The sequence below is a fragment of the Aquarana catesbeiana genome, linkage group LG05 (assembly GCF_042186555.1).
Source record: "Aquarana catesbeiana isolate 2022-GZ linkage group LG05, ASM4218655v1, whole genome shotgun sequence".
Taxonomy (NCBI): domain Eukaryota; kingdom Metazoa; phylum Chordata; class Amphibia; order Anura; family Ranidae; genus Aquarana; species Aquarana catesbeiana.
The window spans coordinates 646,689,641-646,761,729 of record NC_133328.1 but is presented as its reverse complement, the minus strand read 5'-3'; the positions used below and the strand labels follow the sequence as shown (position 1 = coordinate 646,761,729).

At 45.0% G+C, this 72,089-nt stretch overlaps 1 protein-coding gene across 1 annotated transcript; it reads left to right on the top strand.

Moving 5' to 3' along the window:
* The first annotated feature begins 22,204 nt into the window (after nucleotides 1-22,204).
* Nucleotides 22,205-48,018, top strand: LOC141146126 (uncharacterized). The gene is made up of 2 exons (XM_073632880.1): nucleotides 22,205-22,378; nucleotides 46,424-48,018. The coding sequence occupies exons 1-2, from the start codon at nucleotides 22,357-22,359 to the stop codon at nucleotides 48,016-48,018; spliced, it is 1,617 nt and encodes a 538-aa protein (XP_073488981.1). The 5' UTR covers nucleotides 22,205-22,356.
* Nucleotides 48,019-72,089: the final 24,071 nt, after the last annotated feature.

Here is a 72,089-nt window from a genome sequence, read left to right as displayed (position 1 = left end):
GATCAGAACCCTCATGGTAACCCAAAAAATGAGGGAGAGCGGAGCCCCAGGGCTACTCCTGTCAATAGACGCTGAGAAAGCTTTTGACAGGGTAGACTGGGGCTTCATGTTTTGTATGCTGAAGGAGATAGGATTTGGGCCTATCATGACTAGACGGATAAGGGCGCTGTACACATGTCCTTCAGCAAGGGTTAAGGTCAACGGAACTTTATCCGAGCCGTTCGTAATGACTAACGGAACGAGACAGGGATGCCCATTGTCCCCCCTTTTGTTTGTGTTGACGCTCGAGCCCCTGCTGGAAAGGATAAGGCAGAACCCGGACATATCAGGGGTATTTGATGGAGAAGAAGAACACAAATTGGCTGCCTTTGCAGACGATATTCTTCTCTACATCACTAGACCGAGAATAACTCTCCCTAATCTGCTCAAAACCTTGAAAGAATATGGGGAAATTTCAAATTTTAAGATAAACCCAGCCAAATCTGAAATATTAGAAATCAATAAGATGGATAAAAAAGATCGCACGGTCCATAAAGAGTTCCCATTTGCGTGGGGAAAAAAGGAGATTAACTATCTCGGGATAAAGATAACAGCGAACAGAGAGTCATTGTTTCAGGCTAATTTCGTCCCTCTCCTTAATGAGGTCAAGGGAGAATTGGGTAGAATTACAAGAGGACAGTTGTCATGGGGGGGTAGAATTAACATCATCAAGATGGCAATATTACCAAAGATCTTATTTAAAATGCAAATGCTCCCCATTCCATTACCACAAGAATATCTTAAAAAATTGCACTCACTTTTTATAAAATTTATTTGGAGGGGGAAAAAATCACGGATAAGTTATACTACACTTGTTAGGGACAAAGAGAAGGGGGGTTGGGGTGCACCTGACATAAGATGTTATCACGAAGCAATCACTCTATCAAGAATTATAGATTGGGCAAAAGGAAACAAAGAAAAGCGGTGGGTGAAAATGGAAAACACGATTAGTAAAGTAGAATTGAGTAAAGTAATTTGGATACCTCCACGTTTTAGGAAAATTAGCTTTGGGGCACATATAATCACTAGACACACTTTCAAAACATGGGACAAGCTGTATAAAAGGGAGAAATGGGAGTATAACTCCCCTTTGATCCCTTTGAGGGACACAGAATTTTTTGCACCAGGAATGGAGATTCTTAGTGGGAGATGGATCTTGCAGGAAGGAGCTCAGCTAAAGGATGTTATGATTAAAGGCAAACTGTGCTCATTTCAGGAGTTAAAAAATAAAAGCGATCTTATGATCCTCAATAGGTGGAGATATCTTCAGTTAAAAAATTTTGTGGAAACTCTTCCCCAACCTATCAGAACGTTAGACAACCTCCAACCGTTAGAAAAACTTTGCATTGGTCAGATAGGGAAGCAGGTGACCTCTAAAACTTATAGGGTACTGAGGGATTTGAAGGGAACAGACATTCCAGGATATATCAAAAAATGGGAGTCAGAATTACACTCAAAACTCAGAAACGATGAGGTTACAATTCTATTAAAGCGAGTCCACAAAACCTCCGTAAACTATAAAGAGTCAGAGTTAAACTACAAATGTTTGTCAAGATGGTACATCACCCCAGATAGAGCTTCCAAATACCAGAAGGAAACCTCACAATTCTGTTGGAGGGGGTGCAAAGAACTAGGTACAATGGCACACATTTGGTGGCAGTGTAGAAAAATAAGGGAATTCTGGGATAAAATAAGGGAAACTATAGGTGAGATAACCCAAATAGCTATCCCGGATGACCCATGGGCATGTTTATTTCACGGATTTAGAATGCCAACCGGATCATATCTAGGAACACTTGTACCACAAATGTTGAATGCAGCAAAAAACCTCGTTGTAAGACACTGGCAGGAGAAAGGTGGCCCAACTATACAAGAATGGTATGATAAAACAAATGAAATTCAGAATGTAGAATACCTGAGATACACCGACGAAGCGGAAGTGGAGGAGTATGAGGAAAAATGGAAGGGTTGGCAGAAATTCAAAAGCTCAATAAGGGCTGTAGAGGTCTTGGGAGATCAATAGACCCAGCTAATGAAGCTCTCGGAGAGTAGCCAGAGATGGGTATTGAGCAGCAGAAGTGGTGTCCACTAGGAGGGACAGACATAGTTAGTTTGGAGGCACACGGATGAAAGAAGAATAGGACTTCGAGGAGGTGGGGTGGGCTGGGGGGGGGGGGGAAGGGAAGGGGGGGTTTAAGTTTCGACTCTACTGATAAAGTTGCTGAGGGAAGGTGCGATGCCGTATGCATGCAGAATAGATAGGAGACACCTGCAATAGAGGGAGGGGAAGAGAGGGAAGGGAAAAGAAAAAAAAAAAAAAAAATCTGTAACAGATGCCACCATGATGTGAGTAATGAGTCGGGAAAGTATTGAACAGCAGAGCTGAAACTTTCACCCCGAAAATAAGACACTGATGTGGCAAAAAAAAAAAAAAAAAAAAAAAAAAAAAAAAGAAATGGTCCAGGAGAGGGGGGGGGGATCTGATGGGTGTACCTTATACTTTGGTCTTAAAAGTGGTGGAGAACACATTTGGAATCATGGCCAGCCGGTTCCACCTATTTCTTACACCCATACATATGGCGGAGTACAAACTGAATCACATTATCCTGGCGTGCTGTGTTCTACATAACTTTTTACGGCAACATTCTGCCAACTATGCTGGCTCTGTTGGGCCTGAGGTGGGAATTCCTAATGAACCAACCCTGACGGGGCTTGAAAGTGGCCGTCCTGGCTTGCCCTCCCTGAGTGCTCGTGATGTCCGGCTAAGATACCTTGAATTCTTTGCGGGTAGGTGGGCCATCAATATGCCAGACAATGTCTAAAACATTTTTTAGATTAAAAAAAAAATAAAACCAAGGTTTGGTGACATTTCCTGCTTGTGTTTGTTTTAGCTGACCCTGAGAGAAATGTGGTGAGTCCTGAAATTGGCGTGATTGTGTAACTTTACAAAGCACTGTTGGGTGTTATTTCCTAAAGGCAAAGACACTTTGCACTACAAGTGCACTTGAAACTGCACTTGTAGTGCAAAGTGTATTTGCCCTTAGGAAATAACACCCATTGTCACAGAAAACACCCATTACAGCACAAAAGTTTAGTAGAGTTGGGACAATAATCCACACAATCTTGATTAACAATCTTTTTAATACCAGCACAATCACATGTGCATTTAGAAAAGGTTTTTAAAACAAACCAACATGTTTGTTGTATAACAATTTTTGGGGTCATATTAGAAAAATTAGAAATGTTCATTTAAGATAAAACAGGCATGTTTAAAACCAACCAGAAAGACACAAATCTTGAACTTACAAAGTTCATATTTGGTAGAACTTGAAGGCAATATCAGACATGAGTATTTACAAACTGATTTTGATATTGCGTTCAGATGGGGTGAAGTCACCCCAGGAAAAGCCAAATTTTGAAGATGCACACAAATTTAAGAATGTCAACATGTGCTACCTGCCATCACGGGGGGATCAAGGGATGTGTTTTGGGGGTGCAACCCCTTCCTCACAGCTACTTTATTATTGAGGAAGGGGTTGCACCCCCAAAACGCGTCCATTGATCTCCCGTAATGGCAGATAGCACATGTTGACACACTGTGTGCATCTTCAAAATTTGGCTTTTTGAATATTTTTTAAAAAAATTTCAAAAATTGTAGCACACCAAAAAACAAAGGGATTTGGAGGGCTTTTAAACTTGCCCTAAAACATCAATGATGTTCTTATTTTTTTGAAGAACATCATTGATGTTTTTCTTGATTTTTTCAAGTGCAACATTACACCCAATGATCTCCCCAATCAGGATCTGTGCACTTATAGAGGTGAAAGGATCAGGATCCACAACAATCACGATCACCTAAAAAGAGAGAAAGCAAAAAAAAAAACAGGTATTATAAATATGCCGGCATCCATCTCTTACCTGAGCCTGTGGTCACAGACACTCACCTGTTGTGGTGACTATTTCCACCACGTCTTCCTCCTCCTGCTCTTCTTGTCTTTGGGGGATTTCCCCTTCTTCCAGATGTGGGGGTCTGTGGTCTCCTCAGATGAGGGATGTCCTCCGAGTCTTTTTTATCCCCTATGTACAAAAAAAATAGGTATACTTAGCACACAGATATTTGAGGGAATAACTATAAATATGAAACATTGCTTGGAAGTGGGGTACAATTGTCTGTTTTGGCAGAGTTCCAAGATGTAGCATTTTTATTGTCCTTTGTCAAGCTTCAATACTTTACCTATCTTGTACAAGCTTCACAGATGGAGACCCCCCTATAGTATACACTGGAGCACCTGTGTGGGCCCCCTAATAAAAAGGGTGTTCTGGTGTCCCACACTAGTGCTCCTGCGTCCAGATGTGTAATCAGCTGCTGAGTGTCCTCTCCTTACACAGAATCTAGTTTGCATTTCATTCTAGTAACAAACACATCTACACCACCCAATTCTTTGCACACAAGTAGGCCCCAAAAAATGATGGCAATTGCATATGGCCAAACGAACTATGTTTGATACAAACGCATAATGTGCCCATGAACATGAAAGTTGCCATTTTAAACTGGATAACAGTTATTAAGAAAAGCACATGGAGCAGCAAGAACGTAATAAACAGAAAGAATAGGAACACAGCACAACTACTTACTTTTTTGCAGCACTCTCCGGATCTTTCTGTACTGCTCGTGTTCTCTTAATTTGAGGTCCGACCACCGCTAAATGAGCTGATCTTTCGATCGACGTACCCCGAAATTCCGGTGCAGACTCTTGACTACTTTCGCCATTATCTTGGCCTTTCGGACATTGGGGTTGGGGTAAGGACCATACTTTCCATCATAGTCGGCCTTCTTCAGGATGTCGACCATCTCCAACATCTCCCCAAAGGACATATTTGATGCCTTATATCGTCTCCTTCTAGATCGGGACGTTTCAGGCTCCGTCAGGGGCGGGCGGAGTTTCACGCATGCGCAGTGTCTATAACGCATAACACGCGTGCGTAGTACGTACGATCTGTGAGCGGAGGAAGGAGTAACAGAGGTGCCGATCGTGATTGCGAAGGTAAGATTTAACATTGGGCCTTTACTGCTTCTAGATTGAGGCCTGTATTTGCACAAGTTTAGTAGACTTTAGGCTGACATTAGGGTTTGTCTTGTGTTGTGTCTTACAGATAATAAAATGGATGGCTTCAATGACCACAACTTCCTCCCCCTGTTCATAGACAAGTACAGGGAGCTGCCCTGTCTGTGGCAGGTGAGACATCCACATTACAATAATAAACAAAAGAGGCAGGCAGCGCTGGAGAAACTGCTGGAGTTGGTGAAGCCGGTGGTCCCCACAGCAACCATCCCATCCCCTATTTAAAAACCAAAATTGGTGGCCTGAGGAGCACTTATCTTAGGGAGCGCAAGAAGGTCACGGATTCCCAGAGATCCGGAGCTGCAGCAGATGACGTTTATGTCCCCAGGCTGTGGTACTATGAGAGACTGCGATTTCTGTCAGACCAGACTGAAGTCAGGGAATCCCTCTCAACCCTTCCTTCCACTCTTCCTTCCACCCTATCTTCCACCCCAGCTGAGGCTTCCGATGTCCAACCTGGTACTTCCAGCCAGGAAGAAGTGGAGAGCCCAGATGGAGTCAGGTATAGCATTGTTCTACAGATTTCTGGTAAATAAATAAATTATGTTTACTAGATGTTATTATTGATCACTAATTGCTGATTGAAAAAAGTGTTTCACATATCAATAGACAGTAGTGGGCAAAAAGATTTTGGACAAGACTGAAAATTGGGCTCAGAAGGATAGTCTGTTATATTGGTTAACATTCAATTTGCAACAGTCATGAGATGAAAATTGTGTGTGATTAATAAAAAACTAAAACTATGTCCCTTTTTCATACACAGGAAGACCTCAGCCAGGACGAGGCTGTGGAATGTGGCACACAGGAGGAGGCTGTGGAATGTGGCAGCCAGGAGGAGGCGGGGGTTAGTGGCAGCCAGGAGAAGCCTGGGACCAGTCGCAGCCTGACCGAATCGCAGGTTCCTCCCCTCCGCCTTCCATACAAAAGAGCGAGGAAGGTGACTCACATGCAGGATTCTGCGCTCAGGCTCATTCAGGAGGCTTCGGAAAATCCGACCGTGTGTACGGGGCATAACAATCCCCCCTGAATTATGATTAATCATATTAAATTAATATTATTGCATTCAAAATATCATTCATGTCACATATACATATCCTTGTATCAAATGATTGGACGCAATATTCCTCAAAACTGAGGCAGCTAGAAATATCTCTCCTTCTAAACATTTTTCTCTTTACTATTAACTCCTCTTAGATCTATCTATTCAAAATCTTAAAATAATGGTATAGATTTTAAAAATGTATAACATAATGATGACTAATATCAATAATTATTAATAATAATAATAATTATTATTATTACTAAAATAAGTAAAGGATGCAATAATTTCCATATTTGTGCTCAAATAATATTTTAGCTCTTTGGAAATATACTTTACACTCTAATGCCCTGTACACACGGTTGGACATTCCGACAACAAAATCCATGGATTTTTTTCTGACGGATGTTGGCTCAAACTTGTCTTGCATACACACGGTCACACAAAGTTGTGGGAAAATCAGATCATTCTGAACGCGGTGACGTGAAACACGTACGTCGGGACTATAAACGGGGCAGTAGCCAATAGCTTTCGTCTCTTAATTTATTCTGAGCATGCGTGGCACTTTGTGCGTCGCATTTGTGTACACACGATCGGAATTTCTGACAACGGATTTTGTTGTCGGAAAATTTTATAGCAAGCTCTCAAACTTTGTGTATCGGAAATTCCGATGCAAAATGTGTGATGGAGCCCACACACGGTCGGAATTTCCGACAACAAGGTCCTATCACACATTTTTCGTCGGAAAATCCGACCGTGTGTACAGGGCATTCTACTTGTCATAATGTTCCATTGTTCTTTCAAGAGTGATACTGTATGTTTCTTAAGTTATGAACAAAAGATGTTCTATTAACTAGAATGATTGTGCAGTTGTAAACTAAAAATTATTCAATATATGAATAAGGAAAAAATAAAAAAAATAACGATAATCCTAACTTAACATGAACATTAATATCAGAATAATTGGATAATCAAAAAATGTATATGTAGCGGTATGTTCACCACCTGGTTACTAGCAATCCGCCAATCACCCTGCTGCCAGACCCCCATCTATCATTGAAGACAATGAGCAGTCATTTGCGTCGTTTTGTTGCGTTTATTGCGGGATAAACTTGGGTGGGATAAAGGGAGATATGTGATGCCCATAGTACTGAGTATATGGTGAGACATTATTTAGCAGCATTGACCTTAAACATGATGCGCATCTAGCATCCACAGATTCATAGTCTACTTCCTCTGCATACTTCTCTGCAGACTGTTACTCCTTCACTGTAAGCCGCTAGATTACTGTTACTTCATCTCCATTTGAACAAGAAATAATCACTCTGAATAATTCCAGCTTGCAGACCATAATGGTGTTCCTTCAAAACATCAATAAGCTAGAGACATACACAGCCTCTCCCCGATGGCCCACTGAGTCTGGTAGCCACACAGTCTTTTGGAAGGTATTACCAGTGTGCTTCACCAGGCCAGAGATACTCGGTATCTTCCCCCGACGGCCTGACCCATGGTAATAGGTGGACCACTGATACCAGCCAGTCCAAGATTGCAAACACTGTGTTCCCCAGCCACAGCATTTCTCACTACTCTCAAAGATCCTCTTATAATTCTTCAGCACTGAGCTCCTTCAAAGTACAAGTCCTGTGTTCCCCGGTCACAGCAGCTTGACTTTAGCTCTGACACTTTCATCCTGACTCTTTACTGCTACTCCTTCTTCACCAACCTTCATCTGTGCACAAGTCCTGCGTTCCCCGGTCACAGCAGCTTGACACCAGCTCCTTGATGAAGATTACTATGGCTCCTCCAGCCCACCTCCACGCTTGCCACACCCCCAACGCGGGGATGCCCGGAACAACAACTCAGCACTCCATTCTATCTTTTCCTGCTCTCCGAATTCCCCCCTGGTGGCATGTGACCCCAGCCTATATGGGAGGCCTGCCCCCCCGCCAATACCAATAGGTAGTTGGTCAGAGCTCCTCACATGAGCTGCCTGCCACTCTGACTTCAGGTCCAATCCCCATTCCAGAAACATCTTTCTGAAAATAGAGGAGGTATCCCTGAATCAAAGTACAGGTGACCACACCCACCACTGCACTGTACACTCCCAATCCCAAAATCAAACCAGACAGGCCCAGCACACAACATAAGCCTGCCTAACTTTACCTGCACAACATCCCTAAACTTAGGAAAAAACCTACTCTAGCACCTACCTTCAGGTAGAGGGTGCTACATATATGTGGACAAATGTTTCAGTCCTAAATTATCTATCTATAGTAGATAGATAAAGTTTCTTCTGATTCATTTTTTTTTCTCCATGAAATGTCCTTAAAATTTCTTCTTCAAGTTCAGTTAGGTTAGAAAAACCTTGTTGAATAGGATAAAACAGTCATAAATACGAAGTATAAATCTTTTGTCCAATATTCTTCCCGAGAGGATTCCTTCTTTAACTTTGAATTTCCTGATATTCTCTTTGCTCTTCCTAGGAGCTTGTTATCCTCCATATTTATTTGATTTTAGATGCCATTTCTGTAAAAGAGATGCAGTATCAATAATTAGGCATAACATATTTACATTAAATTCTTGTAACTTTTTTTTTTTTTCAACAAATGTTAAAACATTATGGGACAATAACTTTGTGAATTTGTTAAACTATATGTAAAATAATACTATCTTATATTTTCCTTCAAAGAGAACTTCTGTACGACAATGTACTGTCCTTATCTTGTCTAAGATGGCCTAAACTATAAAACATATGTACTGTGAAGTTTAGGTATGACAGGACGCAACACCTCCTTTTGGTCATGATACAAATCCTTGTTTTCACAAACAAAGAAAGGTTTTGTATCACCCCAGAGATGACAATGGACTATACCTTTGTTCTCATCTCTAAAAGATTAGAAATATGCATAATGGTATTCTGTGTTGAAGCTCTTATTCTAGTGTTAGACTGTCCTGTAGTAACAAATACTGGTTCAATGTCTTTCTCAGTTCTTATGCTGGAAACTTGAGGTAAAGACTTCTCATATACAGCTGTATAAACATGTGCTGGTGTACATTCCTGAAGATGTCTTCCTTTTACATCTATCTCTGAATGTGTTTGGATGGTAAAGCTCTGAACCGTAGGGGATATGTTTTCCAACATTCTTTAAAACTATCTTTCTCAAAAATACCTTTTAGTGAGCAGTCAGGTGTCTGTACAATGATTTTGTTTGATTTTACCATGCTCTCTGTAGCTTTAATTCCATAGTAAACATTTAGCATTTGCTTTACACCTGAATCAAAAATGATAAAACTCTGGAGAAATAGGCAATTATTTTCTCCTTACCTTTTTGTAATTGAGACGTTACTGAGATGTCATTCTCAGATAGATCAGTTTTCAAAACAAAAGATGCTTCAGAACAAACCTCTATTTTACTTAATGCTGGAGCATTCTGCAAATCTTTTTACAACACTTCAAAGGCATTTTTACTCATTTGGACCCCATTGGTCAACTATATTACCTTTATTCCTCAAAAGATTACATAGTGGATTAACCAGTGTACAAATTCTTTGCAATGATTTATTTTATGCAAAAAATTATGCGATGCCTTATGAGTTGTTGGAGTTGGGATTGCAGTGATATCGCTAACTGTTTCTTGCAACAATTGTCTCTTTCCTTGACTAATTTGCATGTGAAGGTATTTCACTTGACTTTTCATCAGCTGAACTTTCGCCGTGTTTAAATTTAGATCTTAAGCTTGTAACATAGTTACATAGTAGGTGAGGTTGAAAAAAGACACACGTCCATCAAGTCCAACCTATGTGTGATTATATGTCAGTATTACATTGTATATCCCTGGATATTGCGGTCGTTCAGGTGCTTATCTAATAGTTTCTTGAAACTATCGATGCCCCCCACTGAGACCACCGCCTGTGGAAGGGAATTCCACATCCTTGCCGCTCTTACAGTAAAGAACCCTCTACATAGTTTAAGGTTAAACCTCTTTTCTTCTAATTTTAATGAGTGCTCACGAGTCTTGTTAAACTCCCTTCCGCGAAAAAGTTTTCTCCCTATTGTGGGGTCACCAGTACGGTATTTATAAATTGAAATCATATCCCCTCTCAAGTGTCTCTTCTCCAGAGAGAATAAGTTCAGTGCTCGTAACCTTTCCTCATAACTAATATCCTCCAGACACCTTATTAGCTTTGTTGCCCTTCTTTGTACTCGCTCCATTTCCAGTACATCCTTCCTGAGGACTGATGCCCAGAACTGAACAGCATACTCCAGGTGCGGCCGGACCAGAGTCTTGTAGAGCGGGAGAATTATCGTTTTATCTCTGGAGTTGATCCCCTTTTTAATGCCAATATGCCAATCTGTTTGCTTTGTTAGCAGCAGCTTGGCATTGCATGCCATTGCTGAGCCTATCATCTACTAGGACCCCCAGGTCCTTTTCCATCCTAGATTCCCCCAGAGGTTCTCCCCCCAGTCTATAGATTGCATTCAGATTTTTACCACCCAGATGCATTATTTTACATTTTTCTACATTGAACCTCATTTGCCATGTAGTTGCCCACCCCATTAATTTGTTCAGATCTTTTAGCAAGGTTTCCACACGGAGAAGTTATTGCCCTGCTTAGCTTAGTATCATCCGCAAATACAGAGATTGAACTGTTTACCCCATCCTCCAGGTCGTTTATGAACAAATTAAACAGGATTGGTTACAGCACAGAACCCTGGGGGACCCCACTACCCACCCCTAACCATTCCGAGTACTCCCCATTTATCACCACCCTCTGAACTCGCCCTTGTAGCCAGTTTTCAATCCATGTACTCACCCTATGGTCCAAGCCAATGGACCTTATTTTGTACAGTAAACGTTTATAGGGAACTGTGTCAAATGCTTTTGCAAAAACCAGATACACCACGTCTACGGGCCTTCCTTTATCTAGATGGCAACTCACCTCCTCATAGAAGGTTAGTAGATTGGTTTGGCAAGAACGATTCTTCATAAATCCATGCTGATTGCTGCTAACGATACAGTTCTCATTACTAAAATCTTGTATATAGTCTCTTATCATCCCCTCCAAGAGTTTACATACTATTGATGTTAGGCTAACTGGTCTGTAATTCCCAGGGATGTATTTTGGGCCCTTTTTAACTATTGGTGCTACATTGGCTTTTCTCCAATCAGCTGGTACCATTCCAGTCAGTAGACTGTCAGTAAAAATTAGGAACAATGGAGAATTAGGTTTCACAGGTATGTTTTCTCTGGTAAGACTAATCTCAGATCCACTGTCAATATGACACATAATATTTTTACCATTCAACAAACCCTGTATATTAGGGCTGTTGAAATTAATAGTAGCATCGATGCATCGCGATTCAGCCATAAACGATGCGGCATCGATGCTACGACTGGAATAAATCGATGTTCGGATGGCGTCACACTCGCGCCGTGCTATGCCCCGCCTCTGAGACCGAATGGAGGCGAAAGCCGCCGAAGAGCCTTGGGAGTAAGCCGCGCCTGCTCTTTCCGCCTCCTGCCTCCCGCTGACGTCATCCCCTGCTTCTCTGTGTCGTGTTGTGTATGCACTGCGTTGGCTGCGAGTGCGAGACAGACACATGGAGCCGGAGCGGCGCGCCGAGCTAGTGTCCCTGACTTCCTGAGTCCTGGGCCTTCCTCCTCGGCTCACAGTGTCTTGCTACGGGGGAGACCCGAGCCTCCATCCTCCTACTGGGTAGCAGGACTGCAGGAGAGAGACCCAACCAAGCCAAGTCCCAGAAGAATACTGTCCTCCTCAGAGAGAGTCCTCCCATAGGCTGCTGTGGGCAGCAGAAGATAGACCGTCCGTGTCTGTCCAGCAGTGCCAGCGTAATCATCATCATCATCATCATCAGGTACACTTCTAGTGTCCAGTTAAAGACACACACTGTCCTGACATAACTAACTAACTCAACTGTCTATATAATGTATCTGATGCACCACCATTCATGTGGACTTCACTGCAGTGAAAAAAATGCCAAATGCCAAATTATGACTGTAGTAATTTTAAATAATAATGATGGTGGACCTAAACATTAAAGTGACCATGCCATTTAATCAATTATGGTTTGTAGGTTTTATAGTGATTGATTTGATTCACATCACAACTTCATTGATTCCTTTGTATGATTTATGGTTTTGCTCATCATCATCACTGCCCCACACATGCAATGCATGGCATCATGGCTGCATGGCATTCAGTCATGATGCCATGCATTGCATGTGTGGAGCAGTGTGATGAGCAAAACCATAGCTAAAATCATACAAAAAGGTATCAATGAAGTTGTGTGATGTGAATGTACATATGTGTTTTTACTCTACTTACACCTCTACACGTTCTGTGCTGTCAGTTCCCTGGCCTCCCCATTTGCACATTCCACTGTTAATTCCTAGTGTGCTGGAAGGTGCAAACAGGGAAGCCAGGGTACTGTCAGCACAGAGACAGTACAGGGAACTTCACAGGGCTGTTTGTCAGCTGTGGATTCTATCCCTTCTGACCTCCCAGCAGCATTGTGTGTGAATCTCTGTACCCTGTAGTGCATCGTATTAGTGCACTTTTTAAGGGAGTGAGGTTATTTTCAATTCAAAGCAGAGTTCCAGTAAATTTTTTGTTTATTAAAAGTCAGCAGCTACAAAATAAGTGTATCTTCTGACTTCTAATAAAAAGACACTCACCTGTCCCACAATCCAGCGACGTGGCCACCCGAACCCTCCCTTCTCTCCCCCGCCTGTCCACGGCGCTGGCAATACTACTGTGGGCATCCGGCTGTGACATCTTGCAGCTTCTGCACTGTCCTGCATAGCCTGGCAATCTTCTGGGACCTGTGATATGTCCCAGAAGATTGCAGGGAGGAAGGGCCGCCTAGGCGGCCCAAGCGGAAGTGGGAGCTCCAGTAAATTTTTTGTTTATTAAAAGTCAGCAGCTACAAAATAAGTGTATCTTCTGACTTCTAATAAAAAGACACTCACCTGTCCCACAATCCAGCGACGTGGCCACCCGAACCCTCCCTTCTCTCCCCCGCCTGTCCACGGTGCTGGCAATACTACTGTGGGCATCCGGCTGTGACATCTTGCAGCTTCTGCGCTGTCCTGCATAGCCTGGCAATCTTCTGGGACCTGTGATATGTCCCAGAAGATTGCAGGGAGGAAGGGCCGCCTAGGCGGCCCAAGCGGAAGTGGGAGCTCCTCAGTAATCGTGATGCATCGCGGAATCGAATCGTTGACCAGATAATCGTAATCGAATCGTGAGGCCAGTGAAGATGCGCACCCCTACTGTATATATGGTCTACCATTCTCATCCAAAATAATTGGTGCTACATATTGTAATGGCAGAGAAATCTAATCTCGATCTGATTCTATTTTTGGCAATGGCAGTAAACCCTCTCTTTCAGTGTCAGCTCCTTTCGCCATGTTGTCTGAACTGCTGTTAACAGTCAAATTACTGATCTGTTTGACTTCAGTGGCAAAAGGCAATTCAGTCAAAATTTTATCTTGACATAAAAAAAACAAGTTGTACAAAAGTTGATTTTTCATTCTCCATATCTTTAGTTTTTATTTGTGAGTCTCTCCTAAATTTACAGCAATGTTTTCTCATAGGGCCAGATCTATGACTGTAAAGACACGTGATAGGCTCTCCTTGCCTCACTTGTCTGCACCTATCATCGTCATTCTTGCTAAGAACTGTCGTTTCTGACATGTCTGCAGCCTGACTATTTTTGCCGCATTGAATTATAGCTACCTCGTGTGTGAGATTGCTTTGATTCAATTGTCTCCTAATTTTATCAATGAAGCTTACTATATCATTTCAATTTTGACGTTCCTGTGCTATGGCTACTGAAGTTGGGTGCCCAATCTGTGCCAATCAGTGCCCACAAATGGGCACTGATTGGCACCATTATATTTAAGTGATGCCCAGCAATGCCACCCATTAGTGTCATCAGTGCCACCAATCAGTGTCATCAGTGCCACCCATCAGTGTCCATCGGTGCCACCTGCCAGTGCCCACCTATCAGTGCCCATCTGTGCCACCTATCAGTGCCACTCATAAGTACCCATCAGTGCCACCCATAAGTACCCATCAATGCCACCTACGAGTGCCCATCAGTGCCGCCTATGAGTGCCCATCAGTGCCGCATACCAGTGCCACCTATCAGTGCCCATCAGTGCCGCCTATCAGTGTCCATCATCAGTGCCCGTCAGTGCCACCTCATCAGTGCCACCTCATCGGTGCCCATCAGTGCAGCCATATCAGCGCCCGTCATTGAAGAAGAAAACGTACCTATTTACAAAAATTTTTAACAGAAAAATAATAACCACAGAACTGATCAAATACCACCAAAAGAAAGGTCTATTTGTGGGAACAAAATGATAAAAAATTAGTTTGGGTACAGTGTAGCATGACCGCGCAATTGTCATTTAAATTGCGACAGCGCTGAAAGCTGAAAATTGGCCTGGGCGGGAAGGTGTCTAAGTGCCTGGTATTGAAGTGGTTAAACTCTAGCTTTCTTTCTCTAGCTATTTCCTCGATAAATTCCAATACATTCCATAACTTTTACTCACTGTATTTAGAAGAATTTCTCATCTTTCACCGCCTGTTACTGGACTGTCAGGGCCGTAGATTTTTTTTTTTTCTGGGGGGGTCCAGGTCTTTAAAACTTAATTTTACACTTTTATTTTGGGGGAGGTACGGTAAAAACATGTGACAGCAGAGTGGGGCCATGAGGCTTTGCAATGCCGCGCAGCAAAAATGATCCCCATTCAACTGAAGAGAACGCAATGCAGGCAGTTGTGGGGCGGTAGTGTACTCATTAGTACAGCGATCTCCTCCTAAGCTCCCTAGTTTTTTTTTTCTTCCTTCAGCCCGCTGGATTGAACTAAAAAAAAACTCACAGTGTGAACCAGGCTTTAGATCTCATTCATAGATTCTAAATGGCCATGGAATGGCAAATATACCATGAATACCTACAGCCAGGATCACAGAGGTTCCAATTTTTGCCAGCTGCTCAGCCTGAGAGATGGGCTGAAAAGAGCCACTGCTGTTGACATGTATCTGTACATCCAGGGATCCCCCCATGTTTAAGCTCTGGGGGACAAAGCAAAACACATTGGGGTGTGGCCTGGCAGGAACCCGGGCTGAGGTCTCTCCTATCACTACTACATTACTATAGAACTCTGTGTGGCAACAGGGAATTTCTTTTCTCCCTTCAGTGACCACAGGAGGTGGGATGAGCTCCATCCCTCGCCGGCACTTCTGCAGCACATTCGGTATCATCTACATTACTCCCCACATCGATTGAGCCTGAGCGACACACTAACAAACCCTGGTCACAGTGGTTACCGGCTGTTAGGGACAAATTTCTGACCCAGGATGAAGAGAGATTTTATCCAAGGGCAAAAATGTATCCCTACCTGCAGGTCACCACTGGATGTGCAGATACAGGTGGATACATGTTTACAGCAGCAGACAGCCTTGGCTTTTTTTCAGCCCATCACTCAGGTGTACAGGCTGTGCAGAGATTGGAACATCTGAGATCCGGGGTGCAGGCCCCTGCCATTAACCACCCCCCGTAAACTTCTCTACAAGAAACTCCCCCCCCCTTCTCCAAAAGCAAATCCACCCCCCTTTCCTTAACCCCCCCACCAAAAGAAACTCCCCCAGACTGGAATTCTTACTTCCTCCTTCCTAAAACAGAAAATTGATGCCTCCGCACTTACCAGACCTCAGATTCAGCACGGCACAGAAGTAGGAAAACTTCTGCATCCCCAGTCTCCATTCGGCTGTGTCAAATGATACCTCAAGGAGGAGTCTAGGAGTTCCCTCTGCTGTGCACTGTCAATTGCCGGCATCTGAGGCCTCGTAGTAATTTCATGCTATTTAGGGGGCCCCCTTATTAAACTGAGGGGATGGGGCACAATAGAAGGGGGGGGCTGCTGCACTCCGAAATTCTGATTGCTTCTACTGTGCTGATGCTGAGGCTAAACAGCGGGGACACTGTCTAGGCATTTTGCCAGGATGCTCTGGGGGGGGGTTTGAACACCCCTGACTCCCTCTTTATCTACACCCCTGTGGACTGTTGTCCACATCTGACGCAACACAGACACCTCTTGGTTGCTTCTGAACCGTCTCTTTTCTCAAGATTTGAATATTCGCGAAACTGCTCTAGTCTCTCCCCCTTCTCAGCAAGGATCGAGATTTCCGTAAAAATTGAGAAACGACGGAAGTGTCTGGCTCACCAAATTGAAGAATGAAATAATATCTAGTATTCATGTATCTCAAGGGTGTTTCTGGATGAATAGCATTGATCGTCAGACTGACTTAAAACAAAGCGTGAGTTTGTCACACAGTTGGCATCATAAATACAATGTAAATAGTATAATAGTTCAGTTCAGTGTAGGTAAAAATATATGAAATAGAATAAATAGTTATAAAGCTGTAATAGGCTTATAAAGGCATGTGTGCTTCATGGCTGCTGCCCTCTGTCTCCATGCTGTCTTGTGTAACGAAAAAAAAAAAGCAGGAAATTACGTTCTTATGCCGCGTACACACGGGCGGACTTTTCGACAGACTAGGTCCGGCAGGCTTTTCCATGGACTTTCCACTGAACGGACTTGCCTACACACGATCACACCAAAGTCCGACGGATTCCTACGTGATGACGTACAACCGGCCTAAAACAAGGAAGTTCATAGCCAGTAGCCAATAGCTGCCCTTCCGTCGGACTAGCATACAGACGGGCGGACTTTTTGACGGACTTTCGAATGAACGGACTTGTCTACACACGATCAACCAAAGTCCGATGGATTCCTACGTGATGACGTACAACCGGACTAAAATAAGGAAGTTCATAGCCAGTAGCCAATAGCTGCCCTTGCGTCGGACTAGCATACAGACGAGCGGACTTTTCGACAGGACTCAAGTCCATCGGAACAAGATTTGAAACGCGTTTTATTTCTAGGACCATCGGACTTTTGGGGGGAAAAAAAGTCCCCTGGAGCCCACACACGGTCGAATTGTCTGACGGGGTCCAGTCCGCCGGACCTAGTCCGTCGAAAAGTCCGCTCGTGTGTACGCGGCATTAGACTTCTGGGAGAATTCAGCTGTTCCAACTTGTCAAAGTCTTTGTGTAAATATGCCCGTGTCATCTCTCCTAGTGGGTGTGTGTCTGTGTGTCCGCCCTTCAATATGGAAGCGTTGGCTTTATATGTTACATGTGAACGTCATAACCTCACAAATACTTGGAACCTTGTATGGCACACATTCATTTCTGTTAACTTCAGCAATATGCTATACAAAAGGAGATACTAACTCAGAGAGTCATATGGAGTTTGATTGACAAGCCCACATGTAACACCCTATACTTATACATATATATATACATATAACCAAACATCTACTAATATGAACACATATTACCAACTTTAAAGTGGAGTTCCATCCACTTTTATAACTCTTCAGCATCCCTCACTAAACTGTGCACTGTAAACGAATTGGATATTTTTTTATTTTTTTTTCTCAGCACCTACTGTATATCTGCTGTATTCATTTTTCACTTCCTCCTCCCTGGCCGTGGCCCATCGCATCATTTCCTGTTTGCAATGCCTTCTGGGAAGGGGCGGCAACTTCCTCTGACACTGTCGTTGCTATGGAAACCTGACCTGAAACCTATTGCACTGCTTGTGCTGCACTGAGCACGTGCGAGATCTGCAAGGATGAGATCCAGGAAGAAATACAGTCTGGCTTCGGATGGCCACACCTAAGATGGCCACGGCCTGCTGTAAGTTTATAAAATAACAAACTACTGCTATAAACTAACAAAACAGACCTTAGTTTACAGACTAACTTTACTAGAATGCATTAAGCTTGTGTATTATAGGGGTATTTTTATTTAAAAAGTATAATTTCGGCCGGAAATACCACTTTACATAAAGTAACTATATACTAATTCTTTTTAATATGACCAATGCCCCGTACACACGGTCGGACATTGATCGGACATTCCGACAACAAAATCCATGGATTTTTTCCGACGGATGTTGGCTCAAGCTTGTCTTGCATACACACGGTCGCACAAAGTTGTCGGAAAATCCGATCGTTCTGAACGCGGTGACGTAAAACACGTACATTGGGACTATAAACGGGGCAGTAGCCAATGGCTTTCATCTCTTTATTTATTCTGAACATGTGTGGCACTTTGCGCGTCGGATTTGTGTACACGCGATCGGAATTTCCCGACAACGGGTTTTGTTGTCGGAAAATTTCATAACAAGCTCTCAAATTTTGTGTGTCGGAAATTCCGATGGAAAAATGTGTGATGGAGCCTACACACGATCAGAATTTCCGACGACAAGGTCCTATCACACATTTTCCATCAGAAAATCCGACCGCGTGTACAGGGCATTAGACTACACTAAACTAACTTAACAGGTTATAAACAAATATGTATTATTCCTCTGGCTATGTAGATACGTGCCTATTTTTGTCTTCTCGTGACATTCTATACCAAGATACCTTATATGTAGTTGTCATACACCAGAAACTTCTAGCAATACTCAGCTTTAGAGGAAGAATCATATCAAATCAATTGATCGAGGTCATTCACACATACTATATTTATTATGACTAATCATAAAAACCAAATATGTTTTGCAAGCTTGCCATGAATATAATATAACACCTATAAGTGCAGAATTATGAATTTGGAATAATATTCTAACAACCACCCCCAGCTTGCAGCACCGCTTTTTGATCCTTGAGCCGACTGAGTAAAATCAGGGTAGAGTATGACACCAATTTGGTGTTTTTTCTGTTTGCCTTACCCTGCCCCCTCTGTTTTATACTGTTATTATTTTTTTAGATTACATTGTTGTTTATTTGTTTTCTGTAGATACGCATGCATCTTCTCCTGAAGAAGTGGAGCAAAGTCCACGAAACGCGTAGATGTTGATGCAAATGTATCATATAACTATGCACTGTTATATTTTACTGTATATATATTTTTGTTTACCATTACCATTTGTTTATTGATATCTATAACATACATATGTTTAGTATGTTATGATCCAATAATAGCCTGGGAAAACTAATTTATCTGGGATGAATTTTTCAACTATGTAATTATTTTATCATTTGTTGATGAGTTTTTTGAATAAATTTGCTCTCAACTTTACCATCTCTTTTATTATATGTCATCATTCCACTTGTGTATATACAGTATCTCACAAAAGTGAGTACACCCCTCACATTTTTGTAAATCTTTTCTTCTATCTTTTCATGTGACAACACTGAAGAAATGACACTTTGCTACAATGTAAAGTAGTGAGTGTACAGCTTGTATAACAGTGTAAATTTTCTGTCCCCTCAAAATAACTCAACACACAGCCATTAATGTCTAAACCACTGGCAACAAAAGTCAGTACACCCCTAAGTGAAAATGTCCAAATTGGGCCTTTAGTGTTACAAGGTCTCAGGTGTGAATGGGGAGCAGGTGTGTTAAATTTTGCCTTATTGCTCTCACTCTCTCATACTGGTCACTGGAAGTTCAACATGGCACCTCATGGCAAAGAACTCTCTGAGGATCTGAAAAAAAGAATTGTTGCTCTACATAAAGATGGCCTAGGCTATAAGAAGATTGGCAAGACCCTGAAACTGAGCTGCAGCACGGTGGCCAAGACCATACAGCGGTATAACAGGACAGGTTCCCCTCAGAACAGGCCTCGCCATGGTCCACCAAAGAAGTTGAGGTCATGTGCTCAGCGTCATATCCAGAGGTTGTCTTTGGGAAATAGACATATGAGTGCTGCCAGCATTGCTGCAGAGGTTGTAGGGGTGGGGGGTCAGCCTGTCAGTGATCAGACCATACGCCGTACACTGCATCAAATTAGTCTGCATGGCTGTCGTCCCAGAAGGAAACCTCTTCTAAAGATGATACACAAGAAAGCCCGCAAACAGTTTGCTGAAGACAAGCAGACTAAGGACATGGATTACTGGAACCATGTCCTGTGGTCTGATGAGACCAAGATAAACTTATTTGGTTCAGATGGTGTCAAGCGTGTGTGGCAGCAACCAGATGAGGAGTACAAAGACAAGTGTGTCTTGTCTACAGTCAAGCATAGTGGTGGGAGTGTCATGGTCTGGGGCTGCATGAGTGCTGCCGGCACTTCATTGAGGGAACCATGAATGCCAACATGTATTGTGACATACTGAAGCAGAGCATGATCCCCTCCCTTTGGAGACTGGGCCGCAGGGCAGTATTCCAACATGATAACAACCCCAAACACACCTCCAAGATGACCACTGCCTTGCTAAAGAAGCTGAGGGTAAAGGTGATGGACTGGCTAAGCATGTCTTCAGACCTAAACCCTATTGAGCATCTGTGGGGCATCCTCAAACGGAAGGTGGAGGAGCGCAAAGTCTCTAACATCTACCAGCTCCGTGATGTCGTCATGGAGGAGGGGAAGAGGACTCCAGTGACAACCTGTGAAGCTCTGGTGAACTCCATGCCCAAGAGGGTTAAGGCAGTGCTGGAAAATAATGATGGCCACACAAAATATTGACACTTTGGGCCCAATTTGGACATTTTCACTTAGGGGTGTACTCACTTTTGTTGCCAGTGGTTTAGACATTAATGGCTGTGTGTTGAGTTATTTTGAGGGGACAGCAAATTTACACTGTTATACAAGCTGTACACTCACTACTTTACATTGTAGCAAAGTGTCATTTCTTCAGTGTTGTCACATGAAAAGATAGAATGAAATATTTACAAAAATGTAAGGGGTGTACTCACTTTTGTGAGATACTATATATTAATTATTTTAGGTAATCAGATGTACTTTTCCAATACCCACTGAAAGTCACGCATCTCATTTTAAGTCCCAATTCCCCTTCTTTTCTAATTAAACAGGGATGGAGATACCAAGCCTCAGTGTAGGTGGTGCCTCATTTAAAGTCCCAACCTTTCCTAATTGCATCAATAATTATCCTTGCTGTCAAAATTTTAAATAATATGCCTCGGTCAAAAAGGGGCAGAAAAATTGGGCTTTGGGTTTTGGTGGTGCCTTCACACCATACTCTTGCTAAAAGCAAGAATTGGCTTTGCTGTAAAAAAGTTAATTATACACACCTGTCAAAAAAGATTGGTCCTTGGGTGTTCATTGTGCCCATGAAACCTATACCAGAACATTTCTTTCAGATAAAATCAACACCCACAAAGCTAGGGAGTGTAGAATTCTTTCAGAGATTCCAGATCCAGAAAACACTTAATCGGTGACATCGGCATCTGGGGCTTGATAGCTGCTGCTAATCCAGGAATGATTAATTTTGATAAATGTCAGCCAGTCAACAGAGTCTGTGGACAGACGCGCTCTTCTGTCACAAAACCTCCAGCAGCACTGAATGCCATTCGGAAAGCACGCTGGATGCAGAGCAGCCCAGCAGCTCAATTACATTTTTTGTTGGCTTCAAAAAAGGGTGGGCTCGAGGCGCAGAGCCCACCCAGTTGTGTGACAATAGCGAATGAATATTCGCTATTGTCTTCCTGATTCTCCTCCCGGCTGATCATGAAGCAGGTATGGGGACCAAATTGGCCAGGGAGTCTTAGGACCCACTTCCTGTTTGGCTGGGAGGAGAAGCCCCAGAGCTTGGAAGAGTCAGGAAGCAGCCCAGCCAGCGGTCCTCTCCAGCCGGGACTCGGCTCCCTCTTCCAGGGAGGGCTCACTCGCAACCACATCCAGCACTCCCCGGCTCAGACAGTGGAGGAGGGAGGAGGAAGGGAGATCAGAGTGTCATCCTGGGACTCGTCATCTGCCCCCTAAAATAAGGAGGCCTCTGATCGCTGCCCGTTTGTCCATCTGTCTACCGCTGGGGGGGGGGGGTGGCGTTGGTTTGCCGCCCCCCCCCCGCCCCCAAAGTGTTGAGCACCAGCCGCCACTGCTGATAGTGATTGTAGTGTTTGTATTGTACTCTTTGCATTTACTATTCATGGAGAGAAAAGTACAAGTTTAGTGTTATTTGCAAGAAGAACAGATGCTGAATTTTCTGCTCACAGATGTCTGAACAAACAGAAAGTGAAAGAGGGTGAAGAGTATATAAGAGAGGAGTCAGGACTCTGGAGAAAACAGACACAACGCAGAGACCATGGCTGGTGCTCCAGGGACAGGTATGACTACATGTTATTATAACCAGGGGGGATTGTAGGGGGAAATTATGGGAGAGTCTTTATTAGTTATATTGTTGGTGGGAAGAGGGGTTTCACCTTTATTTAGGTCCAATAAGAAATTTGTAACATTTTATATCCTGAGTAACGAAATAATGTTTTGATGTTCGTGTTCAACAATTCATCTTTCTTAACCTCCATTCACATGGGGAATTTACTGATACATGCTGCTGGGTTTGGCAGTTTGAGCGGATGGCTGCAGCCGTTTATCCCGTACAATGTAATGACAGGCTGTCAAAAGCCGCCGCCTGCAGAGATCCCAGGTGAATGTACACAAAGTGGCAAAACAGCCGTGTGATTGAAGCCTAATTCCTTGTTTATTAATTACACCTGAATTCAATAACAATGACACAGATCACTGCAAATCAGTACAAAATGACACATGTTCTAAAAGATATAATTTTATACAGATTTCTCATATACGTTCTACAGTCAGTTTATCATTCTTCTCTTTTTGTAATTTTTTTTGTTTTGACAGAGGAGCAGTGGGGGTGGACAGAGGGGTCCTGGGATGCACAGGGGGCTGGTGGGGTGTACAGAGGTGATAGTGGGGTGAACTGAGGAGGCAGTGGGGTGTACAGGGAAGTAGTGTGGTGTGCAGGGGAGCATTGGGGTGTACAGGAGGCAGTGGGGTGTACAGAGAAGTAATGTGGTGTGCAGGGGGGCAGTGGGGTGTACAGGGGCCAGTAGGGTGTACAGGCAAGTAGTGTGGTGTGTAGGGGGCAGTGGGGTGTACAGAGAAGTAGTGTGGTGTGCAGGGGGGCAGTGGGGTGTACAGGCAAGTAGTGTGGTGTGTAGGGGGCAGTGGGGTGTACAGAGAAGTAGTGTGGTATGCAGGGGGGCAGTGGGGTGTACAAGGGCCAGTAGGGTGTACAGGCAAGTAGTGTGGTGTGTAGGGGGCAGTGGGGTGTACAGAGAAGTAGTGTGGTGTGCAGGGGGGGCAGTGGGGTGTACAGGCAAATAGTGTGGTGTGTAGGGGGCAGTGGGGTGTACAGGGAAGTAGTGTAGTGTGCAGGGGGGCAGTGGGATGTACAGGGTGGGTAGTGGGGTGTACAGAGGTGGTAGGGGGTGTACAGGGAGGTAGTGTGGTGTGCAGGGGGCAGTGGGGTGGATGGGGGTGGTACTGGGGTTAACAGGGGGCAGTGGGGTGGTAGTGGGGTAGACAGGGGGTTGTGGTGGGGTTAACAGGGGACAGTGGGGTGGATAGATGAGTAGTGGGGTTAGGTAGTGGGGGATGCTAAGAGTGGTGATTTAGGGGGATTTGTGTAGGGAGAGGGAATGATGAAGGTTTGTGCTCAAAGAGGGGATTTGGGGGGATTTTGCTGGGAAGTGGGGATTTGAAGGGGGAGGATGTGTACTAGGAGGGGAAATTTTAGGGGTAAAGGATTTATGCTAGGAGAGGATTTCAGTAGGGGGTGGATTTGTACTGGGAGGAGAGGAAATTTACGCTTAGGGGGTAAGCATGCAGATTAGTGCTCAGTGTTTTTGTGGGGGGATTTTTGCTGATACATAATGCTCAGACATAATCTGGGGGGGGGGGAGTGAAGTTTGGCATGTTTGTCTTGGGCTCTAGATGACCTTGTCCCTGCACTGTGGAGGAGGGATAGGCTTCCCTGAACAGATGATTTTTTGTGGGATCACCTAAAGGTGGGAAGAGTAGGAGATAGCAGGATAGATTGGGGTAGGGAGTTCCAGAGGATAGGAGAGGCTCTGGAAAAGTCCTAGAGACAAGCAAGGGAGGAGGTGAGGAGGGATATACAGAGCAGGAGGTCTTGGGTGGAACAGTGAGAACGGTTTGGGTGATATTTTGAAATGAGTTTGTGATGTGGCTAGGGGCAGAGTTTTGGAGGGCTTTGTAAGTTGTTGTTAGTATTTAGAATTTTATTGGTTGGGCAAACAGAAGCCACTGGAGGGATTGGCAGAGAGTGGTGGAGGACACTGAGTGGTTGGTAAGGTTGATGGACTGAAGGGAGGATAGTCTGTTGCAAGGTCGGCAAACAAGGAGGGAGTTGCAATGATCAAGTTGAGAGTTAACAAAGGAGTGAATTTGCCTTTCGGGGTCATTGGTTGGGAAAGGGCAAGGGGGTAAGGGTCCTGTATTGGGGGGAGGCTGGGCTGGTAAACTCTACTGAGGGGATGGTCTGTTCTGGGTGTCTGTACTGAGAAGGTTCTGTATTGAAGGAATAGGCTGAGAGGGGGAGTCTGTACTGAGAGGATGGGCTGGGAAGCGGAGGTCTGTACTGAGAGGGTGGGCTGGGAAGCGGGGGTCTGTGCTGAGAGGGTGGGCTGGGAAGAAGGCGTCTGTACTGAGAGGGTGGGCTGGGAAGCAGGGGTCTGTACTGAGAGGGTGGGATGGAAAGCGGGGGTCTGTACTGAGAGGGTGGGCTGGGAAGTGGGTGTCTGTACTGAGAGGGTGGGCTGGGAAGCGGGGGTCTGTACTGAGAGGGTGGGCTGGGAAGCGGGGGTCTGTACTGAGAGGGTGGGCTGGGAAGCGGGGGTCTGCACTGGGGGGGTTGGCTGGGAAGCGGGGGTCTGTACTGAGAGGGTTGGCTGGGAAGCGGGGGTCTGTACTGAGAGGGTGGGCTGGGAAGAAGGCGTCTGTACTGAGAGGGTGGGCTGGGAAGCGGGGGTCTGTACTGAGAGGGTGGGCTGGGAAGCGGGGGTCTGTACTGAGAGGGTGGGATGGAAAGCGGGGGTCTGTACTGAGAGGGTGGGCTGGGAAGTGGGTGTCTGTACTGAGAGGGTGGGCTGGGATGCGGGGGTCTGTACTGAGAGGGTGGGCTGGGAAGCGGGGGTCTGTACTGAGAGGGTGGGCTGGGAAGCGGGGGTCTGCACTGAGGGGGTTGGCTGGGAAGCGGGGGTCTGTACTGAGGGGGTTGGCTGGGAAGCGGGGGTCTGTACTGAGAGGGTGGGCTGGGAAGCGGGGGTCTGTACTGAGAGGGTGGGCTAGGAAGCGGGGGTCTGTACTGAGAGGGTGGGCTGGGAAGCGGGGGTCTGTACTGAGAAGGTGGGTTTGAAGGGTGTCTGTGCTGAGAGGGGTCCGTACTGGGTGGGGAATTGGGGCAGTCGGGGGAGATCTGTGCATTAGGCGATATGGGCTTGGGGTTTTATTTTCCCCACAAATAGAGCTTTCTTTTGGTGGTATTTGATCACCTCTGCGGTTTTTATTTTGTGCTATAAACAAAAAAAAGCGACAATTTTGAAGAAAAAAAATCAATAATTTTTACTTTCTGAACATCAAATAAAAAAATGTAAAAAATCTAATTTCCTCATCAGTTTAGGCCAGTATGTATTCTGCTACATGTTTTTGGTAAAAAAGATCACAATAAGTTTATATTGATTGGTTTGCGCAAAAAGTTATCACGTCTACAAACTATGGGATATAGTTATGGAATTCTGTATTTATTTTTTTTACTAGTAATGGCGGCGATCTGCGACTTATAGTGGGACTTCGATATTGCGGAGGACAGATAGGACACTCACTGAAACTTCTGACCCTTTTTGGGGACCAGTGACACTAATACAGTGATCGGTGCTAAAAATATGCACTGTCACTGTACTAATGAAATAAGTTAAATGTGTTCCTAGCCAGTGCTTTACTAAACTGGAGGAGAGGTGCTTTTACTAAGGGAAGGCAGAGATCCGTGTTCCTGCTTATCAGGATTAATGTCTTCCCTGCTGACAGAACGGAAATCTGCCTGGTTTACATATGCAGGCAGAACGACAGTCTGCCTAACGAATAATCGGCTGGTGGCGGCGGACATCGAGTCCATGGTACCTGCTGATTGGCTTCAACCAGGGCTGCTGTTAGAAGTCATAGGGCCCCGTACAACTTCCAGAACAGAGCCCCCCCCCCCCCCCCATCTGGGAAATATAAAATTTCTAAAATGCCATGGTTGCAATGATATGCTTTGCGAATGGCAATTTTACATTGCGAAGACCGCACTGCAGCTGTGAACCAAGTGTTTGAACACAATGGGGAGTTTGATAGGCGGTGCTGCCCGTCCAACTTTGCAGCCGGCATTAAAGTGGAGTTTCACCCACTTTTACAACTCTTCAGCAACCCTCACTAAACTGTGCACTGTAAACGAATTGGATATTTTTTACTTTTTTTTCTCAGCACCTACTGTATATCTGCTGTATTCATTTTTCACTTCCTCCTCCCTGGCCGTGGCCCATTGCATCATTTCCTGTTTGCAATGACTTCTGGGAAGGGGCGGCAACTTCCTCTGACACTGCCGTTGCTATGGAAACCTGACCTGAAACCTATTACACTGCTTGTGCTGCACTGAGCATGTGCGAGATCTGCAAGGATGAGATCCAGGAAGAAATACAGTCTGGCTTCAGATGCCCACACTTAAGATGGCCACGGCCTGCTGTAAGTTTATAAAATAACAAACTACTGCTATAAACTAACAAAACAGACCTTAGTTTACAGACTAACTTTACTAGAATACATTAAGCTTGTGTATTATAGGGGTATTTTTATTTAAAAAGTATAATTTCGGCCAGAACACCACTTTATGTAAAGCATTGCAGCCATGGCATGTATACAGCCCTGTCAGGATATATTAGGATTTGGGTGGGCAGCCAGGGAAGGCAGTCAATCCACGGCTCAGCTGCCCATGTGCAAGAACTGAACAAAAAAGATCCGGATGGCCGCACTCCAATGAACAACGATTCTTTATTGGAACGATAAATCCACACAGCAAGGATAAAACCACTAACGCGTTTCACACCGTTATAGCAGGTGCTTAATCATAGCTAAGCTTTAGAGGAATAGCAAAGACATATATATATGCAAGCAAAACCGTAATCTAGTATAATTAGATATCCTGTACGCCCCCTACAGGTGACACGGCGCTCTAAGTTGATGTTAAAGTAAATCAGCTGAACTTTCCCTTCCCATGATCACAAGAAAAATGACCCCATAGAAAAGGGATATGTGAAACAAACCTAGAAGAATACATGAAAGACCAAAAATCTTTTACAGTAATGCATGTATAACATAATGAAAAACTTGGACTAGCGGAAAACGTCTCACCCAGGAGATTTTCTTAAAAACCAAAGTTGTTCTAAAAAACACACTTTCCATAGACAGATGTATACATATATGTGCTTTGATAAAACGCCTACGGAGTTCTCTCACAGAAAGACCTGTGCGTGCCTGCCATTCAAATTCCTATGTAAAGATGTATAGAAAAAAAAGAAAATTTATATTAATAAATGTTGCCCTTGCACATGCACAGGTAGGAAAACCCTAATTTCCATCAACAAAACCCCTGTAGGGAATCAGGATACACAATATACAGCGCAACATAACCCCCATAGCAAAGAAACCAAATGTATGCAAATATGTAAAGATGATGCACAAGAAAGTCCACAAACAGTTTGCTGAAGACAAGTAGACTAAGGACATGGATTACTGGAACCGTGTCCTGTGGTCTGATGAGACCAAGATAAACTTATTTGGTTCAGATGGTGACAAGTGTGTGTGGCGGCAACCAGGTGAGGAGGACAAAGACAAGTGTGTCTTGTCTACAGTCAAGCATGGTGGTGGGAGTGTCATGGTCTGGGGCTGCATGAGTGCTGCCGGCATTGGGGAGTTACAGATCATTGAGGGAACCATGAATGCCAACATGTACTGTGACATACTGAAGCAGAGCATGATCCCCTCCCTTCAGAGACTGGGCCGCAGGGCAGTATTCCAACATGATAACCACCCCAAACACACCTCCAAGACCACCACTGCCTTGCTAAAGAAGCTGAGGGTAAAGGTGATGGACTGGCCAAGCATGTCTCCAGACCTAAACCCTATTGATCATCTGTGGGACATCCTCAAACGAAAAGGTGGAGGAGCGCAAGGTCTCTAACATCCACCAGCCCTGTGATGTCATCATGGAGGAGGGGAAGAGGACTCCAGTGATAACCTGTGAAGCTCTGGTGACCTCCATGCCCAAGAGGGTTAAGGCAGTGTTGGAAAATAATGGTGGCCACACAAAATTTTGACACTTTGGACCCAATTTGGACATTTTCACTTAGGGGTGTACTCACTTTTGTTGCCAGCGGTTTAGACATTAATGGCTGTGTGTTGAGTTATTTTGAGGGGACAGCAAATTTACACTGTTATACAAGCTGTACACTCACTACTTTACATTGTAGACATGTGTCATTTCTTCAGTGTTGTCACATGAAAAGATAGAAGAAAAGATTTAGAAAAATGTGAGGTGTGTACTCACTTTTGTGAGATACTGTATATAGATAGACAATATTATAAGAGAGCGTTTATCTGCCTGTACCATCCTAGATTTAAGATAAGATAAGATTTATTTTCATTGTAAAACAAATCACAATGAAATTACATTTCTACTCTACACATTATTCATACATCACAATTTCCAACCATACATTTACCACATAGGATTTAATTATACCTGTAACGAGCCCCTGCTGGCTCGGTTCCACTCTCCCGACAATCCTCTGCGGCTATAGAATCAGATTGCAGATCGCAACATCTGATGGTTCGGTCATCCGATGCTCCTGGACTAGAACTACAGCTATGTGTCGTTCTAATCCAGTTGTGTAGCTCAAAACAAACACCAGGCAGGCTGTATGTAGGTTCAACCAGGAATCTCCCTTTATTGACAGGACTACAGTCTCTTTTATACAGTAAAAGAGGAGGTGCAGACCTCCTGCTCATATTACTCTAACAATACACCAGTAACCTAATTAACCTAATTAACATGGGCTAATTAACAAATCCCTTTAGACAGCATAGATGACTCAGACATGACCTTTAGGCCAGACTGGCCGTCTTGTAGCTCAGAACCCCCAATCAACATTATCACAATAGCAGAGTTAATTAACACAAACAACAATGGGGATCTAATGACTCTTAGATCCCATACTAGAAACTTATTTACAATATACATTCTAGCAGGCAACAGACAGACAGGTGGCTGGAATTTACATCAGCATCTCCTAACAGTATCTGTCCCAGCATTATGAATCAGCCACTATTTCTAATATGGCAAATCCAGGGTCCCCAGAGTCTGTGTGTCTTGGGGGATCAGGACCCGAATCCACAGTAATACCACCTCAAGGGTCCCCAGGCATACAGCTCACAAAGAGCACCGTTCCCCCAAATGCCAGGGCCCACGATCGATCAGCAAGAGGCTAGCATTCAGTCCCCTCCAAAAGTCTCTCTCCCGGCTAGGTCTGTCACAATACCAAAAAGTGTGTAATATATATAAATATATAAAAGTGTCCCCATATTATAAAAAGTATTAAAAGTGCCCTCATATTAAAAAAAAAACTAAACAAGACCATAAAATAAAACGATGTAACCTCTTTCATTTCATTCCTGCATTGATGGCCTTAACAGCCCTGGGAAAGAAGCTCTCTTTAAATCTTTTTCTCCGTGTTTTTATCACCCTAAAACATCCCCCAGATGGCAATAGTTCAAAGAAATGACAACCCGGATGAGTCGGGTCTCTAACTATTTTTCCTGCTCTACAGAGGCAACGAGTCTCATATTTTTTCTCTAGAGAAACAAGTTCACACCCTACAATTTTCTGCGCTATTACAACCGCTCTCCTTATGCCGCGTACACACGATCGGACTTCTTGTCGCAAAAAGATATGACGGCTTTTCCGACGGGCTCCCGCTCAAGTTTGCCTTGCATACACACGGTCACGCAAAAGTTCTCTGAAATTACGACCGTCAAGAACGCGGTGAAGTACAACACTACGACGAGCCGAGAAAATGAAGTTCAATGCTTCCGAGCATGCGTCCGAATTGTTTCCGAGCATGCGTAGGAATTTTGCGCGTCGGAATTGCCACAGACGATCGCATTTTCGGATAGGAACTTTCTCCGACCGAAAAATTGAGAACATGCTCTCAATCTTTTGCTGGCTGGAATTCGGCCAGCAAAAGTCCGATGGGGCATACACACGGTCGCATTTTCCAACGAAAAACTCTCATCGGTCTTTTGCGGCTCGAAATTCCGATCGCGTGTACGCGGCATTAGAGCATTTTTATCTGCCTGCGTACAACTAGGATACCAAACTAGAATACAATACGTTAATGTACTCTCAATGGCAGAGCGATAGAAGGTCTCTAGCGCCTTCCTTCCCAAGCCATTCTTCCTAAGGAGTCGCAAAAAATATAAACGCTGTTGCGAATTTCTTAATAATGGCTTTAATGTCGATGGTCCACGATAAGTTTTCAGAAATGCATTTTCCCAAAAACTTAAAGGTAGAGACCCGCCCCATGCGCACGCCTTTAATAAAAAGCGGTGCTGGTTCTAGGCCCGTTCCTTCTGAAATCTACAACCAGTTCCTTTGTTTTCCCCGTGTTTAGGATCAGGTTATTCGCGGTCCACCATTCCACTATCCTATCAACCTCTCTCCTGTATGGCTCCTCATCGTCTCCGGTGATACAACCGATTACGGTAGTGTCATCGGCAAACTTAACTATACTATTGGTCTCATAATAGGGGGTACAGTCATATGTGTACAGTGAATAGAGAAAGGGACTTAAAACACAACCCTGTGGGGCTCCAGTACTTATTTCTCGCTTGGAAGAAACAAATGTATCCAATTTGACCTCCTGTGAGCGATGGACCAAAAAATCCCTTATCCAAAATAAAATAAAGGGAGGCAAATTCAATTTTTGCATTTTTTTCAACCAACCGATCTGGAATGATGGCATTAAGGGCAGAGCTATAATCTATAAACAACATCCTTATGTAGTTTCCAGAATGCTCCAGATGTCTAAGTGCCCCATGCAACGCTAAAGCTATCGCATCTCTTGTGCTTCTATTTGCCCTGTACGCAAACTGATGAGGATCTAAACTACCCGGTAATCTAGTTTTGATATATTTCAAGACCAACCTCTCAAAGCACTTCATTAGTACTGAGGTCAGCGCTATTGGTCTATAATCGTCTAAACTTCCCACAGTTGACTTTTTTGGAATTGGAATAATAGCTGATTTTAAACATGCCGGAACAACAGCAGATGATAGTGATCAACTAAAGATCTTGGCAAAGACTCCAGCTAATTGACCCGCACAGGCCTTAACTACTCTCCCTTGGATTCCGTCTGGACCTGATGATTTTCTTGTATTTATAGCCTCACCTCATATTCCTGTATAGTGAGTGTACAGTTTCCTGGACCTAAAGGACACCCCATATCCTGGTTTGGTAATACAACCTCAAACCGTGTGAAGAACCTATTTAATTCTTCAACTAGTGAAGCACTAGAATTCCCTTCCATTTTTGTAGGTCCTCTATGTTGTGTCAAATACTGTATACCCCTCCAACCCTCCCTCGCATCATTTTCATTAAAATAGCCTTCAATTTTCTTTTTATAGGCTAATTTGGTTTCCTTTATGCATCTTTTCAAATTAGCTCTCACAATACTATACATTGCTTTATCTCCGACATTGAATGCTCTATTCCGTTCTCTAAGAAGACTCTTTATTTCCTTAGTCATCCAGGGTTTCTGATTTGAGAAGACCTGAATGCGCTTATCCTCAGTAACATTGTCCACACATTTATGTGGCTAAATTGATTTAGTAGATGTTTATTAGGGATGAGCTTCGTGTTCGAGTCGAACCCATGTTCGACTCGAACATCGGCTGTTCGGTCGTTCGCCGAATTGCGAACGATATGGGCCGTTCGCGCCAAATTCGTGTGGCGCGTCACGGCCCATAATTCACTGCGGCATCGCAGTGCATTGCTGGCTGATTATTGGCCAAGCATGCACTATGACCCGCATGCTTGGCCAATCACAGCGCCGTCAGTAGAGAGAGCTGTAATTGGCCAAAGCCAGGGTGGCTTTGGCCAATTATGGCTCAGGGGATTTAGTACACACCCCACACTATATAAGGCCGCCTTCACGGCGGCCCTGTGTAGTGTGTGTTCCGGTGTGCTGAGAGATAGAGAGAGAGAGAGACAGTGTCATTTGATTTGAGTTAGATAGATTAGGCAGAACAGTCAGTCAGTTAGCTGCACTTACAGTGTATTGTGTATATATATGCATCCCAGGTGTTGCATATATATATATACACTGTATTCAGTTTAGCTAGATCCGTTCCTGTTATCTTCTATCTAGACTATTTACATTTAATGCAGTGCGTCCTGCTCACAGTGTTCAGCTAGATCCGTTCCTGCTATTTACATTTAGTGCAGTGCGTCCTGCTCACAGTGTTCAGCTAGATCCGTTCCTGCTATTTACATTTAGTGCAGTGCGTCCTGCTCACAGTGTTCAGCTAGATCCGTTCCTGCTATTTACATTCAGTGCAGTGCGTCCTGCTCACAGTGTTCAGCTAGATCCGTTCCTGGTATTTACATTTAGTGCAGTGCGTCCTGCTCACAGTGTTCAGCTAGATCCGTTCCTGCTATTTACATTCAGTGCAGTGCGTCCTGCTCACAGTGTTCAGCTAGATCCGTTCCTGGTATTTACATTTAGTGCAGTGCGTCCTGCTCACAGTGTTCAGCTAGATCCGTTCCTGCTATTTACATTCAGTGCAGTGCGTCCTGCTCACAGTGTTCAGCTAGATCCGTTCCTGCTATTTACATTCAGTGCAGTGCGTCCTGCTCACAGTGTTCAGCTAGATCCGTTCCTGCTATATACATTTAGTGCAGTACGTCCTGCTCACAGTGTTCAGCTAGATCCGTTCCTGTTATCTTCCTACTGACAGGCAGGCTTGTCTGGTTACAGTATATAAAGCTACCTTAAGAAAATTACAGGTGTTCTTTTTGATCCTATTAGTACCACGGTCAGGCAGCTAGACTATTTACATTCCTGCTCACAGTGTTCAGCTAGATCCGTTCCTGCTATTTACATTCAGTGCAGTGCGTCCTGCTCACAGTGTTCAGCTAGATCCGTTCCTGGTATTTACATTTAGTGCAGTGCGCCCTGCTCACAGTGTTCAGCTAGATCCGTTCCTGCTATTTACATTCAGTGCAGTGCGTCCTGCTCACAGTGTTCAGCTAGATCCGTTCCTGCTATATACATTTAGTGCAGTACGTCCTGCTCACAGTGTTCAGCTAGATCCGTTCCTGTTATCTTCCTACTGACAGGCAGGCTTGTCTGGTTACAGTATATAAAGCTACCTGAAGAAAATTACAGGTGTTCTATTTGATCCTATTAGTACCACGGTCAGGCAGCTAGACTATTTACATTTAGTACAGTGTGTCCTGCTCACAGTGTTCAGCTAGATCCGTTCCTGTTATCTTCCTACTGACAGGCAGGCTTGTCTGGTTACAGTATATAAAGCTACCTGAAGAAAATTACAGGTGTTCTATCCCAGCTTAGTGCAGCTACAGGCCATTAGTATGTCTGGAAGGCCAAGAAGGAGAGGCAGACAGTCACAAGCCAATAAGAGAGGGCAAGCAGGCTCTGTGTCTAGTGCTGGTCGTGGAGACGGTGCATCCTCATCAGCACGTGGCCATGGGACACGCTTGGCCTTTTTTTCGGCAGCTGGCCGTGTTGAGCCGCAACATGCGGAAGACTTGGTCGAGTGGATGACCAAGCCGTCCTCATCCTCCTCATCCTCTCTCACCCATGCCCAGGGTGCTTTGTCTGGCAAAGCAGCGGCCTCTTCCCTCAGCTCAATGTCATCAGTGACTCCTTCCCTAGCTCCACCATGTCCTCATGAGGATTCCCTCGAACTGTTTGACCACAGTGTTGGGTACATGCTCCAGGAGGATGCCCAGCGTTTGGAAGGCTCTGATGATGATACTGAGCTCGATGAAGGCAGTAACATGAGCACGGACAGAGGGGGTGCCCAAGAAGGACAGCAATCTGGCAGTCATGCTCCCCCTGCTGCAGCATACTGCCAGGTTTGCTCCAGTGATGAGGAGGGAGGGGATGATGAGGTCACTGACTCAACGTGGGTGCCTGATAGGAGAGAGGAGGAGGAGGAGGAGGAGGAGGAGGTGGCACATCACCAACTAGGCAGGATGCCCTCCAGGGGCCAGCCTAAGGGCAGCACATTGACTGCATCACACCCCAAAGCTCCACATGTGCAGGGCGCTGCAGTCTCTGCGCGTTATTCAAAAAGTTCTTTGGTGTGGGCCTTTTTTGAGACGAGTGCATCAGATCGCACCGCTGCTATTTGCAACATATGTCTCAAGCGTATCTCGCGTGGCCAAAACATCTCCCGCTTGGGTACCACATGCTTGACCAGACATATGTTGACCTGCCATGCAGTTCGTTGGCAAGCGTATCTAAAAGACCCACACCAAAGAACAAAGAGGATCTCTCCTTGCTCCTCATCAGCTGAGATTTCCAACCCCACTAGACCTTCAGTCCTCTCTGAGACCTGCAGTGAGAGGAATGAAGGTGTAGAATTAGGTGTGTCACAGCCAAGTACTTGTGGGCAATCTGCTTTTGGTACACCGACGTCAGATTGTACCAGGCAAATTTCCCTGCCCCAGCTGCTGCACCGCCGAAAGAAGTTTGCTCCCAGCCATCCACATGCCCAGCGGTTGAATGCTAGCTTGGCAAAATTGCTAGCACTTCGACTGCTGCCTTTTCAGTTGGTAGACTCTGCCCCCTTCCGTGAGTTTGTGGAATGTGCGGTTCCTCAGTGGCAGGTACCCAAACGCCACTTTTTCTCACGGAAGGCGATTCCGGCTCTCTACCGGCATGTGGAAGGCAATGTCCATGCCTCGCTGGACAGGGCGGTCAGCGGTAAGGTGCATATTACCGCTGACTCATGGTCCAGCAGGCATGGACAGGGACGTTACTTAAGTTTCACGGCGCATTGGGTGACTCTGCTGGCAGCTGGGAAGGATGCAGGACAAGGTGCAGTAGTGTTGGAGGTTGTTCCGCCACCACGCCTCCAAAATGCTGATTGTGACACACCTCTCTCCTCCACCCCCTCCTCTTCTTCTTCCTCCATGGCCTCTTCCTCGGAACCAGCGGTGCTCCGTAGGCGTTCAAGGGGCTACGCAAGTACGCAGGCCAAAAGATGCCATGCGGTGCTTGAGCTGGTGTGCTTGGGGGACAGGAGCCACACTGGGGCAGAGGTTCTGTCAGCTCTGCAGGGGCAGGTTCAGAGGTGGTTGACGCCACGCCAACTTAAGGCAGGAATGGTGGTTTGCGACAATGGCACCAACCTCCTCTCTGCCCTCCGACAGGGACAACTGACCCATGTGCCCTGTTTGGCTCACGTCCTTAACTTGGTGGTGCAGCGGTTCTTGGGCAGGTACCCGGGCTTACAGGATGTCCTGAGGCAGGCCAGGAAAGTCTCTGTGCATTTCCGCCGGTCATATAATGCCAGTGCTCGGCTGACGGACCTCCAAAAGGAGTTTAACCTGCCCAAGAACCGCCTAATCTGTGACATGCCCACCAGGTGGAACTCGACGTTGGCCATGCTGCAGCGGCTGCACACGCAGCAGAGGGCCATCAATGAGTACCTGTGCGACTATGGCACCAGGACAGGGTCAGGGGACCTTGGTTTTTTTTCCCCACGCCAGTGGGCCATGATCAGGGATGCATGCACTGTCCTGTCACCATTCGAGGAGGCCACGAGGATGGTGAGCACTGACAGTGCATGCATCAGTGACACTGTCCCCCTTGTCCACCTGTTGGAGCACACGCTGCGTGGAATAATGGACAGGGCACTTGAGGCAGAACAGAGGCAGGAAGAGGAGGACTTCCTTAGCTCTCAAGGCCCCCTTTATCCAGACAGTGTTCCTGCGTGCCCGCCGATCACACAGGAAGAGGACGAGGAGGAGGAGGAGGAGGAGGAGGAAGATTGTGTCAGTATGGAGGTGGAGCCTGGCACTCAGCATCAGCAGTCTTTAAGGGATCAGTCCCAAGGAACACATGGACTTGTACGTGGCTGGGAGGAGGTGGCTGCGGACGTTGTTGTCCTTAGTGACCCAGAGGACTCCGGACCGAATGCCTCAGCAAACCTACGCTGCATGGCCTCCCTGATCCTGCAAAGCCTGCGTAAGGATCCTCGTATTCGTGGTATCAAGGAGAAGGACCAATACTGGCTGGCAACCCTCCTTGATCCACGTTACAAGGGTAAGGTTGCGGACCTTATCTTGCCATCGCAGAGGGAGCAGAGGATGAAACATCTTCGGGAGGCCTTGCAGAAAGGTCTGTGCAACGCGTTCCCAGAGACTGGGAGGTTACAAACTCCTGTTTCTGGACAACGTGTTGCTGAGGCTTCGGTCAGTCAAAGAAGGAGCGGTGGAGAAGGTGGCCGTCTGACCGATGCGTTCAGACAATTTTTTGGTCCACAGCCCCAAGGTATGATCGGTTCCAGCAACCATCGCCAGCGTCTGTTTTACATGGTGCAGGAATACCTAGGGGCAAGATCAGACTTGGACACCTTTCCCACCGAAAATCCTCTGGGTTACTGGGTCTTGAGGATGGATCACTGGCCAGAGCTTGCACAGTATTCAATTGAGCTACTGGCCTGTCCTGCATCCAGCGTTCTTTCGGAACGCACATTCAGTGCTGCTGGAGGCGTGGTAACCGATCACAGGGTGCGTCTGTCCACCGACTCGGTCGATCGGCTGACCTTCATAAAAATGAATCAGTCTTGGATCACCACCAGCTACCAAGCACCTGATGCAGATGTAACCGAATAATTTTTTTTGAAATCTCAGATCCCTTCAAAGACTGCCTATGCTGATGCTGAGTGACTATCCCTGAGTAATTATCCTCTTCCTCCTCAATCATCACGCTGATAGCTTGTAAGAACATTTTTGGTTCTGGGCGCCACCACCAGTGCCTAAGGCACAATTTTTCAGCCCCTGTTTAACAGGGGCGTGTAATTACAATTTTTGATGTAATACTTTGCAGCAGGGCTCGTTCCTGCATTTCAACTAGAGTGTCTGTGAGGGGTTGCAGTGTTGTGGCACCAGCACCAGTGCCTAAGGCCCAATTTTTCTGCCCCTGTCTAACAGGGGCGTGTAATTACAATTTTTGATGCAATACTTTGCAGCAGGGCTCGTTCCTGCGTTCCAACTAGAGTGTCTGTGAGGGGTTGCAGTGTTGTGGCACCAGCACCAGTGCCTAAGGCCTAATTTTTCAGCTCCTGTTCAACAGGGGCATGTAATTACAATTCTTGATCTAATATTTCACAGCAGGGCCCTGTGAGGGCTTACAGTGTTGTGGCCACAGCAACACCTAAGGCCCAAATTTCTGCTGAGTATATAGGGCAGGACCCTACTTTCAAACATCTAACTTACAAACGACTCCTACTTGCAAACGGAAGGAGACAACAGGAAGTGAGATGAAATCTACCCCTAGGAAGGGAAATTCTCTCCTGTAAGAGTTAATATGGGAGAACAATTTCTCCTTTCCACTGATGCTTTCCAATCCTTGTTCCACAAAAAAACCCAAATTTTCAAAAAACATTTTTCATTGGGACAAAAAAGTGAGGTGAAATCTTCTGAAGAGGAGGAAAGACGCAAAACAAATGTCACAGGGGTGATAACCCTTCCCTATGTTTTCCAAAAAGCTTAGAAAAGATTTTTTGGCTGGAGCTAAACAAGTTAAAAATGTTCAAAATTACAAACAGATTCTACTTAACAACAAACCTACAGTCCCTGTCTTGTTTGCACCGCCTGTATACTGCTGTTCAGAGTATATAGGGACCTTTCCTTATTTTAATTTGGGTGCGGGGTTCCCCTTAATATCCATACAAGACCCAAAGGGCCTGGTAATGGCAACCCTTCTTGATCCACCGTTTGTCTCACTGATTTTCATCCATATTGCCATGACCCGACATGACATTAAACCCGCAAGCAGTTTTAAATGAGATTTTTTCCTTTAAAAATGACATTTGGTGCAGGGACTGTTCTAAACATGGGAAACACGCGTCACTTTACAGGCATACTATAGACACCCCCCAGGTACGATATTTAAAGGAATATTTCACTTTTTTTTTTTTACTTTAAGCATCATTAAAATCACTGCTCCCGAAAAAACGGCCGTTTTTAAAAGTTTTTTTTGCATTGATACATGTCCCCTGGGGTAGGACCCGGGTCCCCAAACCCTTTTTAGGACAATACCATGCAAATTAGCCTTTAAAATGAACACTTTTGATTTCGAACGTTCAAGTCCCATAGACGTCAATGGGGTTCTAACGTTCGTGCGAACTTGCGGTCCGTTCGCGGGTTCTGGTGCGAACCGAACCGGGGGGTGTTCGGCTCATCCCTAATGTTTATGTGTGACCTCACACCGACTATAGGATGTCTATCGGTCGGATGTTGTTGGCCGACAGCAGAATGTTCGCCAACATGGCGGTTAATGTAGATCAGTGATTCTCAACTAGGGTTCCTCCAAAGGTTGCTAGGGGTTCCTTCAGCATTGGGCAATTTCTGCCTCTCAGATAAGTTCCCACTGACACCATTGATCTTTTTAGCTATCTGTAAGGAGGTAATTCTTCCCAATGACCTCAAGTGTAAGAACCATTCTTCCCAATGACCACAAGTGTAAGGACCATTCTTCCAAATGACCACAAGTGTAAGGACCATTCTTCCCAATGACCACAAGTGTAAGAACCATTCTTCCCAATGACCACAAGTGTAAAGACCATTCTTCCCAATGACCACAAGTGTAAGGACCATTCTTCCCAATGACCACAAGTGTAAGGACCATTCTTCCCAATGACCACAAGTGTAAGAACCATTCTTCCCAATGACTACAAGTGTAAGGACCATTCTTCCCACTGACCACAAGTGTAAGAACCATTCTTCCCAATTACCAAAAGTGTAAGGACCATTCTTCCCAATGACCACAAGTGTAAGGACCATTCTTCCCAATGACTGCAAGTGTAAGGACCATTCTTCCCAATGACCACAAGTGTAAGGACCATTCTTCCTGATGACCACAAGTGTAAGGACCATTCTTCCCAATGACCACAAGTGTAAGGACCATTCTGCCCAATGACCGCAAGTGTAAGGACCATTCTTCCCAATGACCACAAGTGTAAGGACCATTCTTCCTGATGACCACAAGTGTAAGGACCATTCTTCCCAATGACCACAAGTGTAAGGAGCATTCTTCCTAATGACCACAAGTGTAAGGACCATTCTTCCCACTGACCACCACACTAATGTATCATGAGTGGTAGATTTCTAATTTATAGCAGGGGTTGCCCGGGACGGGAAAACTATTTCAAGGGTTCCTCTGTGTTGAAAAGTTTGAGAAAGTCTTATGTAGAGTATCCAAAGCCCGATCTATGCAAATATTCTTGCTGATGGGGTTAAGACTGAGCCTCGCAGAGCCCCAACATGAGGAGGCACTTTATCACCAAGTCTTTATACCAGTGAATGTTCCAGTAGACACTGGCTGCAGTTTAAGGGTACATTCAGATGTGGACACAACGGTTGCCCCTGCTGTCTCCACATTCTCAGAGAAGACACGGTTCAAGCAACTGCTACCGATAAACGGTCAAAGATCACCACATTCGTTAATTCTAACACTAGGTATCTTGTCTACATCGTTACGTGTCAATCACGTCAAATACAATACGTTGGGCGCACTACACGCAGATTGCGTGATCGCCTGTACGATCATTTATATGACATTCTGAAAGGACATAATCCTAATGTAGCCAATCATTGGAATTTGGTACACCAGAAGAATACTTCAAGTTTTGTGATTCAGGTTGTAGAGAAGATGCCAGTCAGAGGAGGGGACAAATTCAGAATACTATGTAAAAGAGAGAGGTATACTGGATCTTCTTTTTTAACACCAGAAACCCGGCAGGGATGAACCATGAATAGGACATCTTTCTTTAATATGAATAATAATGTGTGCACCTCCTAGACCTTGATGTTATTGCATCTAGATGTAAATATGTGGGCTAGAGCTGCACGATTAATCGTTAAGAATCGTTATCGCGATCGGCTGCGATCTTGACAAAGTATTTCCCGATTCTTTCTATGCAGAGAATTCTCTCTGCTCTGCTGAAGCCGACAGCACTCAAAAGAAAGGAGGCAATCTGCCAAGAATCTCAATGTTCTTTAGCCGTGGAACTTAAGTATAAACATTGTAACAGTTTGTCCTTTAGATCAAAGGAATACACTCTGGTGTGTAAATGAGGGAAGTTTAACCACTTAAAGTGGAGTTCCACCCCCTTTTACAACTCTTCAGCATCCCTCACTAAACTGTGCACTGTAAACGAATTGGATATTTTTTTTTTTTTTCTCAGCACTTACTGTATATCTGCTGTATTCATTTTTCACCTCCTCCTCCCTGGCCGCGGTCCATCGCATCATTTCCTGTTTGCAATGCCTTCTGGGAAGGGAGCGGCAACTTCCTCTGACACTGCCGTTGCTATGGAAACCTGACCTGAAACCTATTACACTGCTTGTGCTGCACTGAGCATGTGCGAGATCTGCAAGGATGAGAGCCAGGAAGAAATACAGCCTGGCTTCAGATGCCCACACTTAAGATGGCCACGGCCTGCTGTAAGCTTATAAAATAACAAACTACTGCTATAAACTAACAAAACAGACCTTAGTTTACAGACTAACTTTACTAGAATACATTAAGCTTGTGCATTATAGGGGTATTTTTATTTAAAACATATAATTTCGGCCGGAACACCACTTTAAACACTAAACCTTTTTCTGACATTTGTTGGTTTCACGTTAAAATCATTTTTTTTTGCTGGAAAATCACTTAGAACCTCCAAACAATATCCTAGAGAATAAAATGGTGGTTGTTGCAATATTTTATGTCACACTGTATTTGCGCAGCAGTCGTGGAAATGCATTTTTTTGGGAAAAAATTACACTTTAATTAATTAAAAAAAAAAAAAACTAACCAGTAAAGTTAGCCCAATTTTTTTTTTGCATAATGTGAAAGATTTTACACTGCGAGAATCGTGATCTTTTTATTCTAAGCAAAACAATTGTGATTCTCATTTTGGATAGAATCGTGCAGCTCTAATGTGGGCTTTGGATAATCTACATTAACCGCCATGTTGGCAAACATTCCGCTGTCGGCCAACAACATCCGACTGATAGACATCCTATAGTCAGTGTGAGGTCACACATAAACATCTACTAAATCAATTTAGCCACATAAATCTAGGATGGTACAGGGAGATAAATGCTCTCTTATAATATCAGTAAGAAGGTCTATATATATATATATATATATATTTGTCTTTGATGGTTGTTCTTGGAAATATTATGTTTATCTTTTCTGTTCACTTTCTCTTTTTTTCTTTTTCTTATTCCTTCCAGTGCTCTTGTTATAACATGTACATCTGAAAGGTGTTTTGGATGTCCGTAGGCAGTAGACTGCATACCTACACTAAATGGAATGGATTGTAATCACGGACGTGTTGTTTATGGCTGGAATTTTTGGTCTGCATACATTTGGTTTCTTTGCTATGGGGGTTGATAACACCTGTTTATGCTGTGCTGTATATTGTGAATCCTGATTCCCTACGGGGGTTTCTTTGACAGAGATTAGGTTTTACCTACCTGCGCATGTGCAAGGGCAACATTTATTACTAGAAAAGCTACAATTTCTGGGGAAATTGTGTGAAGTGTTCTTGCCTCCACCTACAGTAGTCTACAACTGGAGTGGGCTGAGTAACTGGGAGGAGTGGCTTGAGTAACTGTTGTGTGGTTGGAGTGGGCGGAGTAACTGTGGAAAGGTTGGACTGGGCAGAGTAACTTTATGGAGTGGGCGGAGTAACTGGGAGGAGTGGCTTGAGTAACTGTTGTGTGGTTGGACTGGGTGGAGTAACTGTGTGGAGTGTTTGGAGTGAGTAAAGATAGTAAACATTACACTAACCAATTGATTGATCAAGTTTAAAAAGTGCAGATGACAAGCTTGATAGAGTGAGAAATGCATTTCAACTTTTATTTATTTATACAGCACATTTAATTGCAACGTTGTTGCCCAAAGTGCTTCACAGTTACATTAAAACATACATTTATAAAAACATTAGCAGCATTATCAAGCCTAGTAGATGAAGGTATGACCACATGCATTTGGGGGGGGGTCTCAGCATCTTGACGTAGAATGGAGGTGAAGGTGTGCTATCTATTTGATGATAATCAGTGTTTACAAACACTGTTTCCTGGCAACGCTCATGCCCTGTTTATGCTTCACAACCACTGCTCAATACACAGGATCATGATAGCTGTAATAACTGTGCAGTACTTCAAAAGGTCGTATTTTAAAAACTATGAATCCTACAGCGAAGAGCTTTATATTGTGAGAATCACAAGACCCAGACCTAGGACTTTAGAATGTCTCTGATATATTAAAAATGAAGGAACAGTCACAGTTTAGATACTGCCCTTCAAATTTGAAGGGGCTAGAGTGGAGTTTCAATGAATGTCAATGGACGGCGTGAGTTGCAAACAAATGGCAGTTTAGAAATCATGTTCTGATTTTTCAGCTTTTGTCACCTCCCACTCTAGTTTTGAACATTTCGCCATTCATTCCTATGGGACCAATTTCGCCACAAAAACGACGATATTTTGTGAACCATTCGGTGAAACGTTCCACAAAGTGATAGCACACCAATCGGGAACAATCCGCACGTTTCGGTATATTACTTGTCTATGTAGTGTAAAAACTGTGGGAGGAGTTAGGGTGGTAAATTTGGCTATAATACGAATAATAACTAGAAAAGCTACAATTTCTGGGGAAATTGTGAAAGTGTTCTTGCCTCTACAACTGGAGTGGGCGGAGTAACTGGGAGGAGTGGCTTGAGTAATTGTTGTGTGGTTGGAGTGGCTGGAGTAACCGTGAAAAGTGTTAAAAAGCTTAATATTTTAAAAAGTATAAATAGTAGTAAAAAAGTTGAAGAAGTCCCATCATTAGCTGAAAGAGCTGAACATTTTTTTTTTCAAAAATGTTTTTTTTTTTTTAAATTATTTTTTTTTTGAAAAATTATTTTTTTTTCCAAAATTATTTTTTTTTCAAAAATGTTTTTTCTTTTTTTTCAAAAATTATTTTTTTTTTCCAAAATTTTTTTTTTTTTCAAAAATTATTTTTTCTTTCAAAAATTTTTTTTTTTTCAAAAATGTTTTTTTTTTCCAAAATTGATTTTTTTTTTTTTTCAAAATTGATTTTTTTTTCAAAAATGATTTTTTTTTCAAAAATGATTTTTTTTTTCAAAAATTATTTTTTTTTCCAAAATTATTTTTTTTTCAAAAAATGTTTTTTCTTTTTTTTCAAAAATTATTTTTTTTTTCCAAAATTTTTTTTTTTTTCAAAAATTATTTTTTCTTTCAAAAATTTTTTTTTTTCAAAAATGTTTTTTTTTTCCAAAATTGATTTTTTTTTTTTTTTCAAAATTGATTTTTTTTTCAAAAATGATTTTTTTTTCAAAAATTATTATTTTTTTTTTCAAAAATTATTTTTTTTTTCAAAAATTCGTTTTTTTCAAAAAAATATATATATTTTTTTTTTTTTTTTTTTCAAAAATGATTTTTTTTTTCAAAAATATATATATATATTTTTTTTCAAAAATGATTTTTTTTTTTTTAATGATTAGCATTTTCTAAGTGCACACACACACCTACATACAGTGCCTTGCAAAAGTATTCACCCCCCCCCCCTTGGCTTTTTACCTATTTTGTTACATTACAGCCTTTAGTTGTTTTTTTTTTTAATCTGAATTATATGTGATGGATCAGAACACAATAATCTAAGTTGGTGAAGTAAAATTAGAAAAATATATACATAAAACTATTTTTCAGAAATAAAAAACTGATAATTGACATGGGCGTATGTATTCACCCCCTTTCTTATGAAGCCCATAAAAAGCTCTGGTGCAACCAATTACCTTCAGAAGTCACATAATTAGTGAAATGATGTCCCCCTGTGTGCAATCTAAGTGTCACATGATCTGTCATTACATAGACACACCTTTGTGAAAGGCCCCAGAGGCTGCAACACCTAAGCAAGAGGCACCACTAACCAAACACTGCCATGAAGACCAAGGAACTCTCCAGACAAGTAAGGGACAATGTTGTTGAGAAGTACAAGTCCTTTGTGAAAGGCCCCAGAGGCTGCAACACCTAAGCAAGAGGCACCACTAACCAAACACTGCCATGAAGACCAAGGAACTCTCCAGACAAGTAAGGGACAATGTTGTTGAGAAGTACAAGTCAGGGTTAGGTTATAAAAAAATATCCAAATCTTTGATGATCCCTAGGAGCTCCATCAAATCTATCATAACCAAATGGAAAGAACATGGCACAACAGCAAACCTGCCAAGAGACGGCCGCACACCAAAACTCATGGACCGGGCAAGGAGGACATTAATCAGAGAGGAGCACAGAGACCTAAGGTAACCCTGGAGGAGCTGCAGAGTTCCACAGCAGAGACTGGAGTACCTGTACATAGGACCACAATAAGCCGTACGCTCCATAGAGTTGGGCTTTATGGCAGAGTGGCCAGAAGAAAGATATTACTTTCACCAAAAAACAAAATGGCGCGTTTTGAGTTTGGGAAAAGGCATGTGGGAGACTCCCAAAATGTATGGAGGAAGGTGCTCTGGTCTGATGAGACTAAAATTGAACTTTTTGGCCATCAAAGAGGGAACCACTCTGTACCATTGCCATCAGAGAGGGAGCCACGCTGTACCCGTGCCATCAGAGAGGGAGCCACGCTGTACCCGTGCCATCAGAGAGGGAGCCACGCTGTACCCGTGCCATCAGAGAGGGAACCACGCTGTACCATTGCCATCAGAGAGGGAACCACGCTGTACCATTGCCATCAGAGAGGGAGCCACGCTGTACCATTGCTATCAGAGAGGGAACCACGCTGTACCATTGCCATCAGAGAGGGAACCACGCTGTACCATTGCCATCAGAGAGGGAACCATGCTGTACCATTGCCATCAAAGAGGGAGCCAGGCTGTACCATTGCCATCAGAGAGGGAACCACGCTGTACCATTGCCATCAGAGAGGGAACCACGCTGCCCAGCACCACCAGAGAGGGAGAAAGACTGAGCCACTGCCATGGTACAGACATGCTACACTACTGACCAGAGTCAGCCTGGGCAACCCAGAGTGAGCAAACGTCCAGCCAGAGGGATCACTGCTGTTTCGCTGGGTCTGGTAAGGGGTCCTATTGGCCATTATCCATTACTGCTCCTGGGCACTGAGCCATTAGGAATTGCCTAACCTGCTATCCTCTAGGCCTTATTGACTAACGTAGCACGTGCCAACGAGCTCCAATGTAGGACTGCCAGGCTGAAAATATGGGGGGGTGACACCAAGTTTTGCCGCACCAGGTGACACCAACCCTAGTAACGCCACTGCCCCCTGTGCTTTATATTTGGACTTTATTTAATATCCTTCTCCTTGGATGGGACACCTGAGGCTGCAAAGCTGGCATGATGGAGTTGCATTGTGAAAAGGGATGAGGGTGACTCTGGGTGGAGATGAGAGTTACATAGTGGAGAGCCTCTTCACTACGTAACTCTCATCCCCACCCAGAGTCATCCTTATCCATTTTCACAATGCAACTCCATCATCTTCATCCCCACCCAGCATCACCCATCCCTCTCTCCACAATGTATCCCCATCCACGCCCAGCATCATCTATCCCTCCAGTCTCCACAATGTATCCTCATCCACGCCCAGCATCACCCATCCCTCTCCAGGATGCTGGCCGTGGATGGAGATAAAGGTATTGTGCTTTAGTCAGTCAAGAGTTGTTATATTGATTGATTCATGTATCACACCACACCAAAGGACTCAGTGGTATGGCCAGTGGGCCGATTCGGTGGGACCGTCAGTGGGCGGGCCATGGGGAATGTTGGTGGTCAGGCCCCGGGGGGGGCCCAGGCCTAAAGCTGTGTAAGGGGCCCCAAAATCGATGGCTGCCCTAGAACGTGATAGGGCTTAGCCCACCTCACCGTAAGCTGTCTGCTTGTGCCCTTGTATGATATTCAGTGTTTGGTGACTTGTTACAGTGATCATATAAAGATATTAATAACTGTGTGTATGTGGATTTTGTAGGTACTGAACGCGGCCTTTCTATGGTAGAAGATCGTAAAAGGTCTCTACTGGAGAAACTGAACAAATACACGAGCAGCACAGAGAAGGTTGGATCTCTGACCATTTACAAGATGAAAAATGAGGATGTAAAGCAGCAGAGTATAGGGGAATTTAAAACAGTGAAGCTCAATAAGAAAAACAAAGTGATCATGATGGTTGGTGAAACCGGATCTGGTAAAACAACCCTGATTAATGCTATGGTCAACTACATCTTTGACGTGGACTGGAAGGATGATCACCGGTTCCAGCTAATTGAGAAGAGTAGTGAGAAGAGTCAAGCCCACAGCCAAACATCGAGTGTCACTATGTACCAGATCAACCACGAAGATGGCTTCCAAATCCCGTACTCCATAACCATTGTTGACACTCCGGGGTTTGGAGACACCAGAGGGATAGATCATGATGATAAAATCATGCAGGAGATACGAGAATTTTTTTCTAAATGCGAATTCACGGAAATTGATGCGATTTGTTTTGTGGTTCAGTCATCTTTGGCTCGGTTAACTCCAACACAGGTGTACATCTATGACAAATTTTTATCCATTTTTGGGAATAACATCAAGGATAATATAGTCTTCTTCACTACCTTCGCTGATGTCCAGGAACCGAGCGTTCTCTCAGCAATTACTGAGGCTGATGTTCCCTGTGCAAAATCTAAAGATGGAAAACCTGTGTATTTTAAGGTCAATAACGGCATGCTGTACGCTAATAACCACCCTGATCAAGTTGGCAAACGTGTCTACAAGGCTCAAGAAATGCAGTGGGAAACGGCAATGGAAAGCATTGAGGAATTTTTTTTGCAATATTTGCCTGGATTAGCCAGTAAAGATTTAACTTTAACAAAGGAAGTTCTAGCAAAAAGAAAGGCTTTGAAGGTAACTTTGGATAGACTTGGCCAAAAAATTGAGGTGGTGACCGGGAAACAGCATAAATTGGAGCAAACCGAGAAAGCTCTGAATGAAAACAGGGCAGAGGTTAAAAAGAATGAGAATTTCGAGTATGAAGTGACAGAAACTGTAAGAAGAAAGGTAGACTCATCCGCATACTCAATCAACTGCCGGGAGTGCAGCTCTACATGTCATCAAGACTGCACCGTGTTTCCTAACTCCGTGGTTTATGTATGTCACATTTTTGATTGGCTGGGAATTTGTCGTGTGTGTAGACATGGCACCATCAGACACTTTTCAGAAAACTCTTACTGGAAAACTTTTGTTGAAACCAAAAAGATGATGCATTTTGATATTAAAGAAAGATATGAAAAAGAGGTGAAGAAGGTGATGGCTCTAGAACTTGTCTTAAATTTGAAGAAAGACTGTAAGAAGGCAGAGGATGAGGTACTGGAACTTACTGGGGAGATTGCTGAGATCCTCAAACGTCTCCAGGTGATCGCCTTAAAACCAAACCCGATGTCTGCCACAGATTACATAAAGCTGCTCATCGAAAAAGAGAAGCGGGAAGGAAAGAGTGGATTTTTGGAGAGAATTAAAAAAATGGAAGAAAACATAAAAAAATTTGAATGTCTTGGTAAAGTTCAGTCTGGCAAATGGCAAAACTGAAAAAACAAGGTGCCATTGTAAATTTGGATGGTCCCAGTTATTATTATTTTTTTTTTTTTTTGATTAAGCAGTTCTCCAATGCCTCCCATCTCACCCATTTTTATAAATATTAGAGAACAAAACACCCGTGTGTGCCTCAGGCTATACTCACTGTTTTCCTTTTTCACCCATCCATACCATATAGAGCATGTGATGATTAGTACATACATAGACAGGCCCATTTGGAATTTCAGTACTTATAGTACTTCCAGCATGTTTTTTGCCATCGCAGTGTTGCAGCCAATAAAATTATATCTGATGTTCTTCGGGCACTAATAAACGGCTTTATCCAAGTTTGAAAGGAAAGCATTGTTGTGTCTATAAGAGAAATTATCATCATTTGATAATCCAAACATTCAGTCCATCATGAGTGCTGCTGCCAGACTCATCCACCAACTGCGCAGTGTTCTCCATTCTTCTCTGCCAATCCCTCCACTGGTATCCATTCAGTATCTTCCACCCCTCTCCACCAATCTCTCCACTGGTCTCCATTCAGTATCTTCCACCCTCTCCGCCAATCCCTCCACTGGTCTCCATTCAGTATCTTCCACCCCTCTCCACCAATCTCTCCACTGGTCTCCATTCAATATCTTCCACCCCTCTCCACCAATCCCTCCACTGGTCTCCATTCAGTATCTTCCACCCCTCTCCACCAATCCCTCCACTGGTCTCCATTCAGTATCTTCCACCCTCTCCGCCAATCCTCCACTGGTCTCCATTCAGTATCTTCCACCCCTCTCCGCCAATCCCTCCACTGGTCTCCATTCAGTATCTTCCACCCTCTCCGACAATCCCTCCACTGGTCTCCATTCGGTATCTTCCACCCCTCTCCACCAATCCCTCCACTGATCTCCATTCAGCATTTTCCACCCTCTCCGACAAACCCTCCACTGGTCTCCATTCAGTATCTTCCACCCCTCTCCACCAATCCCTCCACTGGTATCCATTCAGTATCTTCCGCCCTCTCCGCCAATCCCTCCACTGGTCTCCATTCAGTATCTTCCACTACTCTCTGCCAATCCCTCCACTGGTCTCCATTCAGTATCTTCCACCCCTCTCCACCAATCCCTCCACTGGTCTCCATTCAGTATCTTCCACCCTCTCCGCCAATCCCTCCACTGGTCTCCATTCAGTATCTTCTACCGCTCTCCACCAATCCCTCCACTGGTCTCCATTCAGTATCTTCCACCCCTCTCCACCAATCCCTCCACTGGTCTCCATTCAGTATCTTCCACCCTCTCCGCCAATCCCTCCACTGGTCTCCATTCAGTATCTTCCACCCCTCTCCACCAATCCCTCCACTGGTCTCCATTCAGTATCTTCCACCCTCTCCGCCAATAACTCCACTGGTCTCCATTCAGTATCTTCTACCGCTCTCAACCAATCCCTCCACTGGTTTCAATTCAGTGTCTTCCACCCTCTCCACCAATCCCTCCACTGGTCTCCATTCAGTATCTTCCACCCTCTCCACCAATCCCTCCACTGGTCTCCATTTAGTATCTTCCACCCCTCTCAACCAATCCCTCCACTGGTTTCCATTCAGTGTCTTCCACCCCTCTTCACCAATCCCTCCACTGGTCCCCATTCATTATCTTCCACCCCTCTCCACCAATCCCTCCACTGGTCCCCATTTATTATCTTCCACCCCTCTCCACCAATCCCTCCTCTGGTCTCCATTCAGTGTCTTCCACCCTCTCCGCCAATCCCTCCACTGGTCTCCATTCAGTGTCTTCCACCCTCTCCGCCAATTTTTCCACTGGTCTCCATTCAGTATCTTCCACCCCTCTCCGCCAATCCCTCCACTGGTCTCCATTTAGTATCTTCCACCCCTCTCCACCAATCCCTCCACTGGTCTCCATTCAGTGTCTTCCACCCCTCTCCACCAATCCCTCCACTGGTCTCCATTCAGTATCTTCCACCCCTCTCCACCAATCCCTTCACTGGTCTCCATTCAGTGTCTTCCACCCCTCTCCACCAATCCCTTCACTGGTCTCCATTCAGTATCTTCCATCCCTCTCCACCAATCCCTCCACTGGTCTCCATTCAGTGTCTTCCACCCCTCTCCACCAATCCCTCCACTGGTCACCATTCAGTATCATCCACCCTCTCCACCAATCCCTCCACTGGTCTCCATTCAGTGTCTTCCACCCATCTCCACCAATCCCTCCACTGGTCTCCATTGAGTATCATCCACCCTCTCCGCCAATCCCTCCACTGGTCTCCATTCAGTATCTTCCACCCCTCTCTGCCAATCCCTCCATTGGCTTCTGCTCACCCAACAAATTAAATTCAAAATACGAACAATAACTTACAAAGTCATCCACAATGTGGCCCCCAGCTTCATCACTAACCTAGTCTCAGAATATTAACCTAATCATTCTCTTCGTTCCTCCCAAAATCTTCCGTTCTCTAGCTATCTAATCGCCTGCTTCCATGTTTGCCTCCAGGACTTCTCCAGAAGCCTCTCCCATCCTATGAAACTCGCTACCCCAATCTGTCTTACTATCTCCTACTTTAGCCACTTTTAGGAGATCTCTACCCTGCCCCCACCTAACAACTGTACATGTATTTTCTTCATCAGCCCACCCCCCACAGTTATCAGTTATTACCTTTTTTATCACTTGACCCCCCCCCCTTAGATTGTACACTGTCAGGATCAGGGCCCTCTGATTCCTCGTGTATTGAATTGTATGGTAACTGTACTGTCTGCCCTCATGTTGTAAAGTGCTGGGCAAACTGTTGGCACCATATAAATCGTGAATAATAATAATAGGGGATTCATAGATAATTTATTTCAACTGTTCTGGAAATATACATGTATACACTTTGCTCTGTGTTTGCATTTAGTTAAAGTTTAGACCTAGAGCTACCGAGGAGATTTTTACTGATCAGTAATGATTTATTAGGAATAGCAATGGATGGAACACATGGCTCCCTATGGCGTAAGATACACAAGTTCCATGCAGAGGCGATCAATGTCACATGATCATAAATTGCTCCAATCACATACCACCAACCACTGCAATATTCTGCTGCATGCTATCTGTATAACGTATTCCACATTCAATGGCGTCCCTAGTAGGGGGGCCAGAGGGGGCCCTGACCCCCCCCCCCCCCATATTATGCTGTGCCCCACCATGTGGCCCCCCCAATAAAATTTTTTTTTTTTTTTTTACAAAAAATCAATGTCTAAGAGGGAGAGAGTCCCCAGTCAGCTCCTGCGGGTGATTCCTCCCCCCTCCCTGACACTGCATATTGCGAGTTCTCACACAACCATGGCCGCCCGATCTGCTCCTTCCCCTGCATACTCATTGGCTGGGAGAAGAGCGAGTTGCAGGAAGGACTCCACCAGGACTACGCAGACAGCAATAGGGCGAGAACCTCATTTTGTTGTGAGCCTGCAGAGGCTATGGAAGTGGTAGGAAAAGAAAGACCATCAGACGTGTGCCGACATAGGTGCCCCAGACAAGCTGTTACAGGACCAGTTCATAGGTGGGGTGGCTGCTGGACCTGTACATAGAACGAGTGAGGTGCCAACCCAACCTGACTTTTTCAGTGATATTGTGGCGGAGGCAGTGGCCAGAGAGCAGGAAGATGATGAAGCCACCATGGTGGTAACCCAGAAGGGTGTAAGCAGGATCTTTAAGGAAGAGGCCTTTGCCCTTTCTCCTATTTCTTACCCCAGAGGTAGCTTTACATTAGCTGATGGGCCTTTGCCTCTATGCAATAAGAAATGGATGAGGTTAAGCAGTAACTAAATAGCGATCAATCGGCGCAAACAATTATCCTAACCTAAAAAAGCCGCTATAACTCTCAAGGTCAAAGTACAAATCCTCAGTAGACTTTTAAAAACATAAATAGCGCAGTGCTAAATATAACTAGACTAAATCACTAAGGATTAAGAAATGTATGAATGTAAAAACCTCAGAGAGAACGTCCATGCATATAAATGTGTAAATAGGGAGTAAGACAGATAAAGTCCCTCAGCTGTGAACACTTGTGCTGGTAGAGATGCTTTTCAATCTGGTGCAGATTCGTGAAAATACCACCACTGACAGGAATACAGGCCACTCACCTTGCACAGTGGACCTACTGAACTAACAGATAGGCCTACAAAAGCCTTCCCCTCACAAGGGGTTAAAGAGGTAGAGATGTTTTCCAGCTCATATTACACATCCACTGCTTTAAGGCTGGATTCACACCTATGGCATTTTTTGCGTTTTTTGCATTTTGCAGATTTGCACTACAGATCGTGTTCCATAGGAAACCATGTTAAATGGACGATAGTGCAAATCTGCAAAATGCAAAAAGCACTAAAACTGCCATAGGTGTGAATCCAGCCTTACTGCTCCAAATCGCTCATCAGATCTCCCAGTCAGTGTTGTTACAGACAAACCTTGTTGTACCATGTAAGATCAAAATGAGACATCCATAGAGCTCTCTGTATGAACTCAGTACATTTTATTTAAATCCAAAAGTAAAACTACTCACAAGTGAAACACTGTGATCCCAGTGCTAAGAATTAAATTGTTTGCTGCAAACTGCAAGCATGTCTGACAGAGACTGAGTTTGAGGGTGGCTGCTGCTGACATGTTCAGGTCCTCCCACACGCGTTTCGTCCCATTGGGCGGGACTGCATCGGCGGTGTTTGAAGACACGTACAACAGCCCTATTATAAGCCACCTGATTGCCAGACATGCGCAGTAGCGCTCTAAACAGTGTTGATCACTGTACGGACATAATTACTGTGATACTTATGTACATGGGAGGAGTCTGTGATATGTATGTACATGGGAGGAGTCTGTGATACTTCTGTACATGGGAGGAGCCTATGATACTTATATACATGGGAGGAGCCTGTGATACTTATGTACATGGGAGGAGCCTGTGATACTTATGTACATGGGAGGAGCCTGTGATACTTATGTACATGGGAAGAGCCTGTGATACTTATGTACATGGGAAGAGCCTGTGATACTTATATACATGGGAGGAGCATGTGATAATTATATACATGGGAGGAGCATGTGATACTTATATACATGGGAGGAGCCTGTAATATTTATGTACATGGGAGGAGCCTGTAATACTTATGTACATGGGAGGAGTCTGTGATACTTATGTACATGGGAGGAGCCTGTGATACTTATATACATGGGAGGAGCCTGTGATACTTATGTACATGGGAGGAGTCTGTGATACTTATGTACATGGGAGGAGCTTGTGATACTTATGTACATGGGAGGAGCCTGTGATACTTATGTACATGGGAGGAGTCTGTGATACTTATGTACATGGGAGGAGTCTGTGATACTTATGTACATGGGAGGAGCTTGTGATACTTATGTACATGGGAGGAGTCTGTGATACTTCTGTACATGGGAGGAGCCTGATAGTTATGAACATGGGAGGAGTCTGTGATACTTATGTACTTTGGATTCTTTTTGTTTTTTATTTTTAATGAATTTATAAAGATTTCACACAGACTTCTCACGTTCTCATTATGGGGGATTGTTTGTAGAATTTTGGGGAAAATAATGAATTCCATTTTGAAATAAGACTGTAACATAACAAACTGTGGAAAAAGTGATATAGTGAAAAGTGAAAACTATATATCAGACCAAAATGAAGGGGAACGAGGGACAGAGGGACATTGCTCCAAATCAGGGACAGTCCCTCGAAATCAGGTACAGTTGGGAGCTATGATAGTGGGGTTTGTTCACTAAAAGTGGAGAGTGCAAAACCTGGTGCAGCTCTGCATAAAAACCAATCAGCTTCCAGGTTTTATTATCAAAGCTTAAAGCGTTTGTTACCCCAAAACTTCATATTCCTGATATGTGGCGGCTGTACCATGTACTTGTATGAGAAAGTCTCCTGTTCTCTTTGTATTGCTTCCTTTGTGTGAAATCCCTGGTGATCCTGCCAGTCCTTTTGCTTTCCAATTAAAAGCAGACCACACTAAGCAGGAGAGCACACCATGGCCAGTTTTCCTCCAATGATCAGACTTGTTCTGACCCCCCCCCCGCTGCACAGCCATTCATTGAGAAGACCAGTGTGTTGCTGCTTCTCCTCCCCCAGCTCTTATGCAGCTCAGAACAGAGGGGAATGTGATCACTTATAAAAAAGGGAAAAAGGGTATTTATAATCTTTTTTTTTTTTTTTATATCTATACACAAATGTTTTGCCTTTCATTTCTTTTTTAACCACTTGCTGACCGGCTCATGAACATATAGGGTGGCCAAGTGATTTGTTCCTGCCAATCGCCGTACCCGTACGCCGCCTCCTTTAAGAGCCATAGCAGGCACGTGCCCCCACTGCTTGGTGAGGAACACAATGCGCGTGGCCAGTGGGCGCTATCGCTGGCGGCCACCAGCAATCGCGGGCACGAGAGCCAGAATGGGGATTTGTGTATGTAAACACACAAATCCTCATTCTGACAGGAGAGAAGAGACAGATCTGCTGTTCGTAGTAATGACGAACAGCGATATGTCTCCTCCTCCAGTCAGTCCCACCCCCCCTACAGTTAGAAACACACATGATGGAACACATTTAACCCCTTGATCGCCCCCTAGTGTTAACCCCTTCCCTACCAGTGACATTTATACAATAATCAGTGCATTTTTATAGCACTGATCGCTGTATAAGTGTCAATGGTGCCAAAAAAGTGTCAAAAGTGTCCGATCTGTCCGCTGCAATGTCGCAGTCCCACTAAAATCACAGATCACCGCCATTACTAATAAAAAAAATAATAATAATAAAAATGCCATAAATATATCCCCTATTTTGTAGACGCTATAACTTTTGTGCAAACCAATCAATATATATGCGTATTTTTTTAACCAAAAATATGTAAAAGATTCCATATTGGCCTAAACTGATGTAGAAATGTGTTTTTTTTAAACTATTGGAATATTTTTTATAGCAAAAAGTAAAAAATATTGTTTTTTTTTTCTAAAATTGTCGCCTTTTTTTGTTTATAGTGCAAAAAATAAAAACTGCAGAGGTGATCAAATACCGCCAAAAGAAAGCTCTATTTATGGGGAAAAAAACCCATCAATTTTATTTGGGTACAGCGCCGCACGACCACGCAATTGTCAGTTAAAGCGACGCAGTGCCGTATCGCAAAAAATGGCCTGGTTATTAAGGGGTAAAATCTCCCGGGGCTGAAGTGGTTAAATTGAACGGGTTGTTTCACAAGGTGATCTTTTGCAATCACTTTAATTGAACAAGCTGAAGTTAGAAGCTGATTGGCTACCATGCAGAGTTGCACCAAGAAGGCAGGAAGGAAGGATCACTATGGCACATGGAAGACAGGAAGGATTACAATGGCACATGAAAGGCAAGGAGGATCATTATGATATATGGAAGGCAGGAAGGATCACTGTGGCACATGGAATGCAAGAAGGATCGGAAGGATCACTATGACACATGGAAGGCAGGAAGGATCACTATGGCACAAGGAAGGATCACTATGGTACATCAAAGGCAGAAAGGATCACTATGGCATATAGAAGGATCACTATGGTACATCCAAGGCAGGAAGGATAACTATGGCACATGGAAGGATCACTATGGTACATGGAAGTAAGGAAGGATTACTATAGGACATGGAAAGAAAGGAAGAGAGAGCGGGGTGAGTTCAGTTACAATCTGTGTCCACTCACCCGAGGTTGGCTGGTCTCCAGAGGCTCAGGCAGTGACATTGCGTGCACTACTTCAAAATTCCCACCTACACGACCCCTTCACAGCCACAGGATTGGCTGCACACCAGGGTTTGTGGGCGGACAGGGGGGACATGGGGAGGAGGTGGAGCAGATCTAGCCTCCCCTCTTCTTCCATTCTGTAGAGCTGGCGGGTGACCTGGTGGGTGGGTGAGCGGGCGGGGGGAGGTGCTGGCTGGGCACTGAGTGAGTATCACTCACTGAGTGGTGGAGTCAAGTGCCAGAACTTGTGCCGGCACTGGGCTCTGCTGTGGGATTCAGCTCGGATTCGTGGGACATCGGGATTTACTTGAAAACCCAGGACAGTCCCGGCAGTCCGAATTGCTTGACTCCAGATCAACTTTCTCTGCAAACATTCTGCTAGTCTGCTGCAAGTTCATAAAGCTGGAAAACCAATAAAGCGGGGTTTCTTAACCTTCATCTCAAGGAATTCTTGGCAAAAAGTTTGAGATCTCAGGGAACCCCTGAAATAATGTTCAGTTCTACAGCCCACCAAACACTGATATGATCAACGAGCTGTTGATATAACAAAAATTTTTATAAATAGGAGAAAAAAAATTAATAAATATTAAAACTTACCTATTTAATGTGAAACTTGTGCTGGCATCATTCTGTACAGATGCTCAATTCTGGGTCGAACCCGAGATAAGCAGGACACAGGGGGCAGCAGGGCAGGGCATTGGGGGGTCAAGCAAGCACAGTACACAGGGGGGCAGCAGGGCAGAGTGTGGGGGGGAGCCCGGCAAAGTATAGGAGTCAGCAGGTCAGATCACATGGGGTCAGGAGGGAACAATATGTGTGTGTGTGTGTGTGTGTGTGTGTGTGTGGGGGGGGTGGTAGGAGGGCCCATGTAGTGCAGCAGGGCACATTATGGGGCACACCAGGGCGCATTACAGGCTGGGAGGGGCACAGTAGGACACATTACATGGGGGGCAGCAGGAAACATTATAGAGCACATTACATGGGGGAGGCAGAGGGGCACATTATGGGGCACAGCAGGGCACATTACGGGGGGCTAGCAGGGCACATTGTAAGGCACAGCAGAGAACATTATATGGGGCAGGAGGGCACATTATGGTGTACAGCAGAGTATATTATATGGGGGAACAGCAGAGAACATTGTGGGGCATATTACATGGGGGCAAGAGGGCACATAATGGGACACAGCTGGACATTATACATGGGGGCATGAGGGCGCATTATGGGGCACAGCAGAGCACATTAGGGGGGATATGCCATATTATGGAGCACAGCAGGGCACATTATGAGGCACAGCGGGGCATTTTACATGGGGGCAAGAGGACACATTATGGGACACAGCAGGGCATATTACATGGGGACAAGAGGGCACATTATGGGGCACAGCAGGGGATATTACATGGAGCAAGAGGGCACATTTTGCTCAAAGTAGGGTACATTATGGGGCACAGAATGATGTATTATGGGGCACACAGTAGGGCACATCACATGGCACACAGCAGGGCACAGGGCACATCATGGGGCATGCAGTAGGACCCAGGGCACACAGGATGGAATTGGGCGCACAGTGGGGCACATAGTGGGGCATGAAGCACAGAGTAGGACACATCATGAGGCACACCACAGGGCACACAGTAGGGGACATCATGGGGCACACAGTAGGGCATATCACAGGGCACACAGTGCACAGCAGGGCAATGGGGACACACATCAGGGCATGGAGGCACACAGAGCATGGGGCAGACAGCATGGCATGGGGGCACACATCAGGGCATGGGAGCACACAGCAGGGCAATGGGGGAACACAGCAGGGCATGGGGCAGACAGCATTGCATGGGAGCACACATGAGAGCATGGGGGCACACATCACGTCACGGGTCACACATCTTGGCACACATCACAGGGCACACATCTTGGCACATCATGGGACACACATCAGGGCATGGGGCACAGAGCAGGGCATGGGGGCACACATAAGGGAAAGAGGCACACATCACAGCAGTGGGGCACACAGCAGGGCATGGGGCACACAGCTTGGCAATGGGGGCACACAGCAGGACAATGAGTACACACAGCAGGGTGTGCATGGTGTCCCAGAAAATTAGTGTAATAAAAGCTTCCTTTCTCCCCTAGGCAAATGAACATTTTAAGCGCAGGTCCACAAAAAAGGGGAAGCTCAGCTTCTCTGCCTTCTCCCCCCTCCCTCCACTGCCACATTTGACACCTTTTGGGGGGAGCAGGTACCTGGTTTTGACAGGTACCAGCTCCTACCCCCGGCTCAGTTGGCCACATGTGCAGTAGGAAACCGCTTCGCGTATGCGCACTAATAGGAAAACGACTGTGAAGCCACAAGGCTTCACTGCCAGTTTCTCATAGTCAAGATGGTGGTTCCAGCACCCGATAGCCGATTGAAGAATCAGCTTGGGTAAGGACACCACTGGATGCTTGGACAGGTTTTTCTTCTTCTAATCTACAGTGGTGATGAAAACTAAGAACAAAAAATGGTTAAGTGTACAGAAAACATGCATGTGTACACACACTAAAAAGTGCAATTAAGAGACCCTGACGTAGTAGGACAAATAAACACCCGACTCCAACTTTACTTTCAAGAGAACTCTTCCCCAGACACAACTCCTGTCACACTATGGGAGGCCCACAAGTGTGTCATTAGGGGGAAACTCATTGCCCTAGCAACGAAAGAGAAAAAAAGACAGCAGGCCCATATTGCATCCCTTCTTGAAACTATCAATAGACTTGAAAAGACACACAAACAATCTACCTCTCACTCCACATTACAAGACCTCCTTCACGCTAGATCCACTCTATTGGAGGAACTAGGAAAACGCACAAGACGACAATATGTGCTCAGACAGAAAGTGTTCTATGAACACGGCAACAAAAGTGGGAGACCGCTTGCGCGCACTATACAAGCAGTCAAGACTTCCTCCATAATCCACCATCTTCGCACTGACAACGGCACAACTCTCTCTAAAAATGAAGACATAGCGGCTCACTTTGAAAAATTTTACTCTAAACTCTATAACCTGCCATGCCATAACACAGAGTCGTCCAACATATCAGTCCGCCAATCTCAAATACATGACTTCCTAGCTCAATACTGCCCTAAACCGCTCACTCCACAACAAGCTGCAGCTTTAGAATGCCCTATGACCACGGAGGAGCTGTGCCTGGCGATAAAACAAATGAAAGTAGGCAAGAGCCCAGGCCCAGATGGACTACCACTAATCTACTATAAAAGTTTTTTAGAAACTCTCTCACCGCAAATGCTCACCGCCTTCAACTCCCTATCAAACCCATCTACCCCATCGGGCAACATGCTTGAAGCCCATATAGCAGTCATACCGAAAACAGACAAAGACCCATCCCTAGTATCCAATTATAGACCCATCTCACTACTCAACGTAGATATTAAATTATATGCAAAGATGATAGCAAACAGATTATTGCCCTTAATTCCTGGCCTTGTCTCAGCGGACCAAGTGGGCTTTGTCCCGGGTAGGGAGGCCAGAGAGAACACCATACGCACCTTAAACATCCACCATTGGCTCACTTCCTCGGATACAAAGGGGTTCCTGTTGTCACTTAATGCCGAGAAGGCATTTGACAGGGTGGCCTGGGACTATATGCGGGAAGTGCTGAAGGGCATTGGCCTACTACCACGCATGTGTGCATACATCAACGCTTTATATGACAATCCCTCAGCAAGAGTTAAAGCAAACGGCCTCCTGTCAAACGCCTTTCCAATAACCAACGGAACTCGCCAAGGATGCCCATTGTCCCCTCTAATTTTCATCTTGACCTTAGAGCCCCTTCTGAACAGACTGCGTGCTAATACGGATATCCAAGGAATAATTATAAACCGGAGGGAATTTAAGGTAGCAGCTTTTGCAGACGATATCCTGTTGACACTCCAATCACCTTGTATATCCCTGCCTAACTTGCTGAAGGACATTAACCATTTTGGTGTCTTATCAAATCTTAAAATAAACTACCCCAAATCACACGCTCTGAATATATCCCTTTCCCCGCAGGAGGTCACTCACTGCCAAGACTCCTTTCCCTTTCAGTGGAAAAGTGACGCCATTACTTACCTAGGCATCCAAATTACTAAGCAACTTACAGACCTATATGACCATAATTTCCTTCATACTCATATTCATATCAAAAATTCAGACAGACTTAAAAGACTGGACCACCCTTAACGTATCATGGTTTGGACGCTCAGCCCTGATTAAAATTATTGTCCTCCCCGCCTCCTTTATCTAATGCAGACCATCCCAATTCACTTGCCCCCTTCTTTCTTTTGTTCGTATAAAAAATCCTGTACAACCTTTATCTGGAAGGGCAGTCCTCCACGAATCAAATACACACGACTGACTTGCGCCAAGACCAAGGGTGGGATTGCGCTCCCAGATCTTCATAAGTACTACCTGGTGTCAGGGGATGTTATACACAACATCCCATGCAGGTGATCAGATCACTGGGCTGCACCAAGGAATCAGGGACAAATGAGTAAATAAAGAAAGTATGTTTATTGTCAATGATAAAGATACACGTGAAAACAAGACAGCAAACCAAAACAAGTAAATGGTGAAAACACAGCAAACCCCAAAACCCACCTAACTATCTATCTAACTAATATAATACACAAGCAAGGAAACCAACAAGAAATAAAAAATAAGGCATGGGCCAAAGCGACAAGGGAACAGAAAACAGGAATAATGAAGCAGACCAAGGAGTAGGGAACAGGAAACAGGGTACAAGGTCAGGATACACAAATGGGGTTCTGGAACAAACAGGAACAGGCTGGAACAAGAGTAGGTACTGGCAGGGACAAGGGCTTAGCAGAGGAATACTGAAGCACTGGAGGTTAGTTCAGGGCGGGTTTATATAGTCCAGCAAAACCATGACAGGTGTGCTTGATGGCAAGTCTGCAGTCCAGGCAGGGAGACCCCGCTGGTGGCCACTGGAATTACACCCTTTTGGTGCTGAATGTAATAGTGCCACCAGCAGGAGAAACCAGAGATGACACCGTTCCTGACAGTTCCCCCTCCTAAAGGAGTGGCCTCCGGACACTCCATTCAGCCCTGGGTACGACAGTCCGAGTGGGTGCAGAAACACCTTAAAATGTTTCCCTACTGAGTCTGCAGACTTCTTCGCACTTCCAAGGCCAGAGTCTTTTAGTTCACTGGGGGAAGTGCCATCAGAGTCCGAAAATAGGACACGTACCCCACCACCCGGGTCAGGAAGTTTGGATCTGGAAATGAATATTAGCAGGGTAACGGGAAAGAAACCATCGGAGGCAGACCACACAGGAGCATTACATTTAAGCCAGGCGACAGACAGGATTGACCCAGCAGCAAGATGGCCATCAGTCAGGAACAGTTTTAGCAGGCCCCATATCATCAGGCTGAGCAGAAAGCAGAGGTACATCACGCTGGGTAGTGGCACATCCGCATCGAGCTGGGCAGCAGGCATGGGCACAACAGGCTGAACAGCAGGTGCCTTGGACTGGATAGCAGGTACTGGAACTTCTAACCGGGCAGCTGGTACTGGAACTTCAGACTGGGCAGCAAGCACAAACACTGGCACATCAGGCAGAACAGCAGGTGCTTTGGACTGGATAGTCGGTACTGGAACTTCAGACTGGACAGTGGGCACAGGCGCTGGCACATCAAGCAGAACAGCAGGTACTGGCACAACAGGCAGAACAGCAGGTGCATCGGACTGGATAGCAGGTACTGGAACTTCAACCCGGGCAGCTGGTACTGGAACTTCAGACTGGACAGTGGGCACAGGTGCTGGCACATCAGGCAGAACAGCAGGTGCAGTGGACTGAATAGCAGGTACTGGAACTTCAAACCGGGCAGCCGGTACTGGAACTTCTGACTGGACAGTGGGCACAGGTGCTGGCATATCAGGCAGAACAGCAGGTACTGGCACAATAGGCTGAACAGTAGGTACATCGGACTGGATAGCAGGTACTGGAACTTCAAACCGGGCAGCTGGTACTGGAACTTCAGACTGGGCAGCAAGCACAAACACTGGCACATCAGGCAGAACAGCAGGTGCTTTGGACTGGATAGTCGGTACTGGAACTTCAGACTGGGCAGTGGGCACAGGCGCTGGCACATCAGGCACAACAGCAGGTACTGGCACAACAGGCAGAACAGCAGGTCCATCGGACTGGATAGCAGGTACTGGAACTTCAAACTGGGCAGCTGGTACTGGAACTTCAGACTGGACAGTGGGCACAGGTGCTGGCACATCAGGCAGAACAGCAGGTACTGGTACAACAAGCTGAACAGCAGGTGCATCGGACTGGATAGCAGGTACTGGAACTTCAACCCGGGCAGCTGGTACTGGAACTTCAGACTGGACAGTGGGCACAGGTGCTGGCACATTAGGCAGAACAGCAGGTGCAGTGGACTGAATAGCAGGTACTGGAACTTCAGACTGGACAGTGGGCACAGGCGCTGGCACATCAGGCAGAACAGCAGGTACTGGCACAACAGGCAGAACAGCAGGTCCATCGGACTGGATAGCAGGTACTGGAACTTCAAACTGGGCAGCTGGTACTGGAACTTCAGACTGGGCAGTGAGCACAGGCGCTGGCACATCAGGCAGAACAGCAGGTACTGGTACAACAGGCAGAACAGCAGGTCCATCGGACTGGATAGCAGGTACTGGAACTTCAAACCGGGCAACTGGTACTGAAACTTCAGACTGGGCAGTGGGCACAGGCGCTGGCACATCAGGCAGAACAGCAGGTACTGGCACAACAGCAGGCATCGGAACATCAGGCTGGGCGGCATACAGGAACACATCAGGCTGGAACAGATCAGCTGGTGGGGAGGCAGGATTGGATACTGGCATGATGGTATGGGTTGGAAAAAACTTCCGCTTCTTTTTGGTTTTAACCACTGGGGATCTATAAGTGGGTACAGGGCTGTAGGTAGTGAATGCAGCTGGTAGAAGCGAAGAGTGAAAGGATGGCAAAACAGAGGGAGTAGGTTTTGAAGGGAGATTTAGTGGAGCTGATGGAGGCAGTTGAGAAGCAGCAGGGGAGTTAAAGGCAGGGTAGGTGCAGCAGGAGGAAACAGGGTACTGGTATTTCATTGGTAGAAAGGTATATTGGGAGCTAACAGAAGCTGAATGCGACAGACTTGACCAGGCCTGTATTAATGATTGTACTGCATCAGGTTTGCACTTGGCTTGTCTGACCAGAGACTGCACTGATTCAATGAATTTTGCAAGCACCTGCCGAGAACAAGCTGAATATTGTTCAAAAAAAAATGCTGAGTCATCCTCCAACAGCCAAACTAAAGATTCAACCTGAGCTGCACTAAAAGGGGGTGTATAGTCATAAAAGGGGGTGTATAGTCATCACCTCCCTCAGCGACATCAGACAGGGCCAACTCAGTACAGATCTTAATTAATGGTTGCACATCTCCAAACAAAAAACTGCCTTGCTCAATAAAAACATGAGCTAGGCGGATGCATTCTAACAATTGTTCCCTAGTGTATTCAGCCAATGTCTGATAACAAAAGTCTCTGTCATCAGTTGCCAGGAGCGATAAATACAAAATACTTTCAAAATCCATCTTTCAACAATAGCTGGGACTCAGGCCCCAATTCCCAGGTGCAACCGATCTGATTGTATGGCTTCAGTATTCTGTCAGGGGATGTTATACACAACATCCAATGCAGGTGATCAGATCGCTGGGCTGCACCAAGGAATCAGGGACAAATGAGTAAATAAAGAAAGTATGTTTATTGTCAATGATAAAGATACACGTGAAAACAAGACAGCAAACCAAAACAAGTAAATGGTGAAAACACAGCAAACCCCAAAACCCACCTAACTATCTATCTAACTAATATAATACACAAGCAAGGAAACCAACAAGAAATAAAAAATAAGGCATGGGCCAAAGCGACAAGGGAACAGAAAACAGGAATAATGAAGCAGACCAAGGAGTAGGGAACAGGAAACAGGGTACAAGGTCAGGATACACAAATGGGGTTCTGGAACAAACAGGAACAGGCTGGAACAAGAGCAGGTACTGGCAGGGACAAGGGCTTAGCAGAGGAATACTGAAGCACTGGAGGTTAGTTCAGGGCGGGTTTATATAGTCCAGCAAAACCATGACAGGTGTGCTTGATGGCAAGTCTGCAGTCCAGGCAGGGAGACCCCGCTGGTGGCCACTGGAATTACACCCTTTTGGTGCTGAATGTAATAGTGCCACCAGCAGGAGAAACCAGAGATGACACCGTTCCTGACACCTGGCTTGCCATTTAACTAGGGTAGTTGACTGGAGAACCAACAAAATAGGAAAGCCTTGGGTGGTACTAGAAAACTCTTTTATACCCGGGCCTCTATACAACCTTCCCTGGCTTTCATGCAAACATTGGCCCCAACCCATCAAGAAACATCCACTTATCTACCCGTCATTACTCGCTTTTACCTTGGCTGTGACATCCTTCCATCTATCCTCACGACCAGGGTCTTTGACTTCCCTGTGGGGGAACCCAGATTTCCCCCCGGGGGAGTCAGATGCATTTTTAAAACAAGAATGGCCACACGAAGATGTCCAAACACGCCACTTCTTCTATGAAGGCCGGTTACGATCCTATGACAATCTCAGATCTACATCCCTCACAAAGGATTTCCCTTTCTGGACATATAGACAGCTGATACACTTTTTCTCCTCTTCAAACTCCAATAATATATGGTCGAGAAAATTAACTTCATTAGAAACCTTATGCTCCCAGAACACGTCACAAAGACACCTAATATCAACCATCTACTCTCTTCTCCAGGAAACACCTCACCACTTACAAACAGAAACCCTACGTTTATCCTGGAGTAAAGACTTGCACATAGACCTCACTGAGGAAGACTGGGAAACCATTCATGTACATACACACAAAGGCTCACTAAATGTGGCTATACAAGAGAACGGATATAAAATACTCACAAAATGGTACAGAACACCGTCTCGCCTACATAAATTCTCACCCGCAATCCCAAATACGTGCTGGAGGTGTAATAAAGAGGTAGGCTCTATGATCCACATCTGGTGGGAATGCCCGATACTTCAGTCATTCTGGAAGGAAGTTCATGACATAATACAACGGGTCGCTACTTACACCCTGGATTTCAATCAAGCACAATATCTCCTCCACCATACAACCTTACCTAAAAGATCCTACCACAAATCGCTGGCCATGCATATGGTAAATGCGGCCAGACTATACATACCTGTAAACTGGCGTTCAACCAATCCCCCGACTATCAGGGAATGGCTGACGAAGATTGCTAAGATAGAGGAGATGGAGGAATTGATCTATATTTCACAAGATCGCATACAAAAATTTACCAATTTATGGGCATGCTGGACACATTTTAAAAACACTAACTGCTACAAGTCGTACTTCCCGATGTAATATTTTCCCCCTCCCGAGCGACGGGGAATGAATCGGACACTCTTTTTAGCGGGGCGGTTTGACTGGAGAGGGGGAGCGGTCCTCTACCCCCCTCTTACCCCAATACTCTATATCCCCCCTTTTTTTTTCTTCTCTCTCTCTTTTTTCCCTTTTCATCCCTTTCTCCCCGCTGTTTCTTCTTACACATTCCCCTCCCCCTCCTAAATCCCTCCAATATCCCCACTCCATTTAAGATATATGCCCCACCCATCCATACCTATACATATCCTCCTTACAACATCTGACTGAGACAATGAGCACAACACATTCTAAGATCTAATAGAGACAGATCTTTCCGTACCAGTTCCACACAAGTCTCATGCTCTTCCTTACTTCGTGACTGGACCCGGTGATAATGGCCCACACAAAGGATTTTTGATTTCTACAATACTTGTATACAGAAAATGTCGTAGTAATATGGTCAGCTGGTTTTTCTTTTATGCACTTCAATTAACCTACCATATACTTTCGTTTCCCATGATTAAATTGCTTCAACACGTTTTGTATTACCAATGTATAAAATGTCATGGTGCATATTTCAAAATCTGTTCAACTGTTTGTACATGTAATTGTGCTTTCTTTCAATAAAACCCTTTTTGTGGAAAAAAAAATAAAAAAGGGCAATTAAGGGTGTGCTTTGTCCATCCCCCAAAGGGGTAGGACCTCTCCCGATCCCCCGGGGAGCAAGGCACCTGACCGGGACAAAGGGTACGGCTTGGTCCACCTAGCCAGAAGGCCTGGCGGACCCCTCTCCTCATAGCCAGCCGAAGATGACCACCGAGTACTAGGTCAAGGGGCTCTCGCAAAGAGAGACCCCCCCAGGTTCGGGGGAGGAAGTAAGCTAAGGGCCACACATCCTCCCCCTAGACTTCAGAGCAAGCCCGAGGACTCACGCCCTCCATCCAGCGGGAACAAAACACACAAAACTGAAAGGTGACAAATGTGCAGCAGAAGAATAAATAAAATAAATAAGTGGCCATACAAAGTGCACTGGTTAGGCCCTGAGGCCTGGTAACCAAAATTGCCCCATACTTAGCCAGAAGGCCTAACTCTAAAAGGCACAGTGCAGAAAAAGTTTTTAGTGCTGTGATGTGACCATGGGCCTTTTCACAGTGTGAACCAAAATGTTACTAAGAGCACCCCTAGGGCTACCACTCCTTGTGGGGGGGGCACAGACACGGCAGACTCTCTGCCTTCCCAGCCCATGTCTAGACAAGGTAGATCCATTCAAACCAGAAGGAACTGGGCCCCTCAAGTCTTCCCCGGTGAATTACTCCCTTGCCCCAACTGCCTGTGGGCGCCCCAGTTTATGTTCCAGCCGGTACTAGCCTTCAGAGCCCCCATCATAGAAGCAGGGATACTGTATTTCCAGCGATCCCAGCCCCCCAGTTAGGCCGGAATAACGGCATAGCACCCCTACTGGACACTGAAAAGAACAGATACTAAACAAAACCAAAGAAATCCCCAGCTCAACTTACCAACCAGCCTGCAATCAACCAAATCATCCTGTCTAACAGTATGAGTTAAAAATAGGGAGTTAGTTTGCACACATTTACAAATACATGCGTAAGTTACAGAGCCCCGTCAAGGTACCCCAGTATTTTCTGTAGTCCTAACTAAATTTTGAGAGCCTCCATAGTAGAAGCACATGCATTATAATAGATAGGCAGAGGGCAGGTGAACCTGGAGGGATCCCAGCCCTCCTTCAAGGCATAGGGGCGCACACTGGACACCCAGCACATAGCACCATGGGAGCAAAGGTGTCCAGTACTTCAACAGTACAAACAAATGGTCACTTCCCCACCTACAGTGGGGACGGAAAGTATTCAGACCCCCTTAAATTTTTCACTCTTTGTTATATTGCAGCCATTTGCTAAAATCATTTAAGTTCATTTTTTTTCCTTATTAATGTACACACAGCACCCCATATTGACAGAAAAACACAGAATTGTTGACATTTTTGCAGATTTATTAAAAAAGAAAAACTGAAATATCACATGGTCCTAAGTATTCAGACCCTTTGCTCAGTATTTAGTAGAAGCCCCTTTTGATCTAATACAGCCATGAGTCTTTTTGGGAAAGATACAACAAGTTTTTCACACTTGGATTTGGGGATCCTCTGCCATTCCTCCTTGCAGATCCTCTCCAGTTCTGTCAGGTCGGATAGTAAACGTTGATGGACGGCCATTTTTAGGTCTCTCCAGAGATGCTCAATTAGGGTTTAAGTCAGGGCTCTGGCTGGGCCATTCAAGAACAGTCACGGAGTTGTTATGAAGCTACCCCTTCGTTATTTTAGCTGTGTGCTTAGGGTCATTGTCTTGTTGGAAGGTAAACCTTCGGCCCAGTCTGAGGTCCTGAGCACTCTGGAGAAGGTTTTCATCCAGGATATCCCTGTACTTGGCCGCATTCATCTTTCCCTCGAGTGCAACCAGTCGTCCTGTTCCTGCAGCTGAAAAACACCCCCACAGCATGATGCTGCCAACACCATGCTTCACTGTTGGGACTGTATTGCACAGGTGATGAGCACTGCCTGGTTTTCTCCATACATATTGCTTAGAATTAAGGCCAAAAAGTTCTATCTTGGTCTCATCAGACCAGAGGATCTTATTTCTCACCATCTTGGAGTCCTTCGGGTGTTTTTTAGCAAACTCCATGCGAGCTTTCATGTGTCTTGCACTGAGGAGAGGCTTCCGTCGGGCCACTCCACCATAAAGCCTTAACTGGTGGAGGGCTGCAGTGATGGTTGACTTTCTACAACTTTCTCCCATCTCCCGACTGCATCTCTGGAGCTCAGCCACAGTGATCTTTGGGTTCTTCTTTCCCTCTCTCACCAAGGCTCTTCTCCCTTGATAGCTCAGTTTGGCCGGACGGCCAACTCTAGGAAGGGTTCTGGTTGTCCCAAACATCTTCCATTTAAGGATTATGGAGGCCACTGTGCTCTTAGGAACCTTAAGTGCAGCAGACATTTTTTTTGTAACCTTGGCCAGATCTGAGCCTTGCCACAATTCTGTCTCTGAGCTCTTCAGGCAGTTCCTTTGACCTCATGATTCTCTTTTTGCACTGTGAGCTGTAAGGTCTTATATAGACAGGTGTGTGGCTTTCCTAATCAAGTCCAATCAGAATAATCAAACACAGCTGGACTCAAATGAAGGTGTAGAACCATCTCAAGGATGATCAGAAGAAATGGACAGCACCTGAGTTAAATATATGAGTGTCACAGCAAAGGGTCTGAATACTTAGGACCATGTGATATTTCAGTTTTTCTTTTTTAATGTATCTGCAAAAATGTCAACAATTCTGTGTTTTTCTGTCAATATGGGGTGCTGTGTGTACAATATGGGGTGCTGTGTGTACATTAATGAGGAAAAAAATGAACTTAAATGATTTTAGCAAATGGCTGCAATATAACAAAGAGTGAACAATTTAAGGGGGTCTGAATACTTTCCGTCCCCACTGTATAACTGGCCATCACAGCAAGGGCAACGCATGCAAGACAAAACCAAAGAACTACAGAAAATATTGGGGTGCCTGGACGGGGCTCTGTAGCTTACGCATGTATTTGTAAATGTGTGCAAACTAAACCCCTGTATCATACTTGCCAACAGTCCCGATTTTCAAGAAATTAGTACTAAGTGATATTTAAAATGTGACCCCAAAGAAAGGGATTAACCCCTATTATATTACAGAAGGTATAAAATCTCTTGAGAATAGGAAAAATCCAATAATCCGACCTGCCGACAAGGGAGGGGGGGTAGTAGTCATGGACAAATCATTCTACCATGACCAATTAGTGGAACTGGTTAGCGACCAGACCACTTATAAAAGATTAAATTCTGACCCTACAGATGCGTATAGGATGCAATTGGCAGCTTTGGTTGATTGGGGGTTTAGGATAAATGCTTCAAATCCCAAGGAGAAAAGATACCTGGTACCAAGTGCATGCCGAATACCTGTTATCTATACGTTACCTAAGGTTCATAAGAACATTCAGCAACCTCCCCCTCGACCAATAGTTAATGGTATTGGATCTGTAACTGCAAGGTTAGGGGAGTACTTGGATAAATTTCTCCAACCTAGCGTGAAGGAAACTAGGGCCTATCTAAAGGACACTTCAGACCTCTTACGTTTATTAGAACAGGTTGAATTGAACTTATCATCGGAATCTTACCTGGTAGCGGCTGATGTAGCCTCTCTGTATACAATTATACAACACAAAGACGCATCCCTGGCCCTTAATTGGGCACTAAGTAAAAGGGATGATATTCCAGATGTACAGAAGAGGTTTGTGGGACATGCATTAGATTTTTGTATGTTCCACAATTATTTTTGGTTTAATGGACAATTCTTCTCCCAGCAGGTTGGCGTGGCGATGAGGGCGAAATATGCCCCCAGCCTCGCCAACCTGTTTATGTCTGAATGGGAGGATAGGAAGGTGTTCAATAGGGATGAGCCGAACACCCCCCGGTTCGGTTCGCACCAGAACCTGCGAACGGACCGAAAGTTCGCACGAACGTTAGAACCCCATTGACGTCTATGGGACTCGAACGTTCGAAATCAAAGGTGCTCATTTTAAAGGCTAATTTGCATGGTATTGTCCTAAAAAGGGTTTGGGGACCCGGGTCCAGGGGACATGTATCAATGCAAAAAAAAACTTTTAAAAACAGCCGTTTTTTCGGGAGCAGTGATTTTAATGATGCTTAAAGTAAAAAAAAAAAAAGTGAAATATTCCTTTAAATATCGTACCTGAGGAGACTTCCGGCCGGATGTGATCGAGGCAGAGCGCGTTCCTCTACAGCTCCGTCACCCTGTCTCTTATCCGACTCATTGGAGAATCTCCCTTCGCTCCTCAGCTGCACCCTGACGTAGGGGAAGGTTGTCGGAGTACAGAGATGCCTTCATCCATGTCTAAAAGGGCTGCCAAGGCTCACACGGACCTCTGGAGTGCCCGCTCTGCAGGAGAAGCAGGAAGAGGCTCCGCCCCCGCCATCTTGTCTTCACCGCCGAAAGATCAAGGCGCCAAAACAGCGGCGGGTAAGATGGCACAGGCACAGGGATCAGCGGCTTGTAACCCGGAGGGGGATCCGGTTATGGCTGTGGATGCAGAGGCTATAACAGGGCCTATCCTAGAAGCCATAAACGTGAGTAAAGCAGAGCTGATGGGGAGAATAGATCATCTGTCCTCAGAATGCACCCTCATAAGGCATGACTTGGACAAGATCCGCAGCAGGCTGACCACTGTAGAAACAAGAGTGTCAGAGGTGGAGGATGTTTCTCATGTACATGATGGCCGCATAACAGAACTTCGGGAGCAGGTACAGGCATTACAGCGCAGAGCAGACGACGCAGAAGACAGACAAAGAAGGAATAATATCCGAGTGGTCGGGCTGCCAGAGGGGGCTGAAGGGGATAAAACCACAACTTTCGCCGAGCTCTTTTTCAAACAACTGCTGTCGCTACAAGATCTCCCACCCACATATGTGATAGAAAGAGCGCATAGAGTGCCCACTGGAAACAGACCCCCAGGTGCTTTCCCAAGACCTTTTCTGGTGCGATTCCTGAATTATCGTGACCGCGACATGATTTTGACCCAGGCCAGAAAACAGCAAGACCTGAGGTATGAAAATGCTAAAATCATGCTCTTTCCTGATTTTTCTGCTGCAACGCAATACAAACGCAGATCCTTCAACGAGGTCCGCCGACGCCTGCGGGAAAAAGAAATAAGATACAGTATGCTGTACCCCAGCAAGCTCAGAATCCAATACAAGGGGACAGTGAAGTTCTTCGAAAACCCGGAAGATGCCTGCGAATGGATGGACAAAGAGTTCTAACGATCAGTGGTCTGAGGAACTATGCCTATAAAGATAAATACTTTTTACAGTTCGCACGTGGCCCTTTGATATTTCAGACATTAACACCAACCATTGCACTAAACTGGCACAACATGGTCTCCTGAACAAGGTACTTTGCTAAACCCAATGGGAGTGCAGTTTACCAAGTGCTTGCCCTTAAATAACATCTAGATACGTGGTAATCTCATCTTTCCCGGATAAAACGTGGAAAAAGCCAGGACTTAGAGGATCCGGTTACCTACCTAAAGAAAGAAACCCAGTCTTTATCACCATGACTTTACTCTCTCTTGAAAAAGGCTGCCTTCTTCGCCAAGTTTCCAGTGTAAACTGTAATGGAGCAACAAGAAGAGGATACGAAAGCAACAACAGAAATGCCAGACTTTCGACCACATCGGTGGGATTTCAAACCACATGTTCAGGTTTTTTTTGGTTCAGGGATAAAGCTATATGCTGGACTAAAAAGTTTTATTTTTAGCATAATAGCAGGGGTGAGTTCTGTTTTTTTGTTTGGTAGAGTCACAGCTCAACTTAAAATATTAAGGATACTCATAACTCATAACTCATACACCGTCAATGATCCGGGGAACACTAGATGGGAAAAATATAGAGCACTGCATACCAGGGTAACAATGACTATCAAGATACATAAGTATGACTAATAAAATCAAAATGATGTCTTGGAACGTTCGAGGTCTCAATCACAGAGTAAAGAGAGCCTCGGTGTTCCAATATATCAAGCAGCATCAGCCACATATTGTTCTCCTGCAGGAGACACACTTGGACGGATCCAGGATTCTATCCCTTCGCAGACCGTGGATTCAAAGAGCTTTGCACTCCACGTACTCCACATTTGCGAGGGGAGTGACAATCCTAATCAGCAAGGCTATCCCTTGCACGATCCATCAGGTGCTCTCAGATCCGGGGGGAAGATATGTGGCAGTAGTAATGGATATGTGCTTTAAGACAATAGTGG

Excerpts from the sequence above, each read along its gene's own strand:
- LOC141146126 (XM_073632880.1), top strand. The coding sequence starts at position 22,357 with ATGGCTGGTGCTCCAGGGACAG. Across the intron at positions 22,379-46,423 it reads GGCTGGTGCTCCAGGGACAG|GTACTGAACGCGGCCTTTCT; the intron begins GTATGACTACAT and ends TGGATTTTGTAG.